Raw genomic sequence first — 72,089 nt, forward strand, 5'->3', positions numbered from 1 at the left:
AATCTTATGACATAATGAACCTCCCTCATTACTGTATACTTTGAGGGTAGGCCTCTACCTGGGCACTCCTGTGCTTTATTTAACTTCATATGTTTTATGTATGTTCATGCATGTTTCCCTTGGCAGCATGTGGTTTCACTGAACATTGAAGGTTTACAGTGCAGAAGATGACGACGAAGAGAATATCAGTGTATCATCAGCTGGTGATGAAAGTCTTTTGATAATGAAGGCTCTTAAACAGCTTGCTTGCACAATATAATAAATATAAAATAGAATAGACCAGAACAGGGAACTCATTTGAGGGCAATCACAACCGCTCCCTGAAACTCATTTCCCGCCAATATGTTGAAAGATTTCACTTTCATATCTGCCTTCTTTTACTCTGATACCAAACCAGAATACCAAAACTCAATAGGCCTCCAGGGCACAGTATTAAACATTAATCTTGTCTGTCCCACTTCAGAACAATTCCACTCTTTTTAGAAGTTTTGAATCATTAACATTGCCCTGAAAACACGCCCTTTAAAAAAATCTCTCTCTGCACTTTTTCACTGGTTCCTATCTCTCTTCTCATGACACCAGGACTCAGTCCATCCCATTCTCATTAGGCATATGTCTCGCTTTCTTAACCCCTCTCCATCTCAGACCTCCAGATAGCATAGAAGTGCACACAAAAGCAGCATCTCCTGGGCCGTGGGCTGCTCCTGTCTGAAAGTCAAATGAAAGGGGATCAAATATTAACAAACCCAGGGGGGAGAAGAGACAAAAGGCGAGCACTGGCCTGGAGAAGGACGTGGGCCGCTCCAGAACAATGGACCTGGAATGTTCTGTCAGCACAGCCACTGCTGCCGGCTGAGGAGCGGGTTCCAGTGATTGCAGATGATTCTGTAATGAGGGATTAAGTGGTGGATTATGGGCCTTATTAAGATGTCTCTGATCCTCATTAGGCGGAATCTGGTATCGCTGCATCGATTCCCCAACTCGCTCACTCACTCTGTAGAGAAACGGGAGATTGTGAGAGATGAATGAAGGGAATGAGAGAAAGAAAAAGGCATGGAGAAAGAGTGGCACAAAGAAGAAAAAAAAGAAATGGGGCACCGTGGTGTCTCCCTGGGTAGAGCCCGTACCTTGACGTCTTTACGGCGGGCATTTGCTGCATGTCCTCCCCTCTTTCTTTCGCATAGCTTTCTGTCTAACTCGCACTGTACCTGGCATGAATAAAGCATACAAATGCTAAATTATAAATAAATAAAAGGAATAGATATTTTGTGGGTGGGTGGGTGCTTGCGTGTATGTGGGCGTGTGTGTGCCTTTGTATATGTGTGTGTTTACTCCTTGTTAATCCATACCTAATGAGAACAGGGCCCAAGGAAATCGGCGATCCCATCGAAGGAGAAACAAACCAGCAGGCCAGAAGCACACTGTCCAAGTGTAAAATGTACAAGTGCTCTGGAGGACTGTGGCCAAATGACTACACCTTTTACATAATCAAAAATAATCAAAACTATTGCTGTATTTATGTGGAGATCTCCAAGTTTACTGTCCAAGACAACAAGACACAACAGTGGAGGGTCTGACGGAGTCTACAAATCCTTCCAGTCCCACAACTATAACACAGAGCTATAACACAGAGCTTCAGCACAGAGCTAGGGCACAGAGCTATAGCACAGAGCTATAACAGATGTATGTATGATTCATTTCACAGTCTTAGATGGTGGTGGGTATCTTTCGTGTCAAGAATATCTACATTTAATCAATAGATTAATTTAATAAAGTAGCAGATTATACTTGTTTGATAAACCTTTGCCTTATTTAAAAAAAACTTTACCCGGTTTGCCCTCTTCACCTGTTTTCTTTGTCTTGTTTAATAAACAACATTTCCGAGTTTGAAATTTATTCATGACTACGTGTCAAACAAATCGGATTCCATGTTGCTGCACATTCAGCCATAATAAAGGGCAGGTGTTAGTTTTTTACAGTTTGAAAAGATGTGTGTGTTTGGGCTTGCGTACCTTCGTGCGTGCGTACTTAAGTGTGATTATGTACGGATTGCTCTGCAGCTGCATGCCCACATGTCAGGCCTTCAATAGCCAGCTGTGATTAGCCAGATATCCTGTCAGTAGTTAATCACATATCCCTGTTTGGGGCGCGACTGTGCCTACATCCGGTATGGGGGGAGTGGGGCCGGAAGTAGTATTATGGCCAACTGTGTCAGAGGTGTGTTTGGTGTGTGTGCTTGTGTGTGTGCGTGTGCGTGTGCGTGTGCGTGTGCGTGTGCGTGTGCGTGTGTGTGTGTGTGTGTGTGTGTGTGTGTGTGTGTGTGTGTGTGTGTGTGTGTGTGCGTGCGTGCGTGTGTGTGTGTGTGTGTGTGTGGTTTAACAGGTTGGGGTAATCTGTGTCTAAAGTCTGGTGAGGGCCAGACTGTGGGAGCCAGGATGAGAGCTAGGAATAGAGAGCAATAAAAAGTATCTGGCTTTTGTGTTCGGTTTGCTGACGGGCCTAGATGATGTGTTAATGGTTAGATGCTGTGAAAGTTTAAAGTGTTAAAAGGGATGTTTCACTAATATATTATTCTATGAATCCTTTTAATACAGCTATTTCATAACGAGAGCATTATTTTGATATGAAAAACACCATAATTATCCATATAGTGACACATATACGGGTTATATCCTTATGTGGTAAATGTGGTTTCACCAACGGTCCAGAGGGAAACGTGTTTATAAAAAGCCACATATTTAAAAAAGACCGATCTCACAGATGACTAACTATTATGAAACTTTGTTACTATTCTATTAACTAAGACATCTATTATCAGTCGCTACTATTTTTAGTGGTATTAACTTGCTCATTTACAAAAGTAAATGTAAATGACACCTTGGAAGGGGGGGGGGGGGGGGGGGGGGGGGGGGGGGGGGGGGGGGGGGGGAGGTAAGGGAAGCCCTGTGTCTATTGGCTAGGGCCCGATGACTCAAGGGGTTGGGGGTGGGGGTAATGATTAGCATACCAGCAAGTCTTTTGTGGAAGCAGTGAACCATCCGACGACAACATACTGACTTGCTGTAAGTATTTCTTAGACCGTTGCTATATTTCAGATATATCATGACTATGACAATGTATGACTGTTTTTATATCTGACTGATGAATAGTATGTTATTAGTGAATCCAAGAGATGCTGAGGGGAGTGTGAACCACCAACCGGACCCACGACCATGTATGTTATTGTTTCATAACGTTTACTCTATCACTGTATTATTATCATGTTTAACATTGCTATCCCACTATTATCATTAGTAGTAGTTTATGTGTGTAGAAAAAAACGGTTAAAACGAATTTCTGTTATGTAGTAGGTCTGTCTGATACGGGGTCTCCAAGGAATAAGCAATGAACAGCTGTTGGTGATGTGAACAACGTGGACCAGGGACCAGCAGTTGTAAGCTATTAAAACATGTATAAAGAATATAATGTATATCTCTTTGTGTCTCATCACTATCACTACATAGAAAACCGGATGGGTTTTCTTTGGCAACAACTATGGCCGTGAATAATGCTACAAGAGCAATGCGCCCCCCGCTGTACCATACATTTCCATTCTTCTGTAATGTATGTCTACAGTTTATGTTGTTAGGTGCAATGATCATGACAAGTGGCATATTTAGGGGAGTACGGAATAGAGTACAAGATTAATAGTCCTTGAATATTTCAAAGATGCGATATGGGATCTATTGTGTGTGTGTGTGTGTGTGTGTGAAATTTAATTACATGTACTCAAATAAGAATAACACAATCACAAAATAGTATAGTATATAGTGTAAGTTTGCAGTTGTTTGTGTATTTATTATGGAATCAACTACAACTACGTTCTGCAGCTAAATCTGGCTGTCTCTCATCCCAGAGGGCCACAGCCTCTTGGGATAATGGATGTCAAAAAGGAAATGGATGATGAACACTGTGGGGAACCGGAGCAAAAGGTACCGCATGACATGGGATGAAGACTATTCTTAACAAGAACATAATAATCATTAGCCTGCAGCCATTTATTTTTTAACTGTAAGCTAGCTATTTTCTTACAATGACATTGTTTTGCACAAAATATCTAATTTCACAGATCTATTGTCTTGTGAATACTCTGCATTCCTGATGTTTAGTTATTTTGATGATGTTATTTCATTTAGACGTCATAATCTGTTTCTTCCATCACATTATGTTATAGCTCTTTTGTTAAATGTTAAAATAACAAGATCTTTGCCTTGGTTTTTGGAAGCCTTGTCTTTAAACCTATCACTGATCTGAAGTGATTAGTACATAGTCCCTGCCTTCTTGCATACAACATTATGCGGATCTTCCTTCCCATACCTGTAAGAAAATTGATGTCCATGCAGCTCTTTAGCCTACGGAAGAAACATAATGTGATGGAAGAAAAGGAATGCAGAGAGTATTCACAAGACAATAGATCTGTGAAATTAGATATTTTGTGCAAAACATTGTCATTGTAAGAAAATAATTAGCTTACAGTTAAACAATAAATGGCTGCAGGCTAATGATTATTATGTTCTTGTTAAGAATAGTCTTCATCCCATGTCATGCGGTACCTTTTGCTCCGGTTCCCCACAGTGTTCATCATCCATTTCCTTTTTGACATCCATTATCCCAGGAGGCTGTGGCCCTCTGGGATGAGAGACAGCCAGATTTAGCGGCAGAACGTAGTTGTAGTTGATTCCATAATAAATACACAAACTGCAAACTTACACTATATGCTATACACTATATTATTTTGTGATTGTGTTATTCCTATTTGAGTACATGTAATTAAATTTCACACACACACACACACACACACACACACGCATACACACACACAAACACACACACACACACACACACACAATAGATCCCATATCGCATCTTTGAAATATTCAAGGACTATTAATCTTGTACTCTTTTCCGTACTCCCGTAAATATGCCACTTGTTATGATCATTGCACCAAACAACATAAACTGTAGACATACATTACAGAAGAATGGAAATGTATGGTACAGCGGGCGGCGCATTGCTCTTGTAGCAATATTCACAGCCATAGTTGTTGCCAAAGAAAACTCATCCGGTTATCTATGTAGTGATAGTGATGAGACACAAAGAGATATACATTATATTCTTTATACATGTTTTAATAGCTTACAACTGCTGGTCCCTGGTCCACGTTGTTCACATCACCAACAGCTGTTCATTGCTTATTTCTTGGAGACCCCGTATCAGACAGACCTACCACATAACAGAAATTCGTTTTAACCGTTTTTTTCTACACACATAAACTACTACTAATGATAATAGTGGGATAGCAATGTTAAACATGATAATAATAGAGTGATAGAGTAAACACTATGAAATAATAACATACATGGTCGTGGGTCCGGTTGGTGGTTCACACTCCCCTCAGCATCTCTTGGATTCATTAATAACATACTATTGATCAGTCAGATATAAAAACAGTCATACATTGTCATAGTCGTGATATATCTGAAATATAGCAACGGTCTAAGAAATACTTACAGCAAGTCAGCATGTTGTCGTCGGATGGGTCACTGCTTCCACAAAAGACTTGCTGGTATGCTAATCATTACCCCCACCCCCAACCCCTTGAATCATCGGGCCCTAGCCAATAGACACAGGGCTTCCCTTACCTCCGTCAGGGTTGGGTGTTCACCCCCCCCCCCCCCCTTCCAAGGTGTCATTTACATTTACTTTTGTAAATGAGCAAGTTAATACCACTAAAAACAGTAGGGACTGATAAAAGCTGACTTAATTAATAGAATGGTAACATAGTTTCATAATAGTTAGTCATCTGAGAGATCTGTCTTTTGAAAATGTGTGGCTTTTTATAAACACATTTCCCTCTGGACCGTTGGTGAAACCACATTTACCACATAAGGATATAACCCGTATATGTGTCACTATACGGATAATTATGGTGTTTTTCATATCAAAATAATGCTCTCGTTATGAAATAGCTGTATTACAGTTTTTCTCAGTCGCTTTGGTACAGTTCTCAGATCAGAATTTAAATTCTCAAAACTACGTGTTCAATCTTCACATCATTGTGTCACTTGTGCACATCAAAAAAGCAGTTTCTCATTTCTTTGAACAAGTTGCAAATGCTTTAGTACATTCATGCAAATAATTATGTGCAATTCTCTGCTCTTTCCTACATTATCAATTGCTTGCATCATGTTGATCAAACCGATTGTAATGGGTCTCTATTGAATAGTCTCACCCCCACAACATTTAAGCATTAGTTCATTGCATAAGTCTTTACATGCAAAATGGTTGAACAAGTTGTCATAATATGTCAAGCATATTTATATACATTTCCATTAGACTGTTTTTCTAAATCTTACCTGAATTGGTAAATTGCTACCAGGTGAATCTTGACTTTCTCTAAAGAAGGGAAATGTGTGAAGTGTTCAATCAACCAACGATCAACCAGTTTACTGAAATAGCTCAAAGGTGCATCTCCTGAACCATGAACTGGCAAGTATATATATAGCTGGAGCACAACACAATGTTGCATTGTCTGACAATGGAAGGACAAGGAATTGGACGGGGTCAACAGCCAGAGAGAAGAAGAAGAGGAAGAGGAGTGAGGCTGCCTGAAAATTTGTGGCCCAACAGACAGGAACGTCAGGAGGTGTAGGAACTGCACTGTAATTCCTACAGCAATGCATGTACAGTTTACCCTAAGGAGATTTTCCTATGTTCACATTTCTAGCAATGACATGGTCTGTCAACAAATTACAGTACAAACAGTCAAAGCGTAAACGTGAATCTTGTCCAGTCTCTTGCAATCAAACTCCCACATACAATAAGGTGTAACTTACAATTTACAATAATTGTCTTCAAAACTTTAGCCATAGTTTACATCAGAACATCCCTCCAGAGTACACTGTTATAGTGACAACATGACTAAGCAATTTGACTGTCTTATCCGTACACAATGACACAAGGACTTGTCATTGTGATGGCACTGACATGTTCATTGACACAGATATTTACTTTTGAGAAACAAACTAAGGATTGTGAGCAAGAGACTGGCTTTTGCATGAAATCCATGATGTTTTGCTATTTGTACCAATTGTTTAGAGAAATGCACTTACTGTTTTGCAAATTTAAATTCTGATCTGAGAAATGTACCAAAGTGACTGAGAAAAACTGTAAGAGGATACATAGAATAATATATTAGTGAAACGTCCCTTTTAACACTTTAAACTTTCACAGCATCTAACCATTAACATCATCTCATCATCATCTCACCTCATCTAGGCCCACCCCACACCCCCGTCAGCAAACCGAACACAAAAGGCAGATACTTTTTATTGCTCTCTATTCCTAGCTCTCATCCTGGCTCCCACAGTCTGGCCCCCACCAGACTTTAGACACAGATTAACCCAACCTGTTAACCCACTCACACACACACACACACACACACACACACACCCCCACACACACACACAAACAAACACACCCACAAGCACACACACCAAACACACCTCTGACACAGTGGGCCATGATACTACTTCCGGCCCCCACTTCCCCCAAACCGGATGTAGGCACAGTCGCGGGGACCCCAAACAGGGATATGTGATTAATTACTCCTGTCCACAAAAAAAATACTACAACCCTAATTGGTCCCTGTTAACATGATCTAGTGAAAGCTTGGGTTATGATATAAACTTGGACATGTACGGCCCTCCTCTAAAGGGGACCATGAATACATGTTATCAACCAAATACCTGATTCATTGATAGAGCAACGTATCACAACCCTAATCTCAAATGCTATTCAGTGCACGCAGCTGCAGGTGCTAGATGTGAGCCTTGCACAATGGTTTCTATAACTGTGTCCGACGAAAGGTATACCGAGGTAGAGGTAATAACAGGAGTGTTGTATGATGACAGAGAAAGAAACCACTTGTACACACTTGAGTCTTAGTTACAGAGAGCTTTATTCAGGGCTCGCAGTGTCTAGTAGTAGGAGTCGTTGATGTGCCTCATGCTCATGAACCTCATGCCCTGGTTCATTCCCTGGTTCATGAAGTTCCTGTACTCTCCAGGCCTCATGTACATCATCCTGCCCCTGTACTGGGGCTGCTCGTACATCAGCCAGTGGCCGTCCATCACGTTGCAGGACATGCAGTTGGACATGCGGTAGCGGTCCATGACGTTATCGCAGTCATCCATCAGCTCGTAGGACTGGCCACCGAAGTTCTCCTTCTCGTAAATCTTCATCCTGTACTGACCACGGTGCTGTAGGTGAGGAGGATGGGGTGGGGGGGGGGGGGTGAAGCAAACCGTTGATTCAGAACATGAAAGCTTCGATAAAAGTGTGTGCTACATGACTAAATGACCCTATAGACGCTATGACTACCAAACCATGTACTCCATTAGTAAACCCACTGTGAGGGCTTACCACGGGGATCAGGTCAGTCTGGCATTACCCCCTTACCCTTACCACATTGGAGATCATGCACTAAGTTTAGCGGTGTGCTGCTAACCCTTACCATGGGGATCATGCGGCAGGACCTGATGGAGTCGGTCATGCCCATCATGCTCATGTAGTCGGCGTACTCGCCCCTCCTCATGAAGTACTGGTTGCCCATGAAGTTGGTGCGGTCGTAGACCATGAAGCAGCCACGCTCCACCCTGCAGGAGTGGCACTTGCTCAGGTAGGAGGACATGTCGGGGCAGTCGCTGCTGGACTCGTAGGAGCGGCCCTGGAAGTTCCTCTCCTCGTAGAAGGTGATCTGGGGACAGAGCATGGGGTTAGTGGAGCATACCATGAGACTGGAACATGGAACCACAAACACGGCCCTTGTTTTTGATATCATTATATCAGCTCGTGTAACCCCTACTGCCCTACTAAGCATCCCTGGATAGAAGGAGGGATCCCTCTGTTGTGTTCCTTCTCAAGGTTCTCCCCCTCAAGGTTCTTCCCTGTTTTTTTTCCTTCAGAGAGCTAAGGGTTAGGGGGTGGACCTATAATGTGGTCCCATGAAACCCTTTGAGACTGTAGGGCTATGCAAATAACGGCTATACAAATAAAATAGACAGAGATTTTGTTTATAAAATGAGACACCACTTACATTACTTAAATACTCCATGACTGTGCTTTAATCCCTTACTACTGTTGCGATGTGTGAAAATAGGCCTTTTTTAAAACATGCATTGGCTTAGTGCCCTAACATAAATTAAACACGTGATACTAATCACCTTCTGTATACATGATGCATTGAAGAGCAGAGGAGAGATGAACCTCAGAGCTCTGCTACTCTGCAGAGGAGGAGCAGAGAGGACCTACCTTGTTCATCATGTTCATTCCGGTGGAGGTCATGTTTACTGGCTGAATTCTGCTGCTGCTTCTGCTGTGACTCTGCTGCTGTCCTCTACCTGTTTAACCCTTTCCTTTTATACCTGAGCGAGGTGAAACTGGTCCTATTGTCCCTATTGTCCAAACCCCTGAGCCAGCAACATGCCGTATAGAAATCTATAGAGCACAGGGGGCCAAGGCTGGGTGGACTACGTTGTTTTTTTCACATTCAAAGCCAGCTTTCAAAAGGTTAACCATCACGATCACTCCTTGGCATTGTTTATCTTCTGTGACAAAACATTTTTTGTATTTTTTTGGGTGGTCAGTAATATACGACTTGTCGTGAACACAGACAGCCTGTACTATAGCCTATTGGACATGTTAAAATATTTACTTACATTTATACTGGAAAAATGTAAATAATTATTTTTTGTAAAATAGCTTTAAACTATTTGTTGGTTGAGGTGACCAAAGAATGTGTGTGCTTGTGTGTGTGTGTGTGTGTGGGGGGGGGGGGGGGGGGGGGGGGGGGGGGGGGGGCGTAGATGGTTTATTTATTGGCCGTGAGTGTTCAACATTCTAATGACCAGGGGGAAGAAACTGTCACTGAACCTAGATGTCCTACTGTGGATGCTGCGGAACCTCCTGCCGGACTTCACCATGGAAAACAGTCTGTGGTGAGGGTGGGTGGAGTCAGAGGAGATGCGTTGGGCTCTGGTCAGGCAGCGCTTCTGCCCAATGTCCCGGATGGAGGGGAGCGGGGACCCGATGATTTTCTCCTCTGTTCTCACCACTCTCTGCAGAGACTTCCGGTCTTTTGCCCTGCAGGCCCCAAACCAGACGGAGATGCAGTTGGTCAGCAGACTCTCGATAGCGCCTCTGTAGAAGGTGATCAGGATGGGAGGGGGGAGGGAGACTTTCCTCATTCGGCGCAGGAAGTGCAGGCGTTGCTGTGCCTTCTTTGCCAGGGAGATGGTGTTGAGGGAACAGGTTAGCTTGTCGGTCATTTGTCATTTGGTAATTTGTCGGTCAACCAGGTCCTTTAGCATCATGGATTGTGTAGCTCAATCTGTATGGGCCATTTATTTACATTTATTATACATTTCATGTTAAATATATTGAAGGACATGTTAATTCCTTGGAAAATACACCCAGCAGAAAATAAAGAATGAATCAAATCCATTTTGGAGTTTGTATAAAGTACATTCATTCTCATTAAAGTATTGGCTAAAGTAGTTGCATTTTATTTAAAGAATATACAAGTACAAATATATACTAGCATGCAGTACATTCAGGCTCTAAAATGATAAGCCCATAAGCAGCAGAGGGCGCTGTGACGCATGCTCTCCTCACTGGCGAGCCTCTCTTGGTAACAACATTTGTTGTCAAACGTTGCTAAGGAAGCTGACGTCAGGCTAACACATTGCTAATCTGATTGCTAACACGAAGAGACGTCCAAAGATGTAGGATACTGGTTCATGGGCCGTAAATACGAAGGTAATCTAGATGGACGTTTGCCATTGGTATCCCTTTGCTTTCCACGGTTTCTCCCAACTTTGATCGATTGATAATATTAGCTTTTAGAGATAGCCTAGCATGGACCCTGTTTCTATTGCTAATCCTCTTGCTAATGTAATAATAATAAATTAATGTAATGTTAATTTAACCAAACGGGTCAAAGGAAGCGAATTATTGTTGCAATAGGGTATGAAGTCTTAAGGGGACATTTCGTGCTTGTGATTTGCAATGACGTTATTAGTGTTGCTATTAGTAATGTGGTAGTAGCGGGATGGCCTGTTTCAATTGTAACTGGTTTGTGTTTAGGATTTTTCTAGGATATGAACAAAGGGAATTATAATCCATGGAAAAAACGTGAGGATGACTGAGACTTGGGAGGAGATCCGCTCCCACCCCCCCGTGACTCCTCGTCTGTGTGGAGCCCCCAGTAAGGCTGACCCAGCAGCCAATGACAACAGGTCGTCGAAAGCCTCCCAGGTGGATGTGAACCACACCTCTAAACCCCCTCATGCTTCTCGCTACGTCCAGGGAACCGTCAACCCCTACCAGCCACGGCCACCGCCCAAGTTGTCAAAGATCGGCAAGCACTGCTCCGCGGACGACAGTTTGAGAGCCAGGAGACTGCGAAACAGCCAGGAGAGTCTGAGTGATCCCACCGAGACCGGCTCCTCCACCGACTCCCTCAAAGAGGACCTGAGAGTTCCTGGTCCAAGGGACTTTGTTCTCGGCGACGCAGCCAACCTCAGGAGCAGAAACAGCTCCAACGGGGCGGGGCCCCTGGCCAGTCTTCCCACGGGGTCCCCAGTCTTTCGGGGACGGGGCCACAGTCTCTCTGAGTACGAGGAGAGACCGCAGCAGAACCACCTGTCGGAGCCCCGCAACCGGTCCTCCAAGCTCCGGCTGTCCCCGGTGCATCCCATCGGGCCGCTGCCGGCGCTGGAGAACAGTTTTGCCGCCGCCTCCCTACGGAAGTCTAACAAGGTGGACCGGAACCGCCCGGACGGGCCGAGGCTGCACCGGAACCTGAGCGACAGCCGGCTTCTGGACAACATGGTGTCAGACAACTCCTCGGTCAACTCAATGAGGTCCACCTTCAGCGTGCTCAACCCCATCAGGCCTCAGGACGTGAGGAACAGGTAGGAACCAAAAGACAGAAGGGCCGTCAGTTGACCATCTTGCTCTCGTCTTCTTCTTTTCTCTTCGTGAATTTAGCAGCACTGATTTGGAAGCGTCTCATTAGAACAGTGTGGGTGTGAGGTTCTTAACTCTTTCAGGGTAAAGAGAACGAGGGAGAGAGAAACAGGGGCTCAGGGAAGATGCTTGCTACTTTTGACAGCAATCAAGGACTTGGTGAAGGGATTGATCTTGACTCGTCAACAGCAGGAGCAGAAACCCTTATCCTCTCTAGTAACCCACAAATTTTCAGCATGGCATAGCATAGCAGCATGTTTCCACCTTTGGCCGAAGCACACCTCAGCAGTCCGTTATGTTTTGTATGGCTGATGTTTCCTGCTATCCCCTCCAGGAGCTTTCTTGAGGGCAGTGTGCTGGGGAGCGGAGCCCTGCTGGGGGCAGAAGAGCTGGACCGCTACTTCCCTGACAGGAGGCTAGGCGTCTACATAGCCACCTGGAACATGCAGGGAGAGAAGGTACCAGGGCCACCTGGGTCTGTCCCCTTCTAAGCTCCTCCCTCTGCTACAAATACGACAGACATGTAGTCAGACATGTAGTCATTATGGCGCATTTCCAACGGAGGTTGCGGGTCGGTTCAGTCCGCAAAGGTGCGGCACAGGTCACGTTTCCACCGCAAAAAGTTGGCGTGATCCGTATTAAGCCGTATTGAGCCGCACTCGTCTCGCAGTACTCCTCCGTTGGGGAACTGAGACACCTGAAAGGGTGCCGGCAAGTTCGAGCTGCACATGCCGTCTGTTGATAGGTCAACGGACGGTGCTGCACAACAACTACACAACAGACTTATTACCCAAGAACCATCACAGGCTCAGACTAAGTCAAATGTAAAGTCTGGATTTTATTATTCCTCAGGGGCTTCCGAACAACTTGGACGATCTGCTGCTTCCCGCAGACTCTGAATTGGCACAAGATGTCTACGTTATCGGCGTGCAGGAAGGCTGTCCCGACCGGTAGGAGGGCAACCCCCACACTGAGACTGGGGTCAACAGGAGACTGATTTTTGGGGTTGTGTTGTGTTGTACCCCAGGAGACTGGTCTCTGGTGTTGTGTTGTGTTGCACCCAAGGAGGCTGGTCTCTCGTGTTGTGCTGGTCCACAGGAGACTGGTCTCTGGGGTAATGTTGTAAAACAGTCTGGGTCTCCGATGCTGGGGTTATGTTGTCCCAACAGGAGAGAGTGGGAGGTGCGGCTCCAGGAGACCCTGGGACCCTACTACGTCATGCTGTATGCCGCCGCGCACGGTGTCCTGTACCTCACCGTTTTCGTCAGGAGGGACCTCATCTGGTTCTGCTCAGGTCAGTGGTGCTGGTGCCACACAAAGGCCCGGTTGACATGTTTGGTGATTCTGGCTATCACAGTTTCAGTTAGTAATACTAGTGCTAGTGCTCCACAGTGAGTCACTACAAGTGCTCCACAGTGAGTCACTACAAGTGCTTCACAGTGAGTCAGTTACTATTGCTTCACAGTGAGTCAGTTACTAGTGTTTCACAGTGAGGCTGTTACTAGTGCTCCACAGGGAGTCAGTTACTAGTGCTTCACAGTGCGTTTACATGGGACAGCTAGATCGGATTAAGCCTTATACCGATTTTGCTACTCGAACGGACTGTGTCAATTATCTGAACGTACATGACCTTTAAGAGGTCAGATAATGGCCGGAGCATGGCTGAATCTGCTACCCTAGGTGGCGCTGTAGCCCTTTCAACAAGTGGTTATAGAGCCACTTCGGTTGATCCTACATCCCAGCAAAAACAAACACAGGCGGCATTCGAGAAAGATGTAGACAGCTGTCAGTTCACTTCGGGTCCATGTCATTTCTCTGATGCCACATTGTTCCTACCTCTCGGTCGTTTTGTTCCTACCTCTCGGTCTGACGACCGAGAGGTCTGAACAATGGAGCGTCGGAGAAATTACATGGACCCGAAGTGAACTGACAGCTGTCCCGCATACGGCAACAATCCCTTTCTCCTCCATGTCTCCTCCACGTTTCAATCTTGACTTCAGAGTCAAAGCAAAAATTCCTTCTCCCCAATTCCTTCCCCACCATGGCCAAGATAACCCCCACTACGAGTCTTTGTTGTGGAAGTACCAGAGAGTCTGAGAATCCGACGCGGTCTTTCAGATTCATAATATCAGAGAATATCCCCGTCAGTTCAGTCGCGGCGCAATGAATGAATAAAGATCGTATACACGTCAGAAGAAAAAAACGTTTATTTTGACAGATGTGCCCGAAGTTACTACTTTACAACCTCGTTGATGACCAACGTTTAGGAAAACATGTACTTTTAATTCAGCCTTGGGTGAAATCGAAGCGTAGTGTGTAATGAATGCATGTTGATGATGATAGGGGGTTTCACTTTATAGGGGGATTATTTGTTTATCAACACAGCGGATGCGCACGCAGAATGATCGCAGAAAGAAAATTTGTTTGACCGGTTGCCATGGTTATCTCTGTGCGGTTAATTTGCAGTTGCGGTGTTAATTAGCGATGTTGTCAGACTACTGTTACATTAAACTGTACTCAGAAAATGTGGTTATATGCTATAGACCTTATAGTATCTGTGGTATAAATGCTGGGACGAATTTCAAATTAAATGTACACTTTACGTTGAAAGTATAGACCGTCGTGATTCCAATTGAAACGAATGGTGATGCAGTGATTATTCTTCGAAACGAGAGCTGGTAAATTGTGGAAAATGAATTAAATTGTAATCAGACAACGCAGTTATAAGCTATAGACCCTAGAGTATTGGTGGTATAAAGGCTGGGACCTTTATACCACGCACAACAAGACATTATTGCGGCTCTTGTCGCTCTCGTCTCTTTCTGCATATGACATGCGCGTAGAGCGGGGAGTGACGTAGACTGATAATCCCTCTATAGGGGGTAATGGCATGACACCGGCTTCCTCCATCTTCTGCGTCACCTTTTTAAACAAATCGCCGTTTCTCGTTTTCCAACGGCGACAACCGTAAACATATAAAGAAATAGTTTTGTTTATATGTCTATGGCGACAACAACACAACTACCGTCTCCTTCTACTTCCGGCTCACGTCCTCCGGCCGCAAGATCTCGAGCATGCGCAGAACGCGAAATCCGACGCGGGTTTACATGCAGGTAGAAACCGGACTATGATCGAGTTATCTAGGTGTTCTTATCCGATCTCGCTTGTCCGTTCATGTACCGATTTTGGTCCGAAGTAGATTGGGTAAAGGTGTTTACATGCATTTTAAAAGTCTGGTTGAGGTCTTATTCGTTATTCGTTTCTTTATCCGATAATGACTCTGCATGTAAACGCACTGAGTGAGTCAGTTACTAGTGCTCCACAGTGAGACTGTTACTAGTGCTTCACAGTCAGTCAGTTACAAATTGGACTAGGAGAGGATCATGTCAAATTCCTCATCTAGTTATTTTCCAAGGCTTGCGTTAACCTACGTTAATCTCCACTGCCTCAGACGGTTGACCTATGACCCTTGTGGACCTATGACCTCCCTGGAATGTTTTGTCCACACAGAGGTGGAGCACGCCACAGTCACCACCAGGATCTTCTCTCAGATCAAGACCAAGGGGGCCGTGGGGGTGGGCTTCACCTTCTTCGGCACGTCATTCCTATTCATCACCTCCCACTTCACCTGTGAGAACAATAAGCTACCTGGTTTCCTTTAAGATTCAGGATCTGTTGGTGATGATTCTCATAGTTATAATTTCATTATTTTATTTTAGCCGGAGATGCCAAAGTTTACGAGAGGATTTTAGATTACAACAAGATCATCGAAGCTCTCGCTCTCCCCAAAGGCCTGCCGGACACCAACCCGTACCGCTCTGTGGCCTGTAAGTCTCTCTGCATACTGACACCACCAGCCCTACCCTCACCAGCACCACCCCTACCATCATCACCACCATCACCACTACTACCATCACCACCACCCCTACTATCACCTCCATCACCACCACTACTACCATCACCACTACCCCTACCATCTCCACCACTACCATCACAAACACCACCCCCACCACCACCACCACCATCCCTACTATCACCACTACCACCACTACTACTGCCATCACCACCACCCCTACCATCACCACCACTACCATCACCACCACCATCTCCACCACTACCATCACCACCACCACCCCTACCCCCATCACCACCACCACTACCATCTCGACCACCACCACCACCACTACCATCACAAACACCATCCCCACCACCACCACCACCATCCCTACCATCCCCATCACCACCACTACCACCACCACCACTACCATCACCACCATCACCACCACCATCACCCCTACACCACCACCACCACCCCTACCACCATCACCACCACCACCCCTACCACCACCACTACCATCACCAGCACCCCTACCACCACCACCACCACCCCTACCATCACCAACACCACCCCTAACTTCACCACCACCACCCCTACCATCATCACCACCACCTACACCCCTACAATCACAACCAACGCCCCTACCATCATCACCATCACCACCACCACCAGCGCTGCCGCTCTGTGGCCTGCAGGTCTCTCCGTATACTGACACCATCCACGGGGAGTGTGATAAACACATTTAGATTTAGGGTCTTACAATAAGTATATCTATCACTGTTGGTACAGTATGTTCATAGAACCAAGTGCCAAGCACTAACAGTTGTTAGGTTTACCCATTCTCCTTATAAAACAAAGATAGCTAGGCAAAGACGCTACACAATGCTAAGTACTATTTTAAAGTACAAGGGGGGATGCTTTGCAGAGTCTAGGTAATCTCTGAACAGGTGAGTCTTGAGTCTCTTGCGGAAGCCTAAAAAACAGCCAAAACAGAGAAGACTTTTTCACACATGGTTATCTATACTGGCTTCAATAACCACTTACTAACAACGGAGAGTTCAAATTAACACTACCAACAGCAATTCTAAACATACAAGTTCTTAGTTTCTGTAGTCACCAGCAGCAGGATAACATGCAACAACCATTTTCAAGACAAATGTCAAACGTACCCGGTGCTCATGGGCTGTGTTCCTTGTTTTCGCAGCCGACGTCACCACCAGATTTGACGAGGTGTTCTGGTTCGGTGATTTCAACTTCCGGCTAAGCAAGGACCGGCCCGCAGTGGAGGCCATCATCACCCGGCAGGATGACCCCGACATGAACCCTCTGCTGCAGCACGACCAGCTCTCTAAGGAGATGAGGGAGGGTATGACACACACACACAAGCAAATGCACACACACACACACACCAGACATATAGGTGTCTCCGAACACCGGATTCATTGGAGTATCGTGATGCTTTGCTTCCCCAATATTTGGATATCAGAAAAATCAATATTAAGGTCATCTTAGTAGAAGCATTTGAATGTTATCATCCTACAGAGGGATGATGATATTTTCTCTTCAGCCACGTTCATTTAAAGCAGGGGTCCCCAAACTACAGACCCCGGGCCAGATCCGGCCCACCTAAACAACTGGAGTTGCCCCCTTAACGATCCCAAACAATCCCTCTAAACATGGCCTATTTTAGAAAAAAAATAATAATAATTTTTTCAAGTAAATTGTTAATTTTTTTTACCTAGTAATTTTTCATATATTTGAGATGTCAAATAGAGCTTGGCAACGTGACGTCACCAAGTTCGCGCTGCAGTGTCGGGCGATCAAGCTGCAAGTGTGCGCGGGAGATCAAGCTGCAAGTGCGTGCGGCGATCAAGCGGCAAGTAAGCGCGGGCATGGAGAACGTAAAAAAGCAAGACAACAAAATGTCGAAACTGTTGGGGGAACGGAAAATAGATTCAGAGTGCAGAGTTTTTAAACAGCAGTGTACAGATGACTATTTTTTTGTCCAATGCAAGGAAAAGACAGTTTGTCTAATCTGCAAAGAGACGGTGGCGGTGTTCAAAGAATTTAACATCCGCCGACACTATGAAACCCGCCATGGCGGGCAGTATGCTAGCTTGCTGGGCCAATTGAGGAGAGACAAGGCGGCTAGGCTAAAAAGTGGATTTTCTGCCCAGCAGAGTACAATGCTACGCCAAACACAGATGAACCTGTCATCCGTTTGGGCCAGCTTCAAGGTAGCTAAACTGATTGCAAGCTTTGGAAAGTCGTTCAGTGATGAGGAGTTTGTTAAAAAGTGTTTGAACGCTGTCGCGGAGGAGGTGTGTCCGGACAGGAAAGATGCCCTGAACGCGGTGAGTCTGTCCGCATCTACAGTTACCAGGCGAATTGAAGAAATGGGGCATAATGTACATGTCCAGGTGAAAGAGAAAGCTAATGATTTTGAGTGTTTTGTATTGGCAATGGATGAGAGCAATGACGTGCAGGACACGGCACAACTGCTGATTTTTATTCGGGGAGTAAATTAAATTTTTGAAGTGTCCGAGGAGCTGGCAGCTCTACAAAGGTTCACGGATACTACGACAGGAGAGGATATTTTTTGTAAAGTACGCCAAACGATGGAAGAGTTGGATTTAGACTGGTCTAAGCTGGCTAGCGTCACAACGGACGGTGCCCCGAGTATGGTTGGTGCATCGCGGGGGGGAGTGGGGCGCATAAAAAGAGAAATGGAGGAACGAGGTCTCACCCCCCCACTACAAGTCCACTGCCTGATTCACCAGCAAGCACTGTGCTGCAAAGTTCTGAAGTGGGAATCTGTCATGAAGGTGGTTGTGTCTTGCATAAACTTCATCAGAGCAAACGGACTAAAACACAGGCAGTTCCAAGCTTATCTATCCGAGCTGGAGTCTGTCCATCGAGACGTGCTTTACCACGCTGAAGTCAGATGGTTTTAAAGCGCTTTTACGAGCTGCTAACCGAAATCAACGCCTTTCTCCTGACAAAGGGAAAAACCGTCCCAGAGCTGATCGACACAGAATGGAAATAGGACCTTGCCTTTTTAACAGATGTGACAGAAATTTTAAACTGCCTCAATTTACAGCTCAATTTACATGGCACAGATTCAGGAAAATGAATCCGTGCCATGTATTCCCACGTCAAAGCATTTGAGGTTAAACTGGCGCTGCTTGTTGGACAAGTGCAAAACCAAGACTTCACCCATCTCCCTGCTACTCAAAGCCTCTCAGCTGAGAAACCAGCAGTCCCATTTCCAACCAAGAAGTGCAAGGATGCACTGGAAACGCTGAGAGCGGAGTTCAGTGTGCGGTTCCGTGAGCTTTGTGCCCACGTTAAAGAAATTTGTATATTCCAGAACCCTTTTGCTGCCGACATTAATGACACCCTGCCTTCTCTTCAATTTGAACTGGCTGAGTTGCAGACCTGCGTTGTGCTGAAAGACGCATTCAACCCCAACTGTCTCATACAGTACTATGCTTCCCTCCCAAACGAGACCTTCCCCAACATAAGAAAGCACGCAATGAAGATGTCCACAGTTTTTGGGAGCACATATATCTGTGAGCAAACTTTTTCACGCATGAAGCTGATAAAAAATCAGACGACATCAAGACTCTCAGATCAACACCTGCATCAGTCTCTGAGACTGGCTGTAACTGGAATGGATCCTGACATCAATCTCCTCACCAGTCAGAAGCAAGCCCACAGCTCACACTGATATGGTAAGCCTGCTGATTTCAATAACTATGAAAATGAAAAAATGTCAGTAAAGTGCTCTTTTTATAGGCAACATGTTTCTTGAACAATGATGTCACAGACAAAATGAGACTGCAGCATGTCATACAGGGCATTTAGCAGACGCTTAAATCCAAAGCCACTTACAACGGCACAGTCAACCATGCAAGGCGACAGCAAGCTCATCAGGAGCACTTAGGGTTATGTGTCTTGCTCAGGGAGACATCAACTTTCAGCTAGGAGGAACTGGCGATCGAACTAGCAACCTTTTGGATACAAGACAACTGCTCTACCTCCTGAGCTAAGCTGACCCGATGTCAAGCCGATGTCATCTGCTGATGGGCTGCTTGTGTTTTTTATCTGCCATTCCTGAAGGGCCTGCATGCTTCCAGGACCACCCTGAAGTCAGGAGGAGAGTTTGTGGTTGACCGCTCCTACCCTGGAGCCAGGATCCTCATTATCACAGCACAAAAACCTTATCTAAGAGTCATGTAAATACAAAACCAGATCACCTTATATACCTGTTCATTAAAATTATTCTGTATTAATGTTATTTCACTGTAGCCTTAGTAAACATACCTGTTAGACAAAATAATTACTATTATTACTATTATACTATTGTTAACTCACCTTTATCTGAGAATACAAAATCAGCTCAACAAGATAAGACTACCTGATTCTTACTATTATTCTGTATTAATATTATTTCAGTGTGGCCTTAAGAAGCAAACAAACCTGTAAAGACAAAATACCTACCTGTTGTTAACTCACCTTTACTTTACTCTGTACATACAAAGACAGCTCACCTAGATAAGATAACTTTACCAGATTTTTACTATTATTCTCTATTAATATTATTTCACTACCTGTAAAGACAAAATACCTACCTGTTGTTAACTCACCTGTACCTGTTATAAAATCACATCACCTAATTGTTACCTGGCATCAGCTTGTGTTTTTATTTTCTATAAAATAAAAGGAGTTTCTGTGGTACTTCAAATAAACACGTGAAGACTTTCTATTACTTTTTTTGCAAACCAACAGGTGGTTCCAACGCTCAGCGAAGAGCAGCTGCAAAAAAATTATCATTATAATCGACACAATAATACTGGTTGTCACTTTGGCCCATATCATTTCCTGTTATAGACTGACCCCGGCCCCCATCACAGAAAGGAAAGTTGATGTGGCCCCCACCGAAAAAAGTTTGGGGACCCCTGATTTAAAGCCTGTAAAATCCAAACTCTGACTGAGAACGTCAAGGAACCACTCATTGGTTATTCCATTGAGATCTATGTTCATCTGGTTTGTATTGTGCCCCCGTTCTGACCCATCAGGCTCCATCTTTAAGGGCTTCCAGGAGGCCTCCATCCACTTTCTCCCAACGTACAAGTTTGACATCGGCTGTGACGCCTACGACACCACGTCCAAGCAGAGGACGCCGTCCTACACGGTAACACGCTAACCCTGTAGAACCGTTATACATTTCTCCAACAGAGCTGTCATGCAGATATAGACCGGTACTATGCATCTGGACTTACAGCAGTTCGAAAATAGCATACTCCCAAACAAAAAGAAAGTATCATGGTATATTTGATCAGTATCTATCTACTATGAATAACAGCTGTGGCATAAATGTGAACCTTTGCACTAATGGATTTATTGTTATGAATGACAAGTCGAAAAATATTCTATTTCGTTCCACGGCGTTACATGGATCAAGTGTGCGTGTGCGTTTGTGCAGAAGTGAATCATATCACATAGTTATTCCTGTGTGTTCTGAAACGACAAAGACCTCCAGTCTATCTCTGCCTCCGTCTACTAAGAGTCCCGCTGTAGATCGAGCAATCCACCTCATCTAAGAAAGCATCCCTCATACATTCCTTCATTCTCAAGAGGGACCTTTTCAATATTTGATATTTGATTGAGTATCCAGACAATCACTTTATAAATAAAATAACTTATTATTAGGGGTACGAGCAGCGAAGCTGCTTGGCCCCTATTGTTTCTGTAACGTGTTTTTTTTTCCCTCAAATTCTGTAAAAGTCATACTGCAGCCTATACCATAAGCCGAAAACTCTTGAAATGTTTAGGTATGGTTACCAATAACCCCCTCTACCCATAAACCCAAATTTGTGGTACTGCACCCAAAGGTGGCGCTATTGTATAAAATCATGAATTAGGCTTATTTCTCCTCACCAGATTGACCTGGACTCAAAATTCTTTCAGAATATTAATCTCTACAATCAGACACATTTATAAAACCCTGCCCTAAAAATGTATACTTTTCCCAAAATTTCATATTAAAGCTAAACATGATAAAAAGATTCACAGGCTACAAAAATAATCAAAAATTCACCAAAATTGCCACATAAAATCTTTAGACCTAGCCTCACAAAAATCATCAAACAGAATTTGTTTTGCTTAGTTCCATTTGAGAAATATTGGCCAATAAAGTTGGAGCAGTTAACCCATTTTTCTTATATGACCATTTTGTTATTGTATAAAAAAAACATACGACTATTATTAGGTGGATTCCAATACCCCCCACTACTAATAAACCCAAATTGTGGAACTGCACCCAAAGGTGGCGCTATTTAAAATAATTATGCCTTATTTCTCCTTACTAGATTGGCCTGGACTCAAAATTCTTTCATCATATTAATCTAAAATCAGATGCATCTTTTTCACCGTGGTCTTCTGCTCTAAAAATGTTTACTTTTCCCACAATTTCATAGAAAAGCCAAACGTCCACAGTCTCAGACCATTTTGCCTATATGACCATTTTGTTATTGTATAACTACCATACGGCTATCATTAGGTGGATACCATTAACAGTGCAAATTTTCTTTTAAGAAAGCCCTTAATTCTCTTGTGAAATGTGTGCTTGGAGTTTTCTTGATGTGTGCTTATCAATCGACATTTTCACCATGAGAAAGAAGCTTCTTGCAGTTCAGGAATGTCAGTGGCTCAACGGGATAATGCTGTGTACTGGTGATCCTTAGGTTGAGAGTTCGAATCCTGATTAGAGCATTATGAACAAGCTAAACATGACATTCTGTCATTGCCACTCATTTAAGAAACACAACATTGAACAGCACCTAAAATTCATCAGGCAATCAACATTCCGGCTCATTAGTTTCCAAGAATCGGACTGCCAAGACACAGTATAGCATTAAGAAAAACTTCTTTGTTAACCATATTTCCTTCCCATTATTAACTCATATAAATATGTTCATTATTAACATATTTATATTTCTTCCGTTAGTGTTCTTGGCTACAAATGTTTAATTTCCCCAGATGGTGTGTCTGGATGTTGTGTGCTTATCAATATACATTTTGTCCATGTGAATGAGGCTGCAGTTCAGGTTTATAAGTGGAACACCTTTCCTTAAATATGACAATTATGTTATATTTATATATCTTCCCTTAGTGTGTTCTTGACTTAATTTTGCTCAGACCCCATTAATCACCGCTTGCGGTTATATTTATTATTATTATGATGAATCCTGTTTGGTAAGGCTGAAGCCCACCCTGGTTCTGCAGGACCGTATCCTGTTCCGCAGCCGGCAGGCGGAGGACATCCAGGTGGTGAAGTACAGCAGTTGCTCCACCCTGAAGACCTCGGACCATCGGCCCGTGGTGGGGGTCTTCCAGGTCAAGCTGAGGCCAGGGAGGGACAAGTGAGCTCTCAAAAGAACAACCTCAAGATCGAAAACTTAATAAATATGAAGCTTTATTGGATGAAATTGCTCTTTAAACACGTTTTACATAGAAAATCTTCTTCCTCAGACAAAGATTGTCCTAGTGACGGAATGTGAATGATGAATAGATTACAAAACATGGAGGCCAGACCACTGTTGTAGGATAAGGCAGGATATAAGAAGTGGCCAGGATGTCTGGTCCTGTTTACACAAAAGGAATATCTAGATCCTACAACCACTTTGTCTCTAACCACTGGTCCAGCTAATGTCTCTCACTACTGGTCCAGATAGAAGTCTCTAACCACTGGTCCAGCTAGGTTTCTCTAACCACTGGTCCAGTTAATGTCTCTAACCACTGGTCTAGCTAATGTTTCTAACCACTGGTCCAGCTAGATGTCTCTAACCAATGGTTCAGCTAGTGTCTTACCACTGGTCCAGCTAGATGTCTCTTACCACTGTTCCAACTAGTGTCTCTTACCACTGGTCCAGCTAGATGTCTCTTACCACTGGTCCATCTAGTGTCTCATACCACTGGTCCAGCTAGTGTCTCTAACCACTGGTCCAGCCAGATGTCTCTGTAGCAAACTGTGATTGGTCCTTTGAGTGTCTTTCTCTCTCTCTCAGTATTCCTCTGGGCGCGGGGCAGTTCGACCGGGGTTTGTACCTGGAGGGGATCAGGCGTAGGATCACTCGGGAGCTGAAGAGGAGGGAGGTGATGAAGAGCCAGAACAGCAGCAGCACCATCTGCTCCGTCTCCTGAGCCCCTCCGACTCCACCTTAACCCCCACCCACAGACGTTGACTCACCTCCCACCCAGACTTTAACTCCAGCAATGTGACCGATACAATCGGGTCTTCAACCCGGTCTGTGTGTCATGTGACGCCAAGGCAGACATCGGGCCGGCCAGGCGAAGGCAGGGAGACTGTGGGTATGCAGTCTGTATTTATTGTCTGTTTTAAACCAGAACCACATGAAGACAAAGTCCCCCAGAAAATCTGACACAACTATGTTCAACGTCTGCAGATGGAGACGGTCACATTTGCAAAGATAACAAAAATAACTTAGCGCTGACAAGGGCTGGCGGGAGTAGGGCACCCTCTAGTGGAGCCTGAGGGAGAAAGGCCTGAGGGAGGCCTGGTGGAGGCCTGAGGGAGGCAGGCCTGGTGGAGATCTGAGGGAGAGAGGCCTGAGGGAGGCAGGCCTGGTGGAGGCCTGAGGGAGAGAGGCCTGGTGGAGAGAGGCCTGGTGGAGGCTGGCTGTGCTTTGAGGGCAGGGACCTTGAGGTCAGACAGCCCAGGGGTCTGCGGACACAACAGGCTGGGCTTTATATACACCACCACTTGCTTATGATTAACCCTTCAAGGCTTGGTGTGTTTGTATCGGGTTTGTAAGGATTTTGTACGTTTTTAATAAGAGACAAAAATATAATGTATTAAAGGTTTATAAATCAACTAAGGGTGAGTATAACCTGTAATGTTAAACTTGTTTCCCAAATGATAGTGCTTTGAATAATGGCATTTTCATTGTGGTTAAATGGTAAATATACTGAGTTATCTTATTTAATACTATTGGGGAGCGTTGATATCAAAATGGTACTTATGTGACTATTAATGAGATTTGACATTCCAGTCCAAATGCTTAAAAATAACCTGGCCTCAAATGGGAGCTTGGATGAAACTACTATTTTGATTAATAGATCAAAGGTTTACTTATACTTACTTTACCACAAATGTTATTCTATGGTTTATGGTTTGCTGGCATAACAGTCATGTCCTTCAACTATAATACTTCAAAGATTGTTGACAAATTCTGCAACACATGTACAATTTCAGGGACAAAATTTATTTCAGATTGTGTCGTCTCATCTCATCTTCAAAAACCGGTTATCCGGGGTTGACTTTCCTTTCCTGGGCCACATTGACCAGCTCTGACGGGGGGATCCCGAGGCGTTCCCAGGCCAGTGTTGAGATCTAATCTCTCCACATAGCCCTGGGTCTTCCCCGAGGTCTCCTCCCCACACCCAGATGGTATCATATGGATGTTTCAGTGGAAAGTAACTGGTGTTGTTCAGACTTGAATGACGCCACATGCAACTGTATCTCGGAAGCTAGTTTGCTTAAGAAGAAACGTATGGATTGTTAAAACAGACTTCTACCTTTAGTTGGCTGCCTTCTTTCTTATCCCCAGACAGACTGTCATTGTGCAGCTTCCCCACATAATGTACTGTATGGCACTAACTAGCTAAGAGTGTGTTGGCTTGTTGCATGAGGAGCAGTAGCTGGTGTCTCAGTGATCATTCATTCTGCTACTGAAAGTGCCTGTGGGTTGGTCCAGACCCAACTTATTTTCTATGACTTTTGTCTGATGTAACATGATGTAATAAAAAGGTTTTAAAAGTGATATCCAGCTGGGCAGTTTATCAACCATCCAACCTGCAGTTGAAAACATCAGGACTTTTAAAATAAATACTTTTATTTATGGCCATATTAATATTACTAGAGTTTTCGCGCACTCAACCTCTGGTTGTAATTAAACCCATAGCAATAATGTGGAAACCCCAGTCGATAATGTAACTAAATTCAGCGCATAATATAACATTTTGACTATAATATTACGTATAAAATGAGTTCACCACAAATTACTCTTAAAAGCAGTGCCATCATTTAAATATTTTTAAACCATTCAGCGAACAAAAGGCAACAGGCTGATTATCATTTAAGGGGCCACTCAATGAAATGCAGAAGCGTCATCAACACGCCCACTGAAGTGGTGTGAGATTTACATTTCCTACATAGAAAATACTACCTCAGGGGAAGTATTATTCAGTAGATTTTCAGGGTAGAAATGTCAGGATATGTTGTTCACACATACAGCCCATCAGGAGAATATCAGGACTTACACGTGTGTCTGAAAGCAGCTAATGTGTGAGCATTTGATTACATTATAAAATTAGTCAATTTATGGTAACGTAAAGGTTCAATGGAAAGTGTAGTATATGCAAATCAAATATTAAATAGCTTTTACTGTTATTCAGGGATGAAAAGTGCATTGACATTTTAAGCCAATAACCAATAGTAGTTGCAAGGCAACTACTAATGGTTAGTTGAAAATAATGATCATTGCGATTAAACATCTCTGCCAGTGTCCTGGCCAAGACAGGCAGCAGTAGCCCACAGTCACACATTGCATACACACAAAACATAAGAAAAAAATAAAAAACTAAAACAGTCCGCAGGGGGGAAGGGGGATATCAATATTGCAAGACATTTCGGGAGGAGAGTAATATTAAGTTTGAGCAACAAAGTGTAAAGACATTTCGGGAGGCTCAAGGAGGAGGGTAATATTACATTTGAGCAACAAAGTGTAGTCTTGTATTGGACTCTGTAGACATAATTCACCATACTGTGTTATTGACATGTTTTTGTTGTGTTATAGGGACACTGTCTCTTTAAGATCACGTGACTTATGTGTTGATATGCTTGTCGGTGCGATGATTGAATTCAACAGCTTTAATATGACAAAATGAACGACCTGCCGTTGCTTGTCGAAGTGAGAAATTGTCTCTTCCCTTTTTATCGCAATTTCTACAGTCAATAGACAGAACGTCTTACCTGGGAGAGTTGGTCGACGGCGGAGCCGTTATGTTTAAAAACATAACGTCTTACCCAGGCCCGCCACTCCCTATACGCAGAGTACGCAGAGTGCGTAGGGCACCAAAAATTAAGGTTTGTCAAAAAAAAGAAAATTAGTACATTATTGAATTAAAAATATATATAAATTAGTTATGAAGAGGCCCACCGTTGTTTTTTTCTTACTTGTATAACCTATCACTCAATTTCAGCAAATTAGATGTTTTTACCTAATATATTAAAAGAGGCTCCCGAAAAGTGGGCGTGATCCGGATTGAGCCGTACACGTCTCGCAGTACTCCTCCGTTGGGGTACTGAGACGCCTGAAAGGGTGCCTGTGTGCAGGGGCGCTGCCTGGCGGGGAAAAGTGGTACTGATTCTAAGGGCCCAGCCCACGGCCCGCGGATGGCAAATAATAATATAATATATTATTGCCTTTTTTTTTTTTTTTTTAAATGTCTTGAAATGTTTTTTGTTTTGAAAAAACAGTCGATAGATGTTGGGGGGGGGGGGGGGGGGGGGGGGGGGGCGCCACTGAGCTGCGCCGAACCGCTCCTTCAATATTCGACCAAGCCGCACCGAACCGACGCGCACCCTCCGGTGGAAATGCGCATATGACCAACTTGAGTATATGGTGCGACAGGCCTGCCATTATAGCAGTAAGATATTGATAGGCTTGGATAAACCTATAAGCTAACATCAATCTACATATGTTCGTTTATACATGTGCAGTGTTCATGTTCGTGTAACATTAGGAAAAACATGGTGAGCGGGGTTGAGAAGAGATAAAACATTCTTACACAGGGTAACCAATCGATGACTGAGAAATTCCAAGTTTTCATTTTATCTGGTATTTTAGCAGGAAAATGTACAGAAAGCCTCCGGATGGTGCAGTTTGCCTGGAGGGCGAGATGGACCTGAATCCAAGTATCATCAGAGCAAACCACCTAACTAACATTTTGTTTATCCCGCCTCCTCAAACTGAAGACAAAGGCTCATTTGTGAAACGGTGCTGAACCTGTGACCAATCAAAATAGAGGACCAACCTCTGAATCACACAACAGGAAGCCTACAGGGAAAACTACCACACAAACCACAAATGCTACTGATTGATGCGGGGCTTCGGTTCTCAGAAGTCCTCTGCTCGTCAAGTCTAGGTACAGCTTATTTGTTATTTGGGGTGACCAGTTAAACAATCCCCAATGTAAAAAAAACAGGACCCCCCAAATGACAAAGGCTCCGGCTGGGTACACACAGGCTAAAAATGACAAAAAAATGAAATACTCTCCACATCTCCTAGTTTGGGTGGCCTCCAGAACAAAGTCCCTCCCCCACAGCCCCTCTGCGTGGGGCAAGAGGTCGCGTGAGTGGGTCTCCAGGTTCCCCTTACGGTTTATGTACATATATGGTGGTGGGGGTCCGGGGCAGAGGGGGTCCGCGGGGTCTACCGAAACAGGCGGTAGGTGCGCGGCAGGCGCCCGTCCTTGCTGGACAGGGCGGCCTGGATGTGTTCGAAGGAGGGCAGCTCCGTGAGGTCTCCCAGCGCCGCCACCGCCGGCTTGCTGCGCAGCATCTTAGAGGTGACGCGCTTGATGTCACTGGTGGTAACGTTGCCTGGCAACGACAAGACAGGGTTGACTTCATGTATAAGCATAGCGTATATACGTTTCTATATCAACCTGCTTTTTGTTTAGTATTTACTCACATTTTCTCTACACATGCCAAAGAAATGTAATAATATTTTAAAAAGAAGTCCTGGGCAGTCAAAAACATTTTCTATAGGTTTTATATTTTTACTTAAATGTATGCTATTCTTTTATCTAGAACAAGGGAGTTAAAATGCTCCTTAGCATGAGTTCAGGGGATCCAGACTTACTGATGAGCGCACACAGCTCGTGGGGCAGCTTCCTCTTCCCCGTAGAGAGGACCTGACGACCAACGTCCTCGAAGACGACCGGCCGGGACTCCAGATTCATCATAAGCATGGATTTGAGCTGGGTCTTAGCCCTCTCCAGCTCCATCTTTCACACAGATCATCAAAACATGTACAAATCTCCAATCACATCATAGACTAATCATTAGGAGAGATTCTGAAGATAAAAGGAAATGGATTATTGTGGATGATTGGAAAATACTATTGTACCAGGATTATTTTGAATTATTGTTATTTGGTATTTTGTGGCATTACCTCTCCGGGTGTCCCCGCCATCTGGATGAACTCCCTGGTGATGATCTCCACCATCTCCCGAAGCTTTTAAAACATAGAAATACTATTACAGACACGTTTACAAATGTTTTAACATACATTGAAAAACAAGAGGCAGGGAAACATGAGCTAGAGCAGGGGTTCTCAAACTATATGGGGCCAGGGACCCCACATAGGGTAGAATCTTTTTCAAGGACCCCCTCATAACCGCAACACAAATGCAATCATATAGGCTCATGTCTATTTGTTCTGTTAGATGCTTTTGAACTCTTTTATGCTTCAATCATTCAGTGCTAATACCACAATATTGTTAAATAAGCATTTTATTGCATTTTGGCATAACTTTACAATCTGTAAATAGATTCTACTTTTATAAATGTGTGTATAAAAATCGCCCACATACACACAAATAGTTGGGCCATTTGGTAATTCATCACAGTAAATAACAATGAAGGACAGTGACAATGATCAGTGCAAAAAACATTGATGTAACAGACAATATACTGTTGAACAAATAAAATACTCAATGCATTGAGAGACAATATCCACCCAAAATCCACTTACCCGTTCGGGCAACCAGAAATCAATCTCAACTTGCCCAAATATTACTTTTAGTTGCCCCGGGCAAGCGGGCAACCGTTAGTGTCAACCCCTGCTCAGTATAGTGCTAAAAGACAATGAAAATGTACTGATGCAGTAACAGGTACAGAGAGAATCAAACGTTTTAACTTAGAGAGAGAGAGAGAGAGAGAGAGAGAGAGACAATTAACTGTTGGAACACAATGTAACAAGTGCAACATCAACTCTTTGATTAAAGAGCAACTTTCAAGTTAATTGTACTAACTTAATTCATACAGAATCTTGTATGAAAATGTCAATTTAAAAATAAATACACAGGAATACAAATGTTTAACAACACCCATGGAACAAAGTGTACCTATTCTAAGCTATGCCCCCAAAAACCGCCCTTTCCTCTAGAACGTGCCTATGACATAACGACAGGCAAACATTGGCACTGCTGCACCAATTTTCAGTATGGGTTTAGTAGTCGGAGTGTTGGTAAGAGAGAAAAGAGCTTGTCGTTATCGTTGTAGTTGAGTAGGTTTGAGTTGTCAAAATGTTTAATTCTTGTGTTTGTTTTGGATGCAACAACTCCAACTTGTCTGGTCATCAGGTCCACCGATTTCCTAACAAGAAAGACAACCTTTTCCGTGCTTGGATACGTTTCATCCAGGCAAAGAGAAGCAACTTCGCTGCCTCCTCGGTGACGAGACACACGGTGTTGTGTGAAAAGCACTTCACACCGGACAGCTACAACCAAGGAGATCTGATGGAATTGCGCCTGGGATTTCGACGAAGAGAGTGGGTTAGGTTCGCAAATGGAGCCATGCCATCTGTGCATGCAAGTCTACCAGCAACATCTGGCGGGTGTGAGTCTAGCACTAGCAGAGAATCTGCGCGCCAAAAACAGGAGCTTTGCACAGTAAGTCTTATAATACCTATACTATTAAAAATGTTGCATCGAAATGTAGCCGCCCTGCATGTAAATTTTCCAAATGTATTCTTTCTTGACGTTATAATGGATTAGTCTTGGCATTACTTTTGTTGACTGTAATGATGATAGTGAAGTTAGCACCATGAAGGCAGGAGAGCCCGCCTAGCTGCCGTCAGCTTATAGCTACTCTTGTTACGTTAGCCCCACGAGGCTGCACATGAGCCTCCTGACATATTTTATTGTGTTAATAACTTGATCTTTTTGAAAATGCATCCAAGTAATGCTTTACAATATTAGTTTTCTTGAAGTTACATCGGAGTTGCCTTGGTTTTCTTTGAATGTCGGTATCAACAGGGCACATGCGAGGAAATGCAGCTGATTCATCGGACTACATTGAAAAGATTTCGAAATTATTAGATCAGTCTTCTAAATAATGCATGAATGGGGGATTTTTATGAAAGGATTACATTTTTTAAAGTTGTGATTTTGGTCTGTTTTCATATTTTGGGAGAGAGTGCTGCCAGCAAAGATGGGGCACGTGCAACTACCACTTCAGAGCCTGAAGATGATGGAGATGGAGACATCTCTACGATGGACCCTGAGCCAGTAGTGGTCCATCGTGGATCTCAGTGCAAAATACGATGTTTCTATCGTTCATTAGGTAGTTAGCTTATAGCTAGCATACACCATACATGCCATATACAATCACAAATAAGGATGACATGTCAACATTTTTCATTTTCTCCATGGTTACTATTTTGCAATTTACACTTTTCAGCCAGCAAACATTGAAAATTATGAACTTCATAATGTTAGAAAAATATATTGTGTACTGGGTTGCATTAGATACTGTATGTGTTGTTACCAATGAATGTGTAATAGTGAACAACTATTAACATGAATCTCTTTCATCTAAGCTGTTCTGGTAAAGCCTCAGATGGTGGATGTGGGGACTCAAACCGAAAGGTTTGAGATACGAAGATCGACTCCACTGGCCAGTCCTGAACAAAGTATGTGTACTAATAATTACTTTTGTTATGAGATCCGACAGACTATATGACAGACTATGTTTCATGCAGGATCACCAGCAGCCACTAAACTAGAGAGTGTAGCTGTCAGGAAAGCAATGGTGAAAGATGTTCGACAATTGTCACCTCAGCATCAGACATTCTCCCTGGAGGCCTACCATTCCCTCATTCTGAACTTTGCTCCCAAACACAGTTTTTTCTTTTCTTGGGATGTACAACAGGTAGTGTTATCACTTAAAAGTATCGATACTAATAAAATTAGGTATTGTGACATTTTTTAATTTCAGGATATTGCTATACTTTTGTACTTTTGTGCACGTGCAACACTAACAGCAGGTAAATGGTGACGGAATGAATATGGCTAAAAAGTAATGTAGTGTTGTATAGCAGACCAAAATGTTATTGATAACAGCATTACATATTGTGCGCAAAAGTTGAGTCCTTGTCTTGGGCCCATTTGAACTGAAAACAATCTCATGCATTGTATTTCTGTTGCATTAGACTGCATTGGGTTAACTTTGGAGACCTAATGTTCTACCTACTTGTCTCCTACAGACTTCTCTTGGCGGCCCTACATTTCAACAGTAATGGCAACAGAGATGTAGCTCGAACCAGTGAGGGTGAGGCTACACTTTTCGCTACCCGGGGTGCGGAAAGGTGGCTGGGTAGTCCGCCCCATCAAGGAGAAACCATGTTACGGTTACTAGTTTAACTTAGTTTCTCAATATCTTTTGTGAATCTCTTTTTTTATGCAAGTCAACCATGTTACTAAATGTGTTCTTAACATTTCTCTCCTCAAGGATACGCAACAAATCTTAGGGTCTCTCTGGTAGAGGAATACTCTAGATCACCACAGGCCCTACAAGAAAGCAGTGCTGTCTTGTCTTCTGCTGCCCCGCCCCCCCACCACTTCCCTCCAGAAGGTTGCCAAGGATGAGGCTGTCAGCCTCCATCTCGCACAACACTTGCGTTTTAACATGTAATAAAACATAGGTGAAAGAAATTGTGAGAAAACACACGTATCAGTACTCTTTAGTTAGTTTATTAGCCTAAAAAAATAAAAAGAATGCATACAATGGCACTGAATTTCCTGTGCAATGACTAATAAATCGAATCTAATACATTTTACCAGTACAGTTTGTTTCACTATGAATTCATTCATCGTCTTCCAAACGGGGCCACTGGAAACCTTTATATCATTGTCCTTCTCCTGCAAACTGCCTCCTTATTGCTGCAACAACACATAAAGGTATGGCTTTCCTGATGTCCCTGCCTAGATCTCCGTACGCCCAGCGGACAACCTTCCTGTATGCTGTGTATCGGAACTGTCTGGTGGAGACGGGGACATAATTTAATTTTGATCATACCATGTTTTCATAGTAAACTATTTCAATGGTAAATATTGCATGTCCTGTTGGCTGATATCCTACTGTACTACACAACAAGAAAGATGTTTTTATAGGAAGTAAATGGAAACCTCTGAGTTTATAAACCTGCTTAACAGGATTTACTGTTTTGGTGTAGAAAAGGTGGTTCTTTAGATTACAGTTAAATTATTTTTGCTGAAAACCTACTCTGGTCTGCTGGCTTGGAGAGGGCCGTGCTCCTGTCTGAAGTTCATGTAAGCTATGATCAGCACAAAAGGATTCAGACAGGAGGCTTCAAACCCTGGATGGAGTGTGCGGCAGGCAATATCTTCTGGGGGATCTAGGTTTAGGATAAGGGACCAATAGGCGTTGACCTCCCTACAGCACACACAATCCACTGCTGACGGCATAGTCTCACATCTACCACACAAGCACCTGTTAAACAAAATGTGTTAACATAAACTCACTCTTCTTCCCTTCTTGTAGCTCTAATAGTTGGTGTAAGGCCTTGTAAGAAATGACATGTAGACTACTTATTTCCTAAAGCTTAGGTAAGTAAGATACACCCCATCCTCCATTTATGCACAGTATAGGCTGTCAATTAGATGCAATTTCTCTGCATGCCTTACACCCACTATCTGCATGTGACAATAAAATATCCTCGTAACAATGATGTCTATTTACCTGAACAGCATATTCCCGTCCTAATTGGAACACTAACTGCTTTCAGACACGTCCTCCGCATCTTATTTACAGCTATAGCTATGGCCTACACATTCATTTAACATCTGGGATCTAAAATAAAAAAAAAATAAGACACATGTTGCTGGTGACAATCTACATGGATGCTTAAAAAACAACAAAGTCGACAGCAATGTTGCAAAATACGATTTTTTACAAATACTGCAATGTGATAAACATGAAGACAACGTTAGCCGCCATTAGCTATAGCCCGTGGACACTAGGGTGGAGCTTATTTATGAACTCTTGAAATATGATCTTCTTACCCTCTCATTTTGTTCCTATATATAAAAAAATAAATCTGGCAAAATATGAGCACAATTGAACAATATTTAGAGGTAGCTCAATGACCGTGAAGTTTCTCATACCCAAAAGCTGCAGCCGCCTTTTTTTTTTTTTTTCTCGTTTCTTTACTCCACCACAGAGATGTTTGTCCAATCCTTGGAGAAGCTTTATCAGTGAGTATGGTTGTTCATAACTTGTTCTAAGTTGTTTATAATGTTTTGTGCATTAAAATAGGGTCCAAAGCATTTATGTTCAGTAGTGAAAAACGAACTAACTATGCTAAATGCTAATCGGGAAGCTAACTGTTTAGCTATGATTATAAAGGCTAATGTGCTAACTTAGGTTAGCACATTGTGAAGCCTAACTTATGTTAGATAGTGAATTATTTGGTTGGTTTGTTGCCATTGCTGCATTTAAATACCTAATTTACTCTACTTACCAGACAGCATCCGAGCTATGTGCTTTGACACCACCAGCTCAAACACTGGTCGGATTGCTGGTGCCTGTGTCCTTCTAGAGCAGAAGCTTAAGAAAGAGCTCTTGTCACTGGCTTGTAGGCACCACATTATGGAACTGATAATTGGTGCAGTGTTCCAAGTATGTATGGGAGCCACATCTTCTCCCGGGGTTCCACTCTTCAAACGGTTCCAGGAATACTGGGAATTTATTGACACAGCAAAGTATGAACCGGGGATTGCAGCCGATGATGTGGCAGGTCTTGTGGAAGACATTAAGCAAAGCACCATTGATTACGCCAACAAGCATCTTGAACAGAGTCTACCAAGAGATGACTATAAAGAATTCTTGGAACTCGTGGTTGTGTTTCTCGGTGCTGCTCCTGCACGAGGAGTGCGATTCATGTCACCTGGTGCAATGCACCACGCCCGTTGGATGTCCAAAGTTCTATACAGTCTCAAGATCTGGATGTTCAAGGCTCAGTTCAAACTGACTCCCGCAGAAGAGAGAGGGTTACGTGATGTGTGTGTGTTCGCAGTACGTGTCTACCTGAAAGCCTGGATCTCTGCTCCTCAGGCATCAGGTGCTCCTTCAAATGACCTGCTGCTACTTAAGTCACTGCTTGAATACTCATCAATCCATTCAGCCATTTCAAAGTCAACATCACGCAAGTTTTTCAAACACTTATGGTACTTGTCACAGGAACTTGTTGGCTTGGCTTTCTTCGACAGTCGGGTCAGTTCGTCAACCAAGAGACGGATGGTTAGTGCCATGCAGAATGAAGAAAACCAAGAGCACGATCATTCCAAGCCAATCACTGTTCATCTGGATTCATTCAATGACAAGAACTTAGAAGACTTTGTCACAGCAAAGTCAATGAAACTGATCAGAATCATGGAACTTCTAGATGGATTTCTCGCGGTTGATCCGGACTTGTGGCAGGACAGAGATGATTACAAGCAGGCTACAGAAGCAGTCAAGTCTCTTAATGTTGTCAATGACCAAGCTGAACGTGGAGTGGCACTCATTCAGGAGTACAGTGGATTACTAACCTGTGATGAAACGCAGCTGCAATTCCTGCTGCAAGTTGTTGAGGACCATCGCAGATTGTATCCTGATAGCAGGAAACAGACTCTGTCCGGGCTGCCATGAAAACAATAAATCTAGAGTTTGCTGGACACTGATATTAGTTGTCAGAAACTGAACAAGAATTCACTATTACTGTGTTCAAAATAAATAGTGTTGTTTAAAATAAATTTGTAGAAATACTCCTAAAAGTTGTGTAATTCGTTGCATTTTTATAAATTTCGTAATCTTTGAGGCACTTGAGCTACCCCTAAACATAAGAATTTATTGTTCAAACTTTGCATAGAGTGTTTTTTTATTATGCCGCACAGATTAGGGGGGTAAGAGTTAAAAAAAAAAAAAAGGAAAAAAAAATGTATTCGTTTAAGCTCCACCCTAGTGGACACTCACCAAGACACCTGCCCAATTCTCCACCGATTCTCCTCACACCACAACTATCGCTGTCCATTGACCCTTCCCCTTACCACTGCCTGACCCCTCTCTCGCCTAGGCGGCTCATAATTGTATGTCAATGGCCCATCGTAAGAGCTGACATTAACCCCTAGAGCAATCTCTTCACTGTGACTCCATCACGAAGAGATGATGTTTACCTGCCGTTGCGTCACTTCCGGTCACGTCCGGTCAGTGTTTTTTGAGACGCAGAAGTAATTTTACTCACAATTTCTTTCAAAAACTTTTTAAATGCACATTTATGATTAATTCTTTCACGCAAATCGAGTTCCTACATTATTTATCTACACGTTCATCACAGGGGTCTTCAAATTGAAAGATGGGCTTTAATCAAATCAAGTAGTGTTAACAGACAATACAAAAGCACTGATATAAGGTGACAATAATGCATACTCTTAAACAGAAAGAGAGATGAATAGGCACCCCATATTAAGAAGATTAATGTGTCACTAATGAGATGGGTGTGCCTGTCTCTCACTACATAGTTTGTCCAGTCTTGGCGTGATGGACGATAAACAGACTCTAAGATCACTCTCCACATGGAGACGAGCTCTGTACTTTGTCTTCATTGCAGTCAAAGTTGAGAACTATGACTCACATAAGTAAGTAGTAGGAAATGGTAGCAATACCTGCATGGCCTGTGCTGTGAGCTCAGGATACTCACGTGATAGGGAGGGCCAAAAGTCTACATGGCTCACCTGCTGGAACCTTCAGAGTCCGATCACAAGATAAGTCCACCAACTCATCCCCTGCTTTGCTAGTGAGGCCGCTACATGTTACTCCTGGAGCAAAGGGATCTCGCACCCAGTCCCAAGCATCAGTATTCACATCTGCGAAGTACGAATTGAACTGCTCGCTGAGTGCAGTGAGGTGAGAGGTGGCTACCTCTTTCACTGCAGCAACTGACAGGTTGTTTGCATGAAGATAATCCGTGAGTGGCGGGAACATGTCGGTCACTCCATCTTGGAGTCTTCTTCTCCATAGCTCAGTTTTCCTCATAAAAGCAGTTATTTTGTCGCTAACGTCAAGGATGGATGCATAGCGTCCCTGGATAGAGAGGTTGAGGCTATTGAGAATGTTGAATACATCCACAAGATATGCCAATTTAGCAACATACTCTGGGTCAGAAAAAAACTCTGAAGTCGGGCTTTTCATTCCTCAGAAAGTCTGACATCTCACTGCGTAGCAGTGAAGCACATTCCCACGAGAGAACCACCTTACTTCAAAATGGTAAAGCAGTGTGTCATGGCCCGCATCCATCTACTGACAAAGTTGCCTAAACAAACGTGACTGCAATGCCCTCGACTTAACGAAATTAACTGCAGTTACAGCTGTACTCAACACAAAGTGCAGATCTGGTTCCATACCTTTGGAGGCGAGCGCTTGCCGATGCAGCATACAGTGCACAGATTTCACTTTTGGATTTACTGCCTTTATCCGAGCGACAACGCCACTCTTTCGGCCCGTCATTGCTGCAGCTCCATCAGTGCAAACAGCCACACATTACCCCCAACTCAGCTCATGGAACTCAAAAAACTTGTTCAGGATCTCGAATACCTCCTCGCCGGTTGTCCTGCCAGGGGCCTCTTTGCAGAACAAGAAGTCCTCCAGAATGGCTCCATCCAACGCGTAGCGGACAAGAGTGATTAGCTGTGCTGCGCTAGCCACATCAGTTGATTCGTCCAACTGTATGGAAAATTGCACCTCACTGCAACGAAGTCTCCCCAGAAGCTGCGATACGATATCATCCGACAGGTCATCGCTCCTCCGCTTCACGGTGTCATCGGAGAGGGGTATGCTTTTTAATTTATTTGCTGCCTCTGTCCCGAGCATTATCTCACACATACCCACTGCTGCTGGGAGGATCAGCTCTTGTGCGATGGTATCAGGCTTCTTGCATTTTGCTATCTGCTGAGACACTAAAAATGAAGCCTTCTGTGCCCTCTCAGACGTTGTGGCTAAATTAGTGAGTTTTGATCGTTGATGGATATATTCTTCACCTTTCCTCACAAAGAATTCCTTTGATTTATCACTGTACTCCGGGTGCATGGTTAGGAGATAATGCTTTAGCTTAGGCGGCTTCATTGATTCGTTCGCTAACACTTGAAGACACACAACGCACATTGGCTTCCATCCACTGTTCTATAAATAAATCCAAAGACAATGTAGTTTTCATCGTACCTCCTAACTTTTCCGCTTTGTTTAGAATTATCAGTGTTAGGCCTTTTTAAATATTTATCCATTGTGGATTCTCCTCAGTAGGCTTCTTAAAAGTTTTCAGACTCGGGAATGCTTTGCCAGCAGAGTTTCCGTTGTCCGGTAATTACCGGTCATTGACCGGAAAAAATGAGGAGGACCGAAAATTCTAAATGTCTCCGGTCAGAATGACCAATGGAAATAATTCTCTGCACAGTTTGAATAGTGTCTAAATATGCTACAGTGGTCATTTGTTTAGCCAATTCATGTTAAACAATGAGGGTTTTGGTTGACCCAACCCGGCCTGCCGATATTTCCCACCAATATCCTTGAGCCGGGTCGGGCCGGGCCTTTGGTCGAGCGTTTGTGTTTGTTTTTGTTTATTTTTATCATTGCTTTATTGGCCTAATCTGAGGAGAAATATATGCCATAAACAGAAATATTATAGGCCTTTATTACACAGGCAGGGGGAGGGCTGAACACAATGCGCCTGTTTAATTGGCTTTCATTTAGTTATTCAGCAGCGAGATGTGAAGTTAAAGCCTGAGGGAGTTTGACGCAATGTAAAAGCCGAGTGTTCATTGGTTTAACGTTACGCCGACGGGAGTAATGACAACAGGCCCCGCACTATCTCCACAAATACCGGTATGTTTATGTTGTAACAAGCCTTTCACGGACCCCCTGGCAACGCGCCGCGGACCCCCACTTTGAGAACCACTGAGCTAGAAAACAGAGGTGGAGCAATGGAACCCATGACTGACGATGCAAACCATGAAATAAAGATGGTGCAAATATTTGAAAATATATGAAATTAAAGAGAAATATGACAGATCAGAAACTTGAAAGATCAAACATAGTCTCATATATCTATTACATTGCATGATATAAAAGGCAATGAATAAAGAGTTGAAATAACACTACTTTAAGAACAGTGAACCGTGGAGACATCACCATGTTGAGGTCTGTACTCTGAGCCTACCTGTCTACCTGCCTATATGACATCTCCATGTTTAGTTCCGTACTCCGAGCCTACCTGTCGGGGGTCGGCGCTGGCGTGGATGCAGAGCAGGCCGCTGTCCTCATAGCTGTGATGGTAGGCGGTGGCGTTGTACATCCAGTGGTGCCTTGACAAAGGAACAACAAAGACACAAGTCCCATTCTAATCTAGATCATCATGCCTCAAATGTGGAGTCTCTCCTCCACAACAGTTCCAGTCAGCCTCACCACACTATCTCACTCTACTCACTCTCATCACATGCCCAGTAAACTGTCTCACTCTACTCCTGCCGCAGTCAAACATACATCTTTGAAACAGAAGGTTTACCCAAATTAATTAAATGTGTGCGGCAGTGAGGTGTTCACCTGTTGAGGACGTTGAGGTAGAGGCGGGTAAACATGCCTTTCCCCGGCCCGCCTGCAGAGAAGGAGCCGCCCCCGCCCATCATCATGTTGAGCACCGCGAACGAGATGAAGTCGTCCTCCTGTTGAGCCCAAACTCCCCTCATCAGAATACACCTCTTAACCACCACTGAGTTAACAAGCATCTTAAAAACATTTAGTTTAGCCTCCTCCTACTCACTTAATGTCGAATTGTCTTCATTTAATCCAACTCAAATGTATATCTGTGATTTGGATTTGTACAGTACCCCCAAATGCAAATTTTCCCCCTAAAAAAGCATGATATGGGATCTTTAAGTTCTCTCAACCTAGGATGCTAGCTACTAGAGCAGCCAATCACAGGAGACCCACCAGAAACGAGCAGCTCTCCAGACCAATCATGATGTGTGCAAGTTCTGGGATGGGGGTGGGGCCCAGACTGACGTCAGACATATCCTTCTCCATCTGACCACAAAGAAACATCAAGCGGTATAAACCAACTAAATGACTTCACTTGGATGGTAGATAGCTAGGTAAAAAAATCAGCAGAAATGTATATAAGAGAGAGAGACAGACACGAGACAGAGAGAAGTGTTTCATGTCTGTGTAATATATATATATATTCTGTTTCATAAAAATACATGAAGGTTATCATACATTTAAGGTGCATTTATAATATAATTTTGAGCATTGGGATGTCCTGTCCCACCTTGACAATGCCGCCGGTGTACTGGGCCACGGAGAGGTCCACGTCGGTGGGCGTGGCCTCGCCCCACACCGGCCTGGTGTTCAGCAGGTACCGGCGGGCACACTTCACCAGCTGCTCATGCTCAATGCCCACCCCGGCCAGCACCATGCGCTGAGGACAGTAGTAGCTGCGCAGGTAGCCGTGCAGCACGGCCTGGTCGATCTTGTCCACGTTGTCGCCGGGACAGAAGCGCGGCAAGCCCACCGTGTTCCCACGGTACGCTGCCTGCGAGCGGTAATGCCATGCAGAAGAGGTCACGAGGAATGACCACCAGGCAAATATAAGTACATAAATGTGATGAGATTAGACCTTCACTAGGTCACTGTCATTGCAGCGAATACACTAGTAGTAGTGTTTACAAGGTACTAGTGTGATGCACTGTTTATATATATTTTCTGTAATTTGCTGCTGAAACACCTGAATATACCTCATAGGATTAATAAATTAATTAATAATTAAGTGTTATACAGTGAAAGAAAAGTTGAAGAGTCACAATGAGAAGAACTTGATAAGTCTGATATCTGTACACGTTCCTGAGTGTGGCGTTTGACGGAGCTTACAGCATGTATCATCTCTGTGAGTAACGGCTCAGGATCGGGCCTCATGTTCAGATCCTCCAGCTCAAAACGCACTGCCATTTGAGTCATCTCGATCTCCTCATCTTTGGGCAGAAAAGACAGTCACTCAGTCAGATATAGTGTATGCTACTACCATGATCTTTTTTTAATTTAAAACAAAACCATAAACTAAATCAATGCAAAATTCAACACATTTCCCTGTACGTTATTTTTAGTCAGTGCACAGGTTTTCAAAATCTTTCTATATTCTTCAATATTATTATTTTTTAAGGATACGATATATTTGTTAGCATTCTTCTTCTCCCACCTGGTCTTCTTTTTCAAATCAATTCCAGTGATGTAATGTGTTTATGACATGGGTCACCCTGTAATCACTGAGTGAACACAGAGTTTAAAGACCAATGGCCGACTGACCCAGCAGGCGAGGCTGCAGCACAGCGTCTGACAGCAGGCTGACCACCGTGTCCAGGCCCTTCACTTCTGCAGAGATTGCATACATAGTGGTGTCTCTGCACAGAAAAACATGCAGCAGTATAGGTGAATTCTCCAATTCACCGCTGTTTTCGGTGCTATACTTCAAAAGGTTGTATTCACTGTTTGTAGTTTGTGTGGGATCTTATACAAAAAATACATCTTTCTCAGTATTGTGAGGTATTCACAGAGTATTCTGTGCATTATTGTGGGAATAATTATTTTTAGTTGGATGGCACATCCCTCGACTTCTGAGTGGTAAAAAGTTTTCAAATTTCTCAGACCTTTGGTATCCCTCTAACATATGTCTCGATAACGTTTGGTGCCGAAATAACCTTAGGGGGCGCTACAACTAACCTGTCTTAGTTAAACGCTCAGTGAAAATTTGGTGAAAACTTCAATATCAGCATCTTCATAACCATAGCTTCAAATAACAAACCGCTTAAATGTACATGATATATGGACTTGTCTGTTAAGGATTGCAAGGAATGGTTTAGATTGTGTAAAAAATTGAAGAGTTATGGCAAATTCAATATATGCTGATTAACAAACATTATCCTATCGTTCATTTGAGCGTGTGTGTGTGTGTGCTTGTGTGTGGTGGGTGCAAAAAAACAAACGGTGACGAAGAACAAAGTTGGAGGAGTAGTTGCATGTTGGAGTAATCACTACATCATTGATTGGCTTGAACAGGGCGGCCGCTGGAATAGGCGGTGCATAATAACAATAATAATAATAATACATTTGATTTGTATAGCACTTTTCATAAGATAATCTCAAAGTGCTACAGAAACCGAAAAACAAAATAACAAAACACTAAGGGCAATAACACATTAAAATCCTGTGATAAAATACATTAATATAAAACAGCTAAAAGAGGAGTAGAAGTGCAGATTGAATTTTGAAAAATCTAAGAACAACTTAAGAACGCCTGCTCGAACAAAAAAGTTGTTAGCCCTTTTTTAAAAGTGTCCACAGACTGGGGTTTTCGCAGATGTTCAGGAAGGGAGTTCGAGATGTGAGGGGCAGCGGAGCAGAAAGCTCGGTCTCCAATGTTGCGAAGTCTTTTGCGGGGCGTTGCTGTAGATGCAAAGGTGGGTGATGAGGGCGATCTTGCATTGAATTCTTGAGGTTATGGGGAGCCATTGGAGGTTCTGAAGAATGGGGTTGATGTGGTCATATTTGCGGGTTTTCATCAGAGTTCGGTCAGCGCAGTTCGGAAAAAAGTTGCTATATGCCAAAGAATTTGGATTTTTCTTGGTCTTAATGTGTTAAATGGTTGAACTGCCCATTCAAGGCCCTGATATACTTCCAACTGAATTTTAATTTTGCTTGGTTGCAAAGGCTGTGGAACATCTGCCGAATACTACAGAAAATGCCAACTTTTCATCGGATTGCTCCAGACTCGCCATTTCTGCTGCTTCATCGAATCTGTTTGCCGTGTGCGTGTGTGTGTGGCGCGCGTGTCCTGGCTTGTGTGTAAAAACACTGGCTCCGATTGGCTACCATGAAACATGACTCTGCCTTAGCCAATCTATGTCGTTGTTAACCCACCCGGTATCCACAGTAGCAGTTTGTGTTTGGAGCCAGGGGTGCGTTCGGATTACGCAGCTTATTCAATCAATTCATAGTAACGCACCGCATTTAACGTACAGTAACGGTAACGGCGTTGTAACGATGGAAACAGTAATAAGTTAGATTACCCCGTTACTGAAAGAATAACGGCGTTACCTAACGCCGTTCTTTTAAATTGCGTTATTACAAACACTGCCCTCAACATGCTGTCTCTGTACTATGGGCATTGCGGAAACAAGATTGGAATTTTTCAAACAGTGAATGACATTTAAGATGTTCCTGTAGCTGTGCAGCAACAGCTTTTTCGAACACCTTGGACAGGAATGGTAGATGGGAGAAGGGCCGGTAGTTGGAGAGGCATTCTGGGTCGAGGATGGGTTTTTTCAGAAGAGGTTTGATAATGGCAGTTTTGAGTGAGGGTGGGACTTGGCCAGAGTTAAACGAGTGGTTTATTATTTGTGTGATGAGAGGGCTTACGGCAGACAGGTTAGATTTGATGAGTGCTGTAGGTGCATGAGTTACTGAAGACCAATGGGACTGCTTGAAGTACCAACGTTTCTGATTTTTTTATTCTTATTCTCCTTGTTGTCTGTGTTCATATTGTATGCTTATGTTTTAACTGTGATGCATTCATTTATAAAAAAAAAAAGTGTATTATTATTTGTATTATATACACATTGAAAATGAACGCATTGGATTCCCATGGGATTTGGAAAAACAGATTATTACAATAGTTATACGAATTATTGATAACAGTATTGGCTATGACAAGGCAAAGGAAGGTGAGGTTACCTGGATGTTTGGCAGTCACATATTCCACCATGCTTCTCTAACGTCAGAAGAATTTCATCTCTACTCCCATACTGAGCTGTGGACTAGAGATGAAGGTACAAACTGTCAATAAAGTGATGAGCAAAACCTTTTGGTTCACATACCACGTTTGTGTTTGCATGCTTGTGTTTTTGCCACCTTACATTGTTAAATTGTCAAGGTCAGAGGGCTGTCAATAAAACATAATTTATATAATGATTTTATCCCAACTTCAGATCTGATAGATTGACTGCTGGCTGCTTTCTGGCAGCACACATCATTCCTGTTGTGTTGGAATGATGTTCCTGCAATACTTACAGAAAAGGCAAGCTTCTCTAAGAAATGTGCAATCCCACTGGGATACTTGGTCTCGTGTCTTGACCCGGAATTAACTAAAACTAAAAGACAACAAAACAAAATCATTCACATACAACGTATACCAGGTTGGCGAGTCATCATGTCAACATTACATCAGCACTGCCTACAAAATAAGTAACTCACTTCCAACAGTGCAGAATTGACCAAACTTGTTCTGAGACGCCACTCTCAGGCCGTTTTCCAGAGTGGTGATCCTGGTCTCGCTTTTCTCCAGGCCGTCCACGGAGGCGAACGTCGGGGAGGGGACCCCGGGCAGCGGGGAGGACAGGGGGATGTTGGGGTACCGACCGCCCCCGCTGTACCTCCTGTAGGCTGCGAGCCCATACCTGGAATCATACACAGAATAACTACTGTCAATCAATCACCAAGCAAATTCAAATGATGGTGTCAGATCTTAAGGTTAACGTCTCTTGTGATTTGACTTGTTTTGACAGGTGGACACACTGGTCACATCACGGTTTGACACTATCGAAATACCTCGATAAGGTGTGCGTCAAACACACAAAACCGTCAGAGCAAGTCGATTGATCCACTAATAGTTACACTATTGTATACTGACACGATTTGTTGTGTTACCTTTGAACGGGGCTCCAGGATCTACACCTCGACATGTGTGTCGCCATCTTGACGTGTGATCACACAATAACCCGGATGACAAATGTATAACTTCCACAAGCAGTGTTGCCAGATTGGGCCAGATTTCCCGCCCAATCTGGTAACACTGGCTGCACGCTGGGTGTGAAATGCTGCTCGCTGCAGCCAGGGTTCATGCCAGGGTTGCATAGCATATTTCACACCCAAAGAATTGTATGAAGCCTGAAAATATAAGGTTTTTTTCCTCTCGGCATTTGTGTAACCCATTTCCTGTTAAGGACTCTTATTCTGAAGGGGCAGAACGGAAGTTTCTGCGTGTAGTGTCGCTATTTTTGATATGCTGGGAGCGCTAAAAAAAAAGGGGATCGTGCCGACTCTTTCTTTGTATATTACCCAAGTATAGGCGACAATAAAACCCTCGGTTACATTTATCTTTTCCTTTTGAATTGCGTTCAATTTTTTTTAATGAATTATTTTTGCAAAAGCAAATGCTCATAAGTGTAATAATCAAAAACCACACCACTTCCCCTTTGTCTTTATAACTCATGTATTATCTAAATTATCTTTACCAGTTTACCATGGTTCTGACTGCTTTATCGTACTTAACTCGGTGTCATTACAAGGTAACTCCACCTCATTCATTCCCTGTTAGGCCTCCACAGAGACTTTCCCGAGGCAACTGTTTCTGTTGGTTGCCGGTGTCTGTACTATGACAGAAGGCAGATGGGCCTTCTGTCATAGTGCGTTTGTGTCGGTCTATCTAACCATCAGTCCATCTATCTCGATCAGATATGTATGTCTTCTTTATGTATGTCTATTTGTCTGTCTTCAGTCCATCTGTATCTATTTATTCATGTATGTATGTATGTACATTTACATTAAGGGCATTTAGCAGACGCTTTTATCCAAAGCGACTTACAATAAGTGCATTTGTTACAATAAGTACATTTGTCATAAGAAGTGAAACAATATATCGCTGTCGTTACAGTAAAGACGTTCATAGAACCAAGTGAGGGTATTACAATCGCTAGGCTAACCCATTCCCCGTGTAAAGCAGCGATAGCAGCTACTGTAGATGCTACACAATTAAGTACCTTGAATAAGTGCAATGTACAAGTGCCAGGACGTACAACATTCAATGGTGGCTGTGCATTGGTTTCTATGCAGAGTCGAGATGAACTCTGAACAGGTGAGTTTTGAGTCTTTTGCGGAAGCTGGTGAGCGACTCTGCGGTCCTGACATCGGTAGGGAGCTCGTTCCACCACTGAGGTCCCAAAACAGAGAAAAGTTGTGACTTTGCTGATCGACCTTTGCTTGCTCTTAGCGATGGCGGTACCAGACGTCCAGCTGAGGTAGTTGAGCGGAGGGATCGAGCTGGGGTGTGTGGCTTTACTAATGCTTGGAGGTAGGCAGGGCCAGTTCCATCGACTGCCTTGTATGCCAGTACTATCATCTTGAATCTGATGCGAGCTATTACAGGGAGCCAGTGTAGTAAGTATGTATGTATGTATGTATGTATGTATGTATGTATGGATGTATGGATGTATGGATGTATGGATGGATGTATGGATGTATGTATGTATGCATGCATGCATGCATGCATGCATGCTTGCAAATTATGGTGGAAAATAAGTATGCATGCATACATACATACATACATACATACATTTATTTGCAAATTATGGTGGAAAATAAGTATTTGGTCACCTACAAACCAGCAAGATTTCTGGCTGTCACAGACCTGTAACTTCTTTAAGAGGCTCCTCTGTCCTCCACTTGTTACCTGTATTAATGGCACCTGTTTGAACTGCCTATCAGTATAAAATACACCTGTCCACAACCTCAAACAGTCACACTCCAAACTCCACTATGACCAAGACCAAAGAGCTGTCAAAGGACACCAGAAACACAATCGTAGACCTGCACCAGGCTGGGAAGTCTGAATCTGCAATAGGTAAGCAGCTTGGTGTGAAGAAATCAACTGTGGGAGCAATTATAAGGAAATGGAATACATACAAGACCACTGTTAATCTCCCTCGATCTGGGGCTCCACGCAAGATCTCACCCTGTGGGGTCAAAATGATCACAAGAACGGTGAACAAAAATCCCAGAACCACACGGGGGGACCTAGTGAATGACCTCCAGAGAGCTGGGATCAAAGTATCAAAGGCTACCATCACTAACACACTACGCCGCCAGGGACTCAAATCCTGCAGTGCCAGACGTGTCCCCCTGCTAAAGCCAGTGCATGTCCGGGCCCGTTTGAAGTTTGCTAGAGAGCATTTGGATGATCCAGAACAGGATTGGGAGAATGTCATATGGTCAGATGAAACCAAAATAGAACTTTCTGGTAAAAACTCAACTCGTCGTGTTTGGAGGAGAAAGAATGCTGAGTTGCATCCAAAGAACACCATACCTACAGTGAAGCATGGGGGTGGAAACATCATGCTTTGGGGCTGTTTATCTGCCATGGGACCAGGACGTCTGATCCGTGTGACGGAAAGAATGAATGGGGCCATGTATCGTGAGATTTTGAGTGAAAACCTCCTCCCATCAGCAAGGGCACTGAAGATGAAACGTGGCTGGGTCTTTCAGCATGACAATGACCCCAAACACACCGCCCGGGCAACGAAGGAGTGGCTTCGTAAGAAGCATTTCAAGGTCCTGGAGTGGCCTAGCCAGTCTCCAGATCTCAACCCCATAGAAAATCTTTGGAGGGAGTTGAAAGTCCGTGTGGCCCAAAAACATCACTGCTCTAGAGGAGATCTGCATGGAGGAATGGGCCAAAATACCAGCAGCAGTGTGTGAAAACCTTGTAAAGACTTACAGAAAACGTTTGACCTCTGTCATTGCCAACAAAGGGCATGTAACAAAGTATTGAGATGACCTTTTGTTATTGACCAAATACTTATTTTCCACCATAATTTGCAAATAAATTCTTTAAAAATCAGGCAATGTGATTTTCTAGATTTTTTTTTTCATTTTGTCTCTCATAGCTGAGGTTTACCTATGATGAAAATTACAGGCCTCTCTCATCTGTTTAAGTGGGAGAACTTGCACAATTGGTGGCTGACTAAATACTTTTTTGCCCCACTGTATGTATGAATGTATGTATTATATCTTTCTGACTTTCTGTCGTAAACTGTGTGCAATGCTTTTAGTTTTTGTAAAGATACTAAGGAGCATAACGCAAGCACCTCAAAAGATCAGCATTTCAGATCAGACATCCACCGGGCTATCACTGCCTTTCACCTTAGAAGGGAATGGATGTTAAATAAGAACTATTGATCGTTTGAGTGCTAGCCACTGGTTTGTAGCCTACAACCAATGTATCCCTAACATGGATTACAGGCCGGTTTCTAACTGATGTGCCTATTCACCCCTTGCTAGTGACGTCACGCAAAACTCGCGCGAATTATGAACTCCATGACGGACGGCGGAAGTATCGGAAAAGCTATGCTGTAGTCGGCGGACGGCAAGCAAAATAGACATTCTCTGGTACGTGTTCGTTCGTTCGTTCGTGTACCATGGTTATTTCTTGTTGTGCAGTTGGCTGTGCCAATAGGCAGGGTAAAGCCAATGTTTCGTTTTACCGGATACCATTCGATGGGGAGAGAAGGCAGCGATGGGTTGCTGCTATAAGCAGAAAGGACTGGCAGCCCTCCACGTACTCGAGGATTTGCAGCGAACATTTTTTACAAGGTAAGATTCATGTATTTCCCAATTACTTGTACTTAATCTGTGTAATGCCATACCATCATCCATGTCCAGATGGAGACCCAGTCAAATTGTCATTTGTAACATGAGTGGCCTGTGTTATGGGCAAGTGCCAACTAGCGTGATGGGGCTGTGCAGTCTAACGTTACCCATTCACAAACGTAGCCTAATGTCAGAATTCACTGATCAGTCTCAAACAGTGTCATCTGTATCTTACACAAGTGGTTATTACAGATAGATAAGTAGGCTATAAGTCCATAGATACTGAGAGATAGATAGATAGATAGATAGATAGATAGATAGATAGATAGATAGATAGATAGATAGATAGATAGATAGATAGATAGATAGATAGATACATTCATAGATAGGATGGTTATAGGCAGGGGCCATGGTTCTCAGCGCCCTCTTGGTGGTACAGTAGCCTTCTCAGGCAGCTTCCCTATATTTTATGACTAGGCTGTTGTCATATTGAAGCTCACTCAAATTGAAGCGACTTGATGCAGTCTGAAGTTAAGTCTGTTTGGCACCTACCAGATGCCCTACCTCCAACGATAACGGCACAACAACGATAGAATCCATAAATAATATTATTATTAATAATGTATTTAACAGTGTTATTTAAATATCTATCTATATATATATTTAATGGTGTTATTTAAACTTCCTGCTCGTCTACTACACTCTTCTGCTGGTGATTTTGCCGTCCGTCATGGCGTCGTCACGTGGTCATGGTCACGTGCTTGCAAGGGGTGAATACCTACGTGTCATATTTAAACCACTTGGAGCAACAGTCGACATTAGTCTGTGAGTGTGTGGGCAGAGGGGACACAAGCAAAGAGAAGGCTCAGACAGAGTTCAAGGCTTAGTTTATCTTATTTCCCCTCCTCCTGTCAGCATGTCCTCTAGGGAGAACAGCTGGGAGTTCACTGTGCAGAGGGCTGCAGTTTGGTGCCTGGTGTTCCTCATCCCAACGGTTTCGTACTGCTATGAGCTCCAGGAGACCATCCGCAAGCTGAAAGAGGAGAGCCTCCACCTCCAACACCGGCTGGAGAACATCTCACGGGCCGTCAGGGACCTGAAACACCTCCTCCTGGACCACTCTAAAGTAGGGATGGGTCAGAATATTCGATTATTCGTTCCCGAGGGTCAAAATCGAGTTTTAACATTTGGACCGCCAGCATGATGCCTAGTGCTAGGTACTCACCGAGTACCTAGCACTAGGCATCATGCTGGCGGTCCTCTGCACAGAGATGAAAAGGAAGAAAAAGAAGAAAAGATTGTGGACTCGTTCTTGAGTTGCACGAAGAGGAGAGCTCGGGATGTCGGTTTTATAAACATAATCCCATTACAATTGACGTTATCGTATATGCTCATGAAATGTACGCTCGTGAAGACAACTGCCAACACTCATATTATATTGTCAAACTGTTAATGCCTACCGTACTGTCCATGCTGCTCCAATGGCTGGTTCAGACTACGTGATTCTCAGATATTCCTCCACGATTTAACATGTCACACTATACGATCACAGAGCTAGAAAATCGGGCCTTGTCTCGTCGGAAGACTGGCCACACTACAAGATTTGAGGGTGCGATGCTCTCTACTTTGTATCATTCACGTTAGCAAGATATTTAGAAAATCGAAGGTTTAGAACTGACATAAATGCTTTTTACATTTTTGTCAGAAAGGTTCCAGTCGTTTTTATATCTGCTCAATGCAGCAACTCCTCGCACGCTATAATGGCTGGTTCAGACTACACGATTTCAGCCCGATTTTGCCCCAATTCGTTCGTCGCAGACAAATTTGTGAGTTGTACATGATTTTGAAAGGTCGGCAACGAGGCGAGGTCTTGTAATGTGACATTCTTGCGATCTGCGATGTTTTCGTCTGCGACGTTCGAAAACCCCACGACGAAAAGTTTGGCATGCCAGAATATTTTGGGGAATCGCTTGACGTATCCATTGTTGACATAAGGGAACCCCGCCCCCAGGTGCGTGAGGGAACCCCACGAACAGCTGGAGCTTACTCGCAGTGTTTACCAACTGACTTCACTGCATTACTCTGAGTAGGAGTAACTACAATGAATGAAATGAATGTGATCAATAGCAAGAAGAAGAATGCTAATAAAGAAAACGAGACAAAATGGAACAACATAATGGAGACAACTTTGGTTGAAATGTGGCAGTAATGTCCCTGTATTTTCGACGTGTCCACAAAGGAGTTCCACGATAGGGTGAACAGGGATACAGCCTGGCGAGAAATAGGCGACGCCCTTGACCTACCCGGTAAGTTTGGAGCCAACAGCTGTTGACCTGCTAATAGCTATCATAACCTATCATAAACCTCAAACCACCAGTATAATGCCTAGCAGAGATGGGACAAAGTCACTGTTCGGTAAGTCCCAAGTCTTAGCAGTCAAGTCCGAGTCGAGTCCCAAGTCAAGATAGGGAAAGCCAAGTCGAGTTCAAGTCCAAGTCCCAAACTTTTTCAAGTCTTGAACAAGTCACCATGTATTTTTACTTAATGTCATTATTAGGCTATTGATCATAATTTTAACATATCACTCTAATGTACAGTCATTTCTGATCAATACAGTTATAATATGTTCATTGTTTGTGTCTTCAAATGTGTTATGATATGCGCATGCGCCGAAATCGTATGTTGTTAAAAGTAGCCCAATAGGGTGGGAAAACCGCCCAATATGGCAACACTGCCTGAACGTCCTCAAAATGTAGCCCAATGAGCGGTAAAAAACGCCCAATCTGGCAACACTGCTGAACGTCCTCACCTCCAGCGTCAACGTAAATGAGTGGGTAACGGCTGCGGCCTGCTGCAATACAATCGTCTGCAGCGGGAGGCGGGGCTTGACCGTCCAGCAGGTCAAGCCCCGCCCATGACACACGCGTCACACGCCAAGCTCTGCGTAGAAGTTCAGGGACAGTCGGGATTTCGGAAACTCAGTAGAAACAGCGCCTGGGGAGGATTTTCCCCTACTACTACCCTATAAAAACTGTCTTTGCAATGTCTTTTGCAGCGACATATTGTGTTTTTGCTATTAATAGATAGGTTTGTCATTGTTTGTCATTAACGGAAACCCGAGAACAGCAAAATGCAGAGAAGTGAGTGATTATTTTATAGGCTACATCAATTATATAGGCTATAAAAATTAGACTGTACAACAATCAAAGAAACATTATATAATTTTTCTATAATTTTACTATCTTCCAATGATGTAGGTCTGCATCAGTCTAAAAAACATACCTTGAAAAACTTTTTTTCACCCCTTCTCACCTATACAGCATCATGACCTGTATTGATGTGTCACTGCCTTTGTTACTGTATGTGCCCGTTTATGTGGAGTGTATTTTGGGACTTGTCCAGGTAATCAAGGGCAGTGGTTCTCAGTTGACTGGTTAAGTAAAAAAGTGCAACCCTTTTCATGGAATATCATAATGATAGATGATTGGAAAAAGCCAGTGATAGCAAATAATGCAAATCATTACCAAAAGAAATGTTTCAGTAGGTCAGGCAAAAAAAATAAAATATACATCTATATATATATATGTATACACACATATAATATTGGTGCAGCATTCATGCAGACCAAGTTATTTCAATGCCTTTTTTCTTGATCCATAAAGATGTTATGAAGTGGATGATCCTGGTGGTTGTTCTGAATGGCCTCTCATCTTCAGTGTACATCTCTCCACCACCAAGTAGTTTTCCCAGTTTTTTTGCCTTGCATCCTTGTGTCTGATGCCACCTCACCAGCAGAATGAGAAAAGAAAACGACAATCTTGCCACCACAGACTGAAAAATCATCTGCAGCATCTAACTACAGATAAAATGACTCAAGGACTCAAGAAAATTATTTTCATTTATTGGCCTGTTAAACATATCAACATATAACTGACCAATATAAGCAGTAGAAAACAAATAAATGAAGCATGAATGATGAGAGAGGGTCATGTCCTGTCATCTCTGTCCCTCCTGAAAGGAAAGCATAACATGTTACTCGATTTGCCGTAGCATATTCTTGAGCATGGTTGCACAGCACAGGCATCCTTGAGCATAGCTGCAGCAGGTTTGGCGACAGGCTCTGCCTTGGTTATTCGTTCCTTTAATGATCTGCTTTGCAGACCCATCCATCGGGAAACATAAAAACAGAGCCCACAGGTGGATGCTAGGTAGGAGGTGGGTTTCCAAAACCCCATAGGAGCAGCAGCAGCAAGATCTAAGCAGCAGCAGCATAGCCTGGGATGAGCAGGTAAGCTGGGGGGGGTTTAAATAGCACGCCTTATTTGAATGAGGAGAGCATGTGACTGATCAGTTCATCACGATGGGCGCAGCATGAGTCGTCTGCCTGAACTAGCCTTGCAGGCTTCGTATCATGAAGGATGAAAAAAATCAAATATTGTCAGAGCTTTGAAAAATGTTTTGAGATAAGACACACTCACCGATAAATTCACAACTCTACTCAGGGAAGCACATCTGGCAGAAGTTGGGGCAGAAGGCCGGGTGTGAGCTCTTGCTGTAAATCCCCTGCAGCTCCCCTCTCTTCCCCCTTCCTGCGTAGCCTGTGGGTAAATAAAAGATTTATTAATTTATTAAGAGTTATTTTTTGAGTCCCCACTTAATTTTTAGAATTTGGTGCTTATCTTGAATATCATTACTGACAATTTCAAATGTTTCAAAATGTGCTCTACTACAATCTCTGGAGGTAATAACAAAAATATCTATCATATTAACATTTTGCTTACCTGGAATGCAGTTTTTGTATGTAATGTTACACTCTCTGCACGTATCAAGTGAATACATTTTATAGTACTCAGCTCGATACCCTGCCGAGAACCTGCTTCAAGATGCCACACCTGTAAGACAATTTTGACCAATTCATTCAACTTGGAAAAAAGTGCGGTTTATGGGTATAACATGAGTTTGGTGTTTCAAAATCTTACTGTTCAGCCACAGAAAATGTGCCTTCCTCCTAAAAACCCTGGTGGACACCACTTCTCTGAAGTGGTGACAAACTAGGGAGAGGGTCAGGATGGCCACGTCTCCTTCACTGAGGACAACCAGTGCAAAAATATCCTCCAACACTAGAGGTGGCAACTGAAATAATGAACATTACATTTTTATATTTTCTTTTGGAAAAGACATTTATAGAACAATGCAAGACATTTATAAAACAATTTAAAGGGTGAGTAATTACTATTATGTTAATTTTTTACAGCTAGTTCAGATATTAAGTAGTGAGTAAAGTTATTAATGAAATACCATATCAATAGATATGTGGAGTGGCCGTTCTTCTACTGGCTGAGGTCCATGCAACCGTCTTCTCTTCCTACGTGGAAATTTTCATATTATTTCATATTATATTTTTATATTATATTTCATATTAATTATACTAGATCCTTCTAATATAACATTTTAAACTGAGAAACGTTTAACAAACAAAATTAGAAAGTACTGGACAAGAATTCACGGTTGGGTTCATACCCTGATTTAACAGTCACTTTTGTACAGTACCTTTCCTTTTTGGCCTCGAACTCAGGCAGCTGATGGGCTGGGGCTGTGAAGGATTGTGGGGGATGGAGGGAGTTCTTCTTCCTAAAAGAAAGTATTCAGATATCAGACCAGTGAAAAACAACCCTCCCAAAAGAAAAGATTCAAAAAAAGAAGAAATTAATAAATACATGAATAAAAACACACATGCATTGCTGGATGTTCTCCAGGAGGAGCTGGCACCACCACCTCCTCAGATGTGGCATATCTCCCTATTAGATGATGCAGACAGATATGTCATTGCAATTCCAAACCTTAAATACAGTATGGCCATTAGTAACTCACACTTAAATATTTCTCACCTGGGAGAAGTCAAAGTGCCACTCCAGTGCCATGTATAGTGCATACTGCAATCCAAAAAGTCATTATTATTCAAAGTATGACTATCGTATTAGTTTTTTCTTGGGGCCTGTGTACGCTATAAGTGTTGATGATGAGGTGCAAAATCCCACCACTTCATTAACTTCAGAACTCACCATTAGCATGAAGACACCACAGTCAAGGGTTGCTCCTTGTGTTGGGACATTCTGAAAAAGAAAAAATAATAATAATTAGATTACATATTAATTCATTTATTTAAATAAATTAAATAGTAAAATGTAAATACATAGCACATTTCACAGGGCATATCAAATTTAAGAACAGCCCTAACCTTTTTATTGACAAATGTCCATGGTCCAGGTATTACTTGTTTTGCAATTGAGCTACGAAAAAACATAAAGCAACACACAACACACCATGAAATAAAAAAACTATGGAAATACTATGCAAGACCTTATGTTAGGATGTGACATGATATTTGTGGGCAATATTTTAAACACATGACTCCAAACTTAGTCTTCCATTTATAGTTTTGGAACAAGATAAGATAAGAGTGACTTGATTACTCCCCAAACAGAAATTCAGTTGTCTTGCAGCTCATCTACCATTTGCAAGGGAATTAAAAAGCCTGATGGCTGTGGGTATGATGGATCTATCAATCTCTCAGTCATGCAACAAAGACAGAGGAGCCACTCACAGCTGTTTTTTTTGTCAATCAAGATGTTTGTTATGAAATGGTTGATCTAAGATGTAAGAGTAGCCTCTACCATCCTCAGTGTACATCTCCACCGCATTACTAGTGAATCCATCACGGACAATTGATGAAATGCTCCTGATATGATTGTCAGTGCCTCAGGATTTTTGTCTGTATCCTAGCAATAACTTAAGAGTACATGGAACCTCAGCATTACATATGTATAGATATTTATATGTTTTGAATAAATTGACATCTGCAATGACTATTGATCATCTTTTTTTCTGTGTCAACAGTAGGTCTGCAGATTGCCACCACAAATAAAATGAGCACATCACCAGACAGATAAATCATGCACAATACAGTCTATGAGCGCTCCCTTACAACACTGCACAAGAATTATGTAACTCTACTAGGAACAGTGAACGGTTCCCAAAACATGCAACTCTAATAGGAACAGTGAACGGTTCCTAAAATATGCAACTCTAATAGGAACAGTGAACGGTTCCTAAAATTTGCAACTCTAATAGGAACAGTGAACGGTTCCCAAAATATGCAAATCTAATAGGACCGGTGAACGGTTCCCAAAATATGCTACTCTAATAGGAACAGTGAACGGTTCCCAAAATATGCTACTCTAATAGGAACAGTGAACGGTTCCCAAAATATGCAACTCTAATAGGAACAGTGAACGGTTCCCAAAATATGCTACTCTAATAGGAACAGTGAACGGTTCCTGAACTTCAGACGCAGTGACTGGAAACCTGAGCATTGATAAATAGTTCAAATCTCCAAAACCCGTAGGCTTGGTAGAGTCAAGCACACATATCTTCCGTTGTTTAGGCTGGAGGGTCTGTAAAATATTTAATAACACGGCAATGGAAGCACATTTTTAATTATGACATCTGCATAAGCACAGCTTTCATATTAACACAGTCGTGATAAAAACTGACTAACTCTTATGCTTTTGTGTGGCTGTCCAGTGGAATAAAAAGATGTTAAGATGTGACAATTTGATAAAATAGTACAAATTTATTATGAATACATGCACTCTGATCTAACACCTTTAACACTTACGCCTAGTATCCAGTGTCCCGGTATCCATATTGGGAATAAGATGCAGTCTTTGGAGGCTGCGTCAACCTGCATCATCGCCATGACAACAACAGCTTGTAGTTTATGACTTGATTTGATTTGATTAAGATCCCCATTTGCTGCTACACCTGGTAGCAGCTACTCTTTCTGGGGTTCATAAGACATTTAAAACACCTAACCTTAGTCACAGGTGATCAATATGTACACGTTCAATACAATAAAAGTGTAGGTACAACAGATAGATCACTTCATTGTTTATTTAGGCAAAGTAAAAACTTACTGGCCGTGCAAGAAGAGGTATCGCAGTGAAGGGTTGTTTCCACGTGGAAATGACAGCCATCTACAGCAAAAACGGCCTTTCCCTGTAAAGCAAAGAGGACAAGTTTCTATTATGTATCTTTAAAAAAGTATATTCACTTATCAAATATTGTACTACATAACAAAAAAAAACATGCATACCCTGGATCATGCAACGTAATTTCACTCACCGACATCATTTCTCCTTGATGAAATCTACCTATTTAATACTTGCGAAAACACAATATCCTCCATCCTGAGTTTCCGAAATCCCGACTGTCCCTGAACTTCTACGCAGAGCTTGGCATGTGACGCGTGTGTCATGGGCGGGGCAAGCGTGTGTCATGGGCGGGGCTTGACCTGCTGGACGGTCAAGCCCCGCCTCCCATTGCATTGCAGCAGGCCGCAGCCGTTAGTACTTGACGTAAATCAATGACACCAACTGAAACGAAGCCAACTTAAACTGTGATTCTGAAGAAAGCATAAATGATATCAAAATTCAGTTTAGATATTATTGAAGATACGAGTGTGTAGATTTTTTCATTTTTTGAACGAAGATAAACGGTTGAATGATTTAGTTACGATGTCTTAAGTGTCAGAGGCTGGCCAGACGGCTTTAATGGGACCAACTCAAAACGCAGCCGATATGAAACTAAAACTGTTATTCTGAATAAAGTATAAACAATATCGAAATTTCGTTTTGATATTATTGAAGTGTAGATTTGTCTTCGCTCGCTGTTTTCTTTTTCATCTTCACGGAAGTGAATGCGTCTTGAGTGTCTAGCCCTCTAAATAGGTTAGATATCTAAAACAACAAATGTTTTTGACTCAAGACATGTCGAGTCATTACAAGTCAAAGAGGCAAAGTCCGAGTCAAGTCTCAAGTCAATAGCAGTCAAGTCTAAGTCGAGTCGCAAGTCATGCGTAATTTTGTCAAGTCGAGTCTGAAGTCATCAAAATCATGACTGGAGTCCAAGTCATGTGACTCGAGTCCACATCTCTGATGCCTAGTGCTAGCCAGGTACTCGGGATCCATTGTTGACGCTTTGTTGCTAGGCTACGTTGTTGCTGCGGTTACTTTGTATTGCTCGTCACGCGTTAGGCAACTACTGTGAGGAGTTGCTGCATTGAGCAGATATAAAAACTACTGGAACCTTTATGACAAAAATGTAAAAAGCATTTATGTCAGTTCTAAACCTTCGATTTTCTAAATATCTTGCAAACGTGAAGAGCATCGCACCCTCGAATCTTGTAGTGTGGCCAGTCTTCGGACGAGACAAGGTCCGATTTCCTGGCTCTGATCTTATAGTGTGACATGATAAAGCGTGGAGGAATATCTGAGAATCGTTTAGTCTAAACCAGCCATGTTTTCACTAACATTGAAGTTATAAAATAATCTTTATTCAATATCTACATTAATTTTCTTATTTAACCTTGTCTACTTAACGCCATACAATGACAAAACAGGTGAATCTAATAGTGGTGGACCAGTTACCTCAATCAGCACTCATTAGTCAGTGTTGTGCCTGAACGAATTCATTGAACGATAGTTCATGAACTCGTTCATATTTTGGGCGATCATAAACTGAACGTACTGTATCACTGCCTGATGAACGTTACTGTGGAACGTTCATCAGGCAGTTCAATGAACTCGTTCATTCTGATGTCTGTGAACGGCGCGCTCACTCAGTTTAACTTCATTTAATAGGGGGATTATTTGTTTATCAACACGGCGGATGCGCGCGCAGAATGATCGCTAAAAGAAAAAATTGTTTGAACGGTTGCCATCTCCGTGTGGTTAATTTGCAGTTGCGGTGTTGTCAGCTTACTGTTAAATTAAACTGTAATCAGAAAATGTGGTTATATGCTATAGACGGTTACATAAATATGTACACTTTATGTTGAAAGTGTAGACTGTCACGATTCCCATTGAAACAAATGGCGTGGTGACTAGTCTTCAATTCGAGAGCTGGTAAATTGTGAAAAATGAATTAAACTAATCAGTCAATTACAGTTTAATTGTAATCAGTCATATGCTATAGACCCTAGAGTATCTGTGGTATAAAGGCTGGGATGAATTTCGAATTATAAATATGTACAATCCATAACGTTAGCTCTGGCTCGCTCAGCGGACTAGAATACCTCCTAGAATCATTGCTTGTTGGCCGGAAACGGGGGGCTGTTTACGTTTGGTTGTAGTCTTTTAGCTCGGTTCTCCGTCCCAAAAGTAGGGCTAGAACCGAGCTAAAAGACTACAACCAAACGTGAACACCCCCCCTTTCCCTTTCCGACCAGCCAGCAAGGAGTCTTCCAACAGAAATCAATGGGATTTACAAAATGCACTAAATGTGGAATAAAACACGATAGAAGTTGTATTTTGCTACGATACGTGATTCAACCACTCTATTTCATCTTAGACAAATCAGAATGTTCAAAATGTTCACAATGTTCAAAATACCGGAAAAAAATAATGGCTCACAGCAACATATTGAAAAAAAGAACCATGAACTAGTTCATTTTTGGAACTGTGAACTTAGTTCAAAATCTTATGTAATTATGAACGTTTAACTGAACTAGTTCATTTTAAAATTTGTGAACTGAACTTTGAACTAGTTCACGTAGAAAGTTAACTTTCCCAACACTGTCAATAGTCTACATCAGGGGTCAGCAACCTTGTCAACATGCAGTGCCAGTTTGACATTTTCTCGTTAATGAGTGTGCCTTAAGCAACAATATATTAACTATTAAGCTGAATTATGACACAGCAACCAAAAACATTTCCAGAAGCCTTGGAATTGTATTATTTCCATATAGTCCACAATCATGCATCAACATTAAAATAAAAATAAAAGTTTTTATATTTGCAACATGGGCTTGCAAATTATAATTACATGTCCAATCTTAAAACACCACTTTCAAAAACTCATTCAAAAACATATTTGCACTGTGAGAAATGTAAAAAACAAGAATATATGAGAATGTTGGAATCATCCACATCAATATCTTTAAGACATTTGCAAAGGCTTGCAAGGCTTTGCAAAACCATGTGAAGGCGATGCATACGGGCCACTTGCAACAATATTTTCAATATTTTCTTGTCTATTACTCACGACATAAGTTTAAAAACTATTAATTGATCCCATTTCAGAACACTGCTTTCAGTAACTAATTTAAACATATTTGCACTGTGCGTCAAAATTTTCAATTGTCAAGAATATATATATTTTTCTTTTTCAAGTGTGCCAATGATTATGCTGCCACGTGCCAGTGGTGGCACGCTTGCCTAGGGTTGCCGACCCCTGGTCTACATTAAGTGTTTGACCACTTAAGCCCAGTGTATCTGCAGTCCATTAAGACCTAGTGAGCAATAGATTGGTGTTATAGGATGTTAACCTTCAGGTCAATAAAACACATCAGCAGGCTTCAAATTACCCAAATAACCCTTATAATGAGAAGCCATTTAACACAAACCTACAGTTGTACAGTTTACAAAAAAGATGTCCCGACCAGGTCAATTTAGGGAAAGGAATATAGGGAATTAGGGAAAGACCCATGAAGTGGACTATTAGGTTGTTTTGCTGGTTCATCAGGTTGAATAATTATGTATGTGTATATATATATATATATATATATATATATATATATATATATATATATATATATTTGACAGACACCCGTACAGACAGACACCCATATCCCTCCACATACATTTATCTTAATTCCTTCATTCCAATTAAACATTTGCACATCAATTAACAACACATCCATCTAGACGCCCCAGCAACCTCCTCATCTCAGCAGAGACTGCAGCTCTTATGTTATGTCCCTCCAGTGGATCACATGGAAGAGACCATTTCCACTTCTCTATTCATTAGATGCTAATGATCATTGTGTGTGTACGAGTACTGTATGTGCTTGTCACTGTGTGTTTAACTGATGTGCGTTTGTGTGTATGCGTGCTTGTGTGTGTGTGCGTGTAGGTGTGTTTGTGTGTGTTTATTTGTGTGCATATTCATGCATGTGGGTGTCTGGTCCAGTGTGTGTGAGCATCGACCGCCTGTTGTCCAAACACAGCTGAAAGCTAAGCATATGCATCAGGACAACAGAGATTGGACACACACACACAGACACACACACACACACACACACACACACACACACACACACACACACACACACACGTAGGGAGCAGGCAGATTGCAGTTGAGTAGAGAGGAGAGATGGTCTCCCAAAACCCTGTAAGCGGTCGCAGTAAGTACTTTACTCTCCACAATATACAAGTTATCTCCAAGCTAGGACTAATAAAGAGTTTGATTTTACTGTAAAGAGGAGTTTTGAATTATATCATTCTGGCATCAGCAAATGTGTATACTTTTTTTTATAGTTTTATTGAATATAATATTTGCATTGTTATATTATAACATTAATTATTGAACTGTTGCTTGTAATACTATTGTGTTATATTGTCATACCAATATATTGTACGTGCATGTGCTTTGAATGTGTGTGTGTGTGTGTGTGTGTGTGTGTGTGTGTGTGTGTGTGTGTGCGTGTGGTAGTAAACCTAAATTCATCTGCTTGAGCTGATTTTATAGGTTGTGAACTGCTTAAGGAGAAAACTTTTCTTTCTGGTTCATTTTGGTAGGTTGAATGCTTGAATATTACATAAAATGCCGTCATTGTGAATATTTTACATATTTACCAAGGACGGAGAGGTATGATTCGGCTTGTGTGGCTTTAAATAACGATTTAAATGACATGTTAAAGAGTGTAAATTGATTATTGTGAGGCTCAAGCATTTTGTCCCCATGCCTGGCCATTCGTCATCACCCAAAAATAAATTATATGTTCCCAGGACCGCACAATTTTAATCTGTGGAAAAATGTCTACATGTGGCTAATAGTGTTACCTTTTCAAATTTTAACTATCTACTATTAATAATACTACAACTACTACTACTGTTCATATTCATAATATCACTCATATTAACAGTAGTAGTAGGGGTAGTAGTAGTTGTAGTATACATACCTTTCTGTTACCTTTTCAACTTTTAACTGTTTACAATTACTAATAGTACTATTACTAATACTGTTAATAATAGCACTAATGTTAACAATACAACTACCACAAGGATAACTATAGTTTATGAATGTGCACATGTCTTATATTAAATATATGGAATGTGTATAATGAATCCATACAGCCAGTGTTACCTGTGCTTAATGGTCCACTACCACTTGGTAGGCTGGTAGCTTGATCTATCTATTCTATCTTTGTGTGCACACTCCCATGGCTGATAGAGTGTATATTGTGGAATGGCTTGCTTTGGCTAATCAACAATCACACCAGGTGCTGAAATAGGGGACCTCTAGGATATATAACCAGGGGACAGGTCTCTGACACAGTCTCTCCAGGATACCCTGCTTGAATTCAGGGTTCATCTGCGCAAACAATGGGTCACTTATGGACAAAGAGCCATGGCTCCTTACATGGCTGTGTTGAGGATCATGAAAGCCTCCATACGATCAGACGCTATCTGGGCCCTCGGCAGCCAGATAACTGATCCCAGTACAAAGCTGGGTCGGCGGAGTCTTTTCATGTCACTTTCATTCATTGAGTGGAGGACAGCTTCAGCGCTACAAAGTGCCCAGCTCCATTCATGGACCTAAGAGGACAATGCTGAGCTGCGATGGCTAGGACACCGCAGACCCCCCAGCCTTAAGAGAAGCCATGGAAAGGGAGAGAGGAGGAGTGATGGAGAGGCAGGGGGTTGAATCTCAGACACTAAGACAAACGAAGATCACAGGTAATTAAAGCAGGGGTGTGTTCGCCTCGCAGCACAACACAACCAAAGGTATATCTTTTCTCGATACATGAGAAAGAGATGCACCTTTGTGTTTGCATGTGATAACAACCTGACACTGAAAGCTTTCCGACCAGTAAAGTACCCTCCCTCCCCAGATGCTCCAGGCTGTTCCCATGGATGAGGCCCCCCATGGAGCTCCACTGTAAGATGCATGGCCCGGCCCACGTCCCCCTGTGGGTGTTCAGCGGTCTACTCTGGCTCTGGCCCCTGGTCCACTCTCAGCTAGGTGAGTCCCCCCTGAACCAGGTGGGGTCCATGGGGGGGACGCAGTTGGTGACAACTTCAGTTGTTGGTCGAAGTTGTCTTCATTAAAATACAACAACGGAATGCATGCTTTTATGTGAAACATTTAAGTGTTTAGGGTCTTGTTCAATGCACCGGTTAACATTTTGTGATTAAAATCAAACCATATAACTCCAAAGTGAAAGTTGCCAAGCAATATAAATAAAGATGATTGTAATTTATCTGTATACTTAAACATTTAAAAATGTACTCCTGCTTGCTGAATAGTGTTTGCATGTTGTTGTTTGTAGTTTGTTGTGATGTTGTTGTCACTTGTGTACTACGCATGGCAGATGTTTTATTGACTATGTTGTTTCATCTGTGAATCCTGCGCTGCATGCTAATTTCTACACCTCATGTATAATGGGACCAATAGCTTGATGGTGGTTACCTAGCAACATGAGGCTTCATGTAGAGGTGTGATTGATGTTCGTGCTGCCGAATTTTAGGCCACATGATGTTACGTAAAAATAACCATCTGCATTTCAACTGGATGGGCTGTGGTTGGAGTGAATTGCATATACGTATACATTAGTTTAATGCATCAGTATATATTCCACTAATGCATTTCAAAATATTTGTAAAAATATTTGTTAACGATTACAATGATTTTTTTGGGATTTTTTGGTCTACCCTTTATGCAGTGTTTTCCACCAAACCACAGCATGCTGTGGGTTTAATGGGAGCGCCCCTCACCTTGGACTGTGTAGTGTATGATCTTGGCCAGCAGAGAGCGCTGTTGGTGCTGTGGGAGAAATCCGACGGCGGAGCGAAGAGTGCCCTGGTGCCCGCTGCCTCCGAGCCCGGAGGAGGAGCAGTTCAGCTCCTCAACGGCTCCCTGTTCTTCCCCCTGCTGAGAGAGAGTTACCTGGGGAACTATGTGTGCAGTGCCGCTGCCGGAGCTCATCGCATTAATGCCACTGTACGAGTGGAAATGGCCGGTCTGTCATTTCGCACAAAGGGAGAAAGTCTTATAATCGATGGTTTAAATGTTTTTTCGAGCTAAATTGGATGTCTTATTTCAGGTCTGGGTAGAGTGTTCTACAGCCCCAGGAACCAGACAGTCAGGGAAGGAGAGGCCGTGTTCCTCCAGTGTGTGTCGGGGGAAAGCAGGCCGGCCGCATTCATCTCCTGGTTGAAAGATGGGGAGTTGGTCAAAAGAGGGAAACAGATTCAAGTTAGTTAGTATTCAAGCTAGACCCTGTGTGTGTGTGTGTGTGTGTGTGTGTGTGTGTGTGTGTGTGTGTGTGTGTGTGTGTGTGTTTGTGTGTCTCTGTGTGTGTGTATTTTCGCTTTAGTTTCTGTTGCACAATCAATTAACTTAAATATAGGTTAAAAACATACTCATATATATATATTATATTATATTATGTTTTTTGCATCATACACAAAATGTATAATATTTTTTATTGTTGTTATTGTTAATTGGTAGTAATTTATATTTATTAGCCGACAATTAATCACCCGACATGGGGAAATATTTGTTGTTTGCTTTTCATGGTGAGCCAACAACCAATATTATATAATATCTAATATGCATTATTATATTATTATATATTTTCCTCCATGCCTGAGGTTTTGCTTTGGCCACACCCTTTACTAATGTTCATCTGATTGATCCCTTTACTAGTGGATCAATCAGATGAACATTGAAGGCCTATGGTGACACAGACTTGCTGTGGGGTTGGACAACACCTGCTTTATTGTTAACACATGAACACGAGAACGTTTCATTGGCTACTGGAGTAATGTGCAGTGGGTCTATTTACGATTTTGCCTCACAGTTGCCTTTTTCTTGTAGATAGTTGTATTTGTCTTGCGCGCACACACACACACACACACACGCACACACAGTTTTAGTGAGATACAATGTTTTTTTTCTGTATTGTAAGACAAAATTCATATTTCAACATCCCATAAGCCATGTCCCACCAAAATATTCTTGGACCCCCACCTTGATAAGCATTGTGCCAGACTATCCTGCACCCACTACACACACATGATAAGGGGTCGTTGTTCTTTTATTTGAAACAGTAAAAGCTGAAGGCCAGATGGCACACACCTATACAGGTCAAGTCTGTCATTGTATTTGTATAGCCTGTGACCCTTAATCTCTAGGAACAAATCCTGAGAAGGAACACAGAAGAGGGATAGTTTGGACAGCAATAGGTAACATAACATGATTATTGATATAATACACAACAAGCACAGTTTGAGAGAAAGGATGAGGCTGGTAGCGTCATGTCGGATGGCCAGGTGTCTAGTCAATCACCTCTCAGCTAGGGGCCCTGAAGGCTGTCCAATGCACTAAGCCCAAAGGCAGATGGTCAGAGGGGGCCTTCACATGATGATGATGATGATGATGATGATGATGAGTCAACGATGTCCTCCTGGGTCTGTTCAGGGTCAGTACGGAGGTGGACACCAGAAAAAGACTTCCGGCACCCTTCATCTCCCCAACGTAACTCGAGACGATGGGGGTGTTTATGATTGTGTCACTTCCAACCCTCTCCTCAACGTTTCCCGGTGCAGCGTGGCGGCGACTCTCACGGTGCTCGGTGAGTCAGCCGGGGTCGCCTCACTTGTTTATTCTGTAATCTGTTTTTTTAATCTTCATTTACTGGACGTATGCTCGTAGGATGGGTGGCACACAGGGCATGTTAGCATCACACCAGTGTGTCTGTACTGACTCCTATCCCTGAGGTCGTCACACCAATAAGCAGGTTGAAGGGTTTTGCAGGTTCAATGATGTTTTTATTTTCCTAATGCAATTTAGTACAGTGGAATATTTTTTGCCATGCATTCCAAAAAAACTGAGATTATTTGAAATACAAAAAATAATACATCTAAAATGTCCCTTGGCTAAATATTAATGTGTGCTTTCGTAGCTGTTGCACAAAACTTCTAGAAAATTTGGAAAACTTTGCAAAAAGATGAGAGGTTATGGCAGCTGTACCACCAATATTTGAATGATTCCTATTATTACATTTAATCTGAAGTACATATATGAAAGACTCCCTCTTTTGGCCATCGATCATGACAGATCAGTGGACCTGCCCAGATACCCATGGGCAATGTGCGCTCACCTGGGGCCTGTTTACCATTCCCTCCAAGGAGCACCTACAGGACTGCAGATTACCCAGGGTCCCACCTCCATCACCGTCGCCAAGGGAACAGAGGCTGTGATGCGTTGCATTGTCAAAGGGTGTCCAGTTCCCATGGTGCAATGGTTCAAAGATGACGGTCTCCTGACCAATCACACGGCCTCGCTGCGCTGGCAGGACAATGGCCAGCTGCTCATATTCAGGTCACACATGTTGTAGACACTAAACAGTTTGTTATGACTGGGCTCTTCTATTCCCATCTTTGGCTGTTTGGCATGATGTTTGATGATGTCCATACAACAAACGAATACAGATAACTACGAAGCAAGCAGCAACTATGTCTTCCAGCCAGGTTATCCTGATATCTTTTTTAATTTATTGTGTTAGCAATGAAACTAAAAACTAAATAGGTTTCCACTTAACTAAATATTACTTTAGACGTCATGGCCTCTCAATAGATTTTCCCGCCATTGATCAGCACAGACCAGATTCAATAGGAGGGTTCCCTGGGTTGATGGACGGATTGCATTTATTCAAAAGAATTTAAGTAAATAAAATACATTTGATCACAAGCGGAACCGTGCAGTGAAAGGGGTAGTTTCTTAGAATGAGCTTTAAAGAAACTACACTTCAACAGTTGATCTTAATGATACTTGGTCAGGTAAAGCAGATATTCCAGATAAAGCAGATAAAGGGCCAACATGACAAATACAACAAATATGTTTTTATGGTAGTAGAAGAGTCGAGCTCAGGAAAACTATTTAAAGCTATCTTCAGTAAATTCCATTATGTTAGTTTTAGTTTAAGATGTGGCTTGTGAATTGTCAATATGCAGGGTCTCTAGAACTGTCTCAGATGGTCAATGAAGATTATGTTTATACAATGTAATGCTTGCATATTTTAACGGCAGGTTGAGTTATACAGTGTATTTGTAGGAGCTTTAAGGAGGAGCTGGAGGTGAAACCACATATTCCTTCCTATTGCAAGCTTTACACCATTTTTCATTACTTCTTCACAATCTTATATTCCTTGAAATATATTTTTATCCGTCCTCAAAGCATCACCCTTCTACTACTACGGAGTTCAAATTGTTTCATAAGGAAAACTATAACTGGTCTCTCTCATTGGTCTCTCTGTGTGTGTGTGTGTGTGGGAATGTTTGTGTGCATGTGTGTATGTTTTGGCTCGTTGCAGGAATGTGTCTGAGGAGGACGAGGCCTCCTACCACTGTGAAGCCTCCACCCAGCAGGAAGCCCTCCGCTCCCAGCCTGCCCTGCTCCTCCTGGCCGGTAACACACTCCTCCTAGACCAGAGAGCCTAGCAGAGAAACAAGCATACAACAACATGAACCAATTCTGATTTACCTGATCCATCTGATATAAGTATCATTAAGATCAACTGTTGAAGTTTCTTTAAAGCTCATTCTAAGTACCTACACATTTCGCTGCACACTTCTGCTTGTGATCAAATGTCCAAATGTATTTAAGTTACTTAAAGTCTTTTGAATAAATGCAATCCATCCATCAACCCAGGGAACCCTCCTATTGAATCTGGTCTGTGCTGAACAATGGCGGAAAAATTTATCGAGAGGCCATGACATCTAAAGTAATATTTAGTTAAGTTGAAACCAATTTAGTTTTTAGTTACATTGGTAACACAATAAATGAAAAAAGATGTCAGGATAACCTGGCTTGATGACATAGTTGCTGCTTGCTTCGTAGTTATCTGTTGTCGTTTGTCAAACATGCCAAACAATGCCAAACAGCCAAAGCTCTGTGGTGCCAACTCTGCCAACCAATTGGTTCAATGGTTATGTTAAGAGCCTCAGATTTAAACGTTTTAAACACTCCAGACCAATAAGTTTCAAGGGAAGGGCAGGACCAAAAAGTGTGAGTAAGGTTTGCAGGTGGAAAAGAGTACCTGCTACAGCTAGCATCAGCCCCTGGATATTTTTCAGCCAGTTTGGCCTTACTTTAATGTGCTCTATGTAGCACTTTAAACTGAATGAGTGCGAGGCGGGCACAGGATGATGATGAATTAACTCTTTCCAGTGCTTGGTCCCAATAATCTCCCAACTCCACTCCTAACTCCTCCTCCCAACCAGACTGTTGGCCAAGTTTTGGTATTCCAAAGAAAGCAATTTCCGATCTAAAACTGATATAATTCCTTTTTCTGGTTTTAAATTAAGGCCGTAAGGCTAGATTGTTTGCATGACTGTTCCTCTAGAACACACTAGCTTATATGAGGAGAGTGTAGCCAAAAGACTATTTTATGAATATTTGCAGCCCAATAGTAGTGGATAAAACTGGGCAAAGAAAGTCTGCCAACACAACGCTGTCTGTGTAGAAGGTTCTTATTAACTCTGGGCGCTTGGTTGCCCCATACAAATGAGTTCACAGCTTGACTAATTCATTTAAAAAATGATTTAGTAAGAAAAAAGAGGAAAATATTGAAACACTTATATGAACTTTGGGAGCACAGTCATCTTCACTGCATTTATACGACCTGTCGGAGTGTGTGGTAGGGCAGACCATCTTTTAAAATCATCCTTCACTAATGTTAACTAATGTTCTTAAGTTAGCAGCATGAAGCGAAGTGAAAGCTTTGGTAATAGGAATTTCTAAATATTTAAACCCGTCTTCTGAAAGATGAAAAGGAAAGTATGGAAATTAGCCTGGAAGGAGTTGGAGTTTGGATTTTGAACCACTCACTTTTCTGAAGATTGAGTTTATATCCAGAGAACAATCAAAACTCCTCCAGAATAGACACAATTGAGTCACCCAACTGCAATACATAAATCAACAAGTCATCAGCATACAGTGAAACCCTGTGTTCAACTCCCCCTCTAAATATACCTTGAAATTCTGATTTGGTTCGTAGGGCTATGGCAAGTGGTTTGATTGCAATGGCAAATAAAAGTTGGGAAAGTGGGCAGCCCTGCCTTGTGCCTAATTTATGTGTTTTGGTTCTGAAACTAAATTACCTTGCTCATCTTTAACCTGGGGGATAAGACGAGATGCAGCCTGTCACATTAATTGGTGAGCAAGTAAACGACTACATTTATCCTCATATTTATAGGAAGTCCCACAAGTTTTTAGTAGAAGTTGCACTGTGTGTTTCGTAGTTAGAATGTTCAGTTTAGCTTGCAACTCTATCCGTTTCTTATGTTAATCAGCTTTGGGGGATTCTGAATAGAGCTGGTCAAGTTTATGCATAGTCAGTTAAGTTTGAGACTTCCTTAGATTGTTCCCTTTTGGTAAACGCACATATGAAATAATACGCCCCCTGAGGTAAGCTTTGAGCAGTTCCCAAAGTAGTTAATATGAAGTGTCCTCCATTTTATTTGTGCTGATATATATACCTATGCTGGTTGCCAGACAATGACAAAAGTCTTCATCTGACACTGCTTTATATTCAGAGCAAAATAAATAGCTAGAACAACAGGGGGGTGATCAGAGATTATGATGGTTGAGTAGTCAACAGATTTAATTGAGGGAATAAATGAACTGTCAACGAAAGAAATTCTATACACGAAAAAGAACGGTAGACTGGGGAGAAAAAAAAAAGTTGGACTGAGAACCTGCCATGGATCAATACAGCCACCCTGCTCCATTAATGTTATGAATGCCTTTACCATGCCTAAGGGTGAGGATTTTTTGGAACAAAACCTAAAGTCTAAAGTAGTGTAACCTTTTTTTTATGGTCTGGTAGTGTCCTCCGGTCACTTCGGGATCGTGGCAACATTCGGGTTACAATAAAAAAGTGAATACAGTTCTTCTCAGAGTTTATAACTTCTTTTATTATAACCAACACGGCAATACAGTACACCTTCATGTGCTCGGTCACTCAATTGGTTACTCCACTTAACCAATATCTTCTCAACGTAACACTATCTATTCAAATGTTACTCAAAAATGTATAGATTAAATAATAAGGGCGTATTCATACCAGGAAAGTCCTTTAGTTTGCTCTCTTTTGTCCGGACCAAAATACAATGTTTATTTTTTGGTTTGGTGTGGTTCCTTTTGACATTGCAATTTTCGCTATAGTCCAAGAATTTGACAACAAACCCACATGTGTGCAAAGATCGGTCAATCATTGGACAAAAAGGTCTGGGGCTGGGTAAAGCGTCAAATAAAAAAAAGGGGGGGAAAAGCGCCAGCGAAAGTAAACAATCATGGATATCCAGTGTGATATACATTGATCTGCGGACCGGTCGAACTCCTTCTCCCTCATCCTGGTGCTGAATGTGTTAAATGCATCAGCATTTTTATGTCTGTTTTCCAGCATACTTGAGCGGTTACCTGTTACGTCTAAAAAGGCGAATGATTTTTAGAACTGGATTGGACCGAGGTGCATTTGCTTTCACATCTCAAATGAACCGCACCAGGGTTTGTGGTGTCAAGTGGCCCTCTTTTTTCTTGGCTCATGATAGGCCCTTGTAAGCCCCAAACAAAAAAATCACATTGTCTTGGGCCTACGACGATCAGTGGGCCTATCATGGGCTAGTAAAAAAGAAAAAAAAAAGTTTTTATTTTTATTTTTTACTGCCGCTCATGATAGGCCCCCTGATCGTCGTAGGCCCTGGGGCTTCAGCCCAGGTAAGCCCGTGCATTAAGGCGTCCTTGCACATCACACATGGGCAGGGGAAAAGAACGCTGGCATCCCCCTTTTCCAGACTTCCAGCGAGAGAGCCAAAGTAATAGAAGACAATACTAGTGAGCGTATAGTGTAGTAATAGTACAAGCATAATAAATGAAAAGAATAAAAATGCATGCATAATTATAAATTAAATACTTGAAAGATAGTTTTTATATTTTTGAAGCAGACCTCCTCAAAAACTGAAACGAATTGTTCATGCTCCACAGAACAAAATGTTAACCAATGCATTTTGAATGGGAGCGTTTCTCAGACAATTTTCGTGCTCCACAGAAAGAGAGAAAGGGAGGGAGAGAGATAGAGAGCGAGAGAGAGGCTTCAGAATGGGTTTGCGCAGATAGTACAGGTCACCCTCTAGTTATGTGTCCAAACAACAAATGCATGAAAGGGTAAATGTAGTGTATTAGGGATACTCTGATTTCCCCGTTTTTACAGCAGACCTCCTCAAAAACATTTAGTTCTCTTGCTCACAGAAAGTTATCTATTGAATCGTGTCCTAGAGCACGATTGTCCGACATTATTCGTACTGCACAGAACGAAATGTAGACCCATGCAGCATCGTTAGCCTAAGTGGTTCGTGAACTTCGTCGTACGAGAATCATACAGTTTACACACAGTTTCCCGAAAGCGTTGTTGCGAATTGAACGTCGTGAAAACACTCATAGCTAACAAGGATAGGGTGCTAAGAGCATCGTTACTATAGCCTCAGTGAAGTCACCAGCTGAACATTCCATGGTATTGGATGTGTTTTATTAAAACACCCCCAAAAACAGTGGTTACCACCGATATATTACTCATAGACTACTGTTCGATTTAAAAAGCAAAGACAAAAGTGTTGCTGCGCTGTCTCCACACAAACAACGCAGCGATATCATCATGAGCAGTTTTAACTAGAGAGAAAGTGAAATCCGCGAGCTGCTGATCATGTAAGAGAAGGTGATGCAGTCGCATTAAAGATCCGTCACACATCTAGGTGGACACGCCCACCTGTGATGTCATAAGGGACAGATTTCCAAAACGGCTTGTAACGGCTAATCAACCCACACCTGGTGGCATGCCATGGGACCTTTAAACAAAGACGGTGAAAGATGGTGCGATCTATGAGAGAGACACAGAGGAACTGTCCTGGCTTTTGTTGGGATAAAAAAACTGGTCAGCAAAATAAAGAATAGGTTGGCGTTTTTGCACTTGTAAATAGTTAATCGCGTTTGTAGCCTACAGTCAGACGTGAACTCATTCTTGCATAAGGGTGTCTTCATTCATAAAAAAAACAAAAACATTTGGGAGTATGCAAATTATTCTAAAGAGGTCTAGACTCTGCAGCCCCGCCTTCTCCAGTGAACCAAGAAAGCCCGTGCCATGATGAACGGGGGATTTTACCTCCTCCGTTTTACACAGGAAACTTGACATAAGACGGCAGCTTGTCGCCGGGCTTGACAAGCTGCGACCGAACCGGCTTGGCAGTGTAAAAAGGCCTATACATCATCCTGCCCAACAATACAGGCAGGATCTAGACCAAGCTCTCATAATCGGGTCAGCATAGCTGTGTGTCAATGCCCAGCGTCTGCGTTTGAATGATGAATGAATGAAGGGAACATTGCAGTTTTAATGTTTACACCAAAGATTCTAGACTAGAGAGTGCGCGTCAATCAATGAAACC

At 42.5% G+C, this 72,089-nt stretch overlaps 3 protein-coding genes and 1 long non-coding RNA gene across 6 annotated transcripts; 1 reads left to right on the forward strand and 3 right to left on the reverse strand.

The window, feature by feature from the left end:
• Window positions 1-8,019: 8,019 nt before the first annotated feature.
• LOC307079450 (gamma-crystallin M2-like) lies at window positions 8,020-9,385 on the reverse strand (the record flags this gene model as incomplete). The annotated part of the gene is made up of 3 exons (XM_079741803.1): window positions 8,020-8,301; window positions 8,556-8,798; window positions 9,353-9,385. The coding sequence occupies 3 exons, from the start codon at window positions 9,383-9,385 to the stop codon at window positions 8,020-8,022; spliced, it is 558 nt and encodes a 185-aa protein (XP_079597929.1).
• Window positions 9,386-10,764: 1,379 nt separating this feature from the next.
• inpp5e (inositol polyphosphate-5-phosphatase E) lies at window positions 10,765-25,752 on the forward strand. 3 transcript variants are annotated; one of them, XM_079728897.1, is made up of 11 exons: window positions 10,765-10,858; window positions 11,186-12,015; window positions 12,405-12,528; window positions 12,923-13,020; window positions 13,240-13,364; window positions 15,581-15,700; window positions 15,790-15,897; window positions 17,113-17,274; window positions 20,990-21,105; window positions 23,199-23,335; window positions 23,981-25,752. In XM_079728897.1, exons 2-11 carry the CDS (start codon window positions 11,240-11,242, stop codon window positions 24,114-24,116), a joined length of 1,902 nt encoding a protein of 633 aa, XP_079585023.1. In that variant the 5' UTR covers window positions 10,765-10,858; window positions 11,186-11,239; the 3' UTR covers window positions 24,117-25,752. The 3 variants fall into 3 exon arrangements, with proteins under 3 accessions (XP_079585023.1, XP_079585025.1, XP_079585024.1); XM_079728899.1 differs by having other exon boundaries at window positions 23,199-23,309; XM_079728898.1 differs by having other exon boundaries at window positions 10,818-10,858; window positions 11,197-12,015.
• Window positions 25,753-27,522: 1,770 nt separating this feature from the next.
• Window positions 27,523-44,860, reverse strand: pmpca (peptidase, mitochondrial processing subunit alpha). Its single transcript, XM_079730896.1, has 13 exons — window positions 44,809-44,860; window positions 44,356-44,558; window positions 44,173-44,252; window positions 43,837-43,919; window positions 41,413-41,507; window positions 40,981-41,081; window positions 40,382-40,645; window positions 40,045-40,137; window positions 39,658-39,776; window positions 39,329-39,419; window positions 29,174-29,236; window positions 28,862-29,006; window positions 27,523-28,599 (listed from the first exon to the last, which is right to left on the reverse strand). The coding sequence occupies exons 1-13, from the start codon at window positions 44,853-44,855 to the stop codon at window positions 28,430-28,432; spliced, it is 1,554 nt and encodes a 517-aa protein (XP_079587022.1). The 5' UTR covers window positions 44,856-44,860; the 3' UTR covers window positions 27,523-28,429.
• An 8,734-nt stretch (window positions 44,861-53,594) lies between these two features.
• On the reverse strand, window positions 53,595-56,284 carry LOC307074215. The gene is made up of 8 exons (XR_013811770.1): window positions 56,204-56,284; window positions 54,764-54,815; window positions 54,588-54,638; window positions 54,414-54,458; window positions 54,259-54,323; window positions 54,076-54,156; window positions 53,824-53,890; window positions 53,595-53,658 (listed from the first exon to the last, which is right to left on the reverse strand). It is a non-coding gene; the product is annotated as an uncharacterized lncRNA (long non-coding RNA).
• Window positions 56,285-72,089: the final 15,805 nt, after the last annotated feature.

This window comes from Pollachius pollachius (assembly GCF_949987615.1).
Source record: "Pollachius pollachius genome assembly, chromosome: 1".
Classification (NCBI taxonomy): Eukaryota; Metazoa; Chordata; class Actinopteri; order Gadiformes; family Gadidae; genus Pollachius; species Pollachius pollachius.

Excerpts from the sequence above, each read along its gene's own strand:
- inpp5e (XM_079728897.1), top strand. The coding sequence starts at position 11,240 with ATGACTGAGACTTGGGAGGAGATCCGCTCCCACCCCCCCGTGACTCCT. Across the intron at positions 15,898-17,112 it reads CCCGTACCGCTCTGTGGCCT|CCGACGTCACCACCAGATTT; the intron begins GTAAGTCTCTCT and ends TTGTTTTCGCAG. Across the intron at positions 17,275-20,989 it reads CTCTAAGGAGATGAGGGAGG|GCTCCATCTTTAAGGGCTTC; the intron begins GTATGACACACA and ends CTGACCCATCAG.
- pmpca (XM_079730896.1), bottom strand. The coding sequence starts at position 44,855 with ATGGCGACACACATGTCGAGGTGTAGATCCTGGAGCCCCGTTCAAAG. Across the intron at positions 44,559-44,808 it reads TCCTGGAGCCCCGTTCAAAG|GTATGGGCTCGCAGCCTACA; the intron begins GTAACACAACAA and ends GTATGATTCCAG. Across the intron at positions 39,777-40,044 it reads TGGAGAGCTGCTCGTTTCTG|GAGGACGACTTCATCTCGTT; the intron begins GTGGGTCTCCTG and ends TGGGCTCAACAG.